At 34.8% G+C, this 72089-nt stretch overlaps 2 protein-coding genes and 1 long non-coding RNA gene across 4 annotated transcripts; 2 read left to right on the plus strand and 1 right to left on the minus strand.

Moving 5' to 3' along the window:
* The first annotated feature begins 4212 nt into the window (after window positions 1–4212).
* LOC133802421 (uncharacterized) lies at window positions 4213–10041 on the plus strand. Of its 2 annotated transcripts, XR_009877322.1 has the most exons (8): window positions 4213–4667; window positions 5233–5386; window positions 5469–5664; window positions 7234–7306; window positions 7974–8105; window positions 8200–8299; window positions 8396–8493; window positions 8603–10041. It is a non-coding gene; the product is annotated as an uncharacterized LOC133802421 (long non-coding RNA). The 2 variants fall into 2 exon arrangements; XR_009877321.1 differs by having other exon boundaries at window positions 4215–5386.
* A 4242-nt stretch (window positions 10042–14283) lies between these two features.
* LOC133827202 (uncharacterized) lies at window positions 14284–15405 on the plus strand. The gene has a single exon (XM_062258823.1). The coding sequence runs from the start codon at window positions 14284–14286 to the stop codon at window positions 15403–15405; it is 1122 nt and encodes a 373-aa protein (XP_062114807.1).
* Window positions 15406–19648: 4243 nt separating this feature from the next.
* LOC133825036 (transcription factor HEC3-like) lies at window positions 19649–21037 on the minus strand. Its single transcript, XM_062258039.1, has one exon. The coding sequence runs from the start codon at window positions 20947–20949 to the stop codon at window positions 20020–20022; it is 930 nt and encodes a 309-aa protein (XP_062114023.1). The 5' UTR covers window positions 20950–21037; the 3' UTR covers window positions 19649–20019.
* Between the last annotated feature and the right edge of the window lie 51052 nt (window positions 21038–72089).

The raw sequence follows: 72089 nt of genomic DNA on the forward strand, positions 1-72089 counted from the left end.
TACTACTACTACTATCTAGCTAAGTACAAATTCTGGGACACTACAATTCTCTCCTACTTAAAAGAATTTTGTCCTTGAAATTTACTTACCAAATGATTCTGGATATCATGCTAACATGTCTCCCTCCAACTCCCATGTTGCCCCACGTTCAGAACTATTACTCCATAGGACCTTGACTATCAGAATCCTCTTAGACCATAATTCCTTCATCCCTCTATCTAGGATGCTAATCGGTCATTCCTCATAACTCAAGTCTTTCTGGAGTGCTATTGTATCGTACTTGAGGACGTGAGATGGGTCTGACACATATCTATGCAGCATCGAGATATGAAACACATTGTGGCTATCTGCTAGAGCCGGCGGTAGGGCTAATCTATATGCAATTGTTCCCACCTTGTCCAATATCTCAAAAGGACCTATAAACTGGGGACTAAGTTTGCCTTTCTTCCCAAACCGCTCACACCTTTCATAGGAGATATCTTTAGGAAGACTTGATCTCTGACTTTGAATTCCACATCTCGCCGCTTGGCATCTGCATAAATTTTTTGACGGCTTTGAGCAGCGAGCATACGCTTTCTAATCAGCGCCACTGCATCCTGAGCCTCTCTAATAGTTTCGGGTCCAAGAAGTTGCCTTTCTCCTACCTCGTCCCAATGTAATGGCGATCGACACCTCCTTCCATAAAGTAACTCATTGGGTGCCATCCCGATCGTTGACTGGTAGCTATTGTTGTAGGAGAACTCTATAAGTGGCAAATACTTACTCCATGATCCTTCGAAGTCTAGCACACAAGCGCACAACATATCTTCTAAAATTTGTATGGTACTCTCAGATTGACCACTGGTCTGAGGATGAAATGACGTGCTAAGAATTATCTTGGTACCCATAGCTTGCTGCAAGCTTCCCCAAAATCTCGATGTAAACACCAATCCTCTATCAGATGCTATGGTCTTAGGGATTCCATGCATTCGTACTAATTTATGAACATAGATGTCTGCGTACTAGTCTACTGTGTACGTAGTCTGGACAGGTAGGAAGTGATCTGACTTTGTTAGTCTATCTACTACTACCTAAGCTGAGTCATGCTACTTATTTTTTCGTGATAATCCTGTCACGAAGTCCATGGCTATATCTTCCCACTTCCATTATGGAATACTAAGCGGTTGCAATAAGCCTGTAGGTCGCTGATGTTTTGCTTTTACTTGCTGGCATACTAGGCATTTGGACACATATTTTGCTACGTCTTTCTTCATTCCCGGCCACCAATATAGTGCCTTAAGGTCGTGAGTCATCTTGGTCGACCCTGGGTGAACTAAGTATGGGGTAGTGTGTACCTCTTTTAAAATCTTCATCTTAATTCCATAGTTATTTGACACGCATACCTGACCCTTATATCTCAAGAACCCTTGCCCTGATATAGAGAAATTTGTGGCCTTGCCTTCTTTGACTGCATCCATATGTGCCACTAATGTGTCATCATGTCCTTGCCTAATCTGTATATCTTCTAACAGATTTGACTAGATGGACAAGTTAGCCAGTTTACCAAAAACTACTTCTATTCCGGCATTGATCATCTCTTGCTGTAGCGACCTTTCTATTCCGTATAATGCTGCTAGATTTCCGTAACTCTTCCTACTTAGCACATTAGCAACTACGTTTACTTTTCCTGGGTGGTATAGGATTTCGCAGTCATAATCCTTTACTAGTTCTAACCACGTGCGCTGCCTCATGTTGAGCTCCTTCTGCCTGAAGAAATATTTTAAGCTATTGTGGTCTGTATAAATCTCACACTGTTCTCCATAAAGACAGTGGCGCCAGATGTTCAATGCGAAGACCATTGCTGCCAACTCCATATTGTGCGTTGGATAGCGTTGCTCGTGTTACTTTAGCTCTCTTGAGGTGTAGGCTATTACTTTGTCATTTTACATCAGCACACAACCCAAACCTTGCTTCGACGCGTCACAATATACTACAAACTTGTCGTTGGGTGCCGGTACACAAAGTACTGGTGCTGAGCATAACTTATCCTTGAGCAACTGGAAGCTCTCTTCACATTTATTTGTCCAATTGAACTTTTGTTATTTCCAGGTCAGGTTGGTAAGCGGAGTGGCTATCTTAGAAAAGCCCTCTACAAACCTTCGATAATAGCCTCTTAGCCCCAGAAAACTTCTAACCTCTGACGCATTCTTAGGTCTTGGCCAATCCTTCACAGCCTCTACCTTAGTTGGGTCTACAACAACTACGTCCTTGGATACTGTGTGGCCAAGGAACGCGAAAGCCGAAATTCGCACTTCTTGAACTTGGCGTAAAGTTGATGCTTCTTCAGTCACAACATGGTCATTCTTAAATGTTCCTCGTGCTCGACTTTGTCCTTGGAGTACACCAAAATATCGTCAATGAACACTACGACAAATTTGTCCATGTAATCCTTGAAGACCCGATTAATTAAATCCATGAATGCGGCTGGAGCGTTGGTAAGACCAAAATACATAACTAGAAACTCATAATGTCCATAACGAGTTCTAAAAGCTGTCTTGGGAATATCCTCTTCCTGTACCTTGAGCTGGTGATACCCGGACCGTAGATCAATCTTAGAAAACACGGTCACTCCTCGGAGTTGATCAAACAAGTCGTTGATCTGGGGTAGCGGGTACTTGTTCTTAATTGTCACCTTATTCAGCTCGCGGTAATCTATACACATCCGCATACTTCCATCCTTTTTATCACAAATAGAACTAGTGCTCCCCATGGCGAATGGCTTGGTCTAATGAAACCCAAGTCTAAGAGTTCTTGTAGCTGCGTCTTTATCTCCTTGAGTTCGGTAAGTGCCATCCAGTATGGTGCCTTTGAGATAGGCTTGGTTCCCAGTACTAGTTCGATTGTGAAGTCAATTTCCCTAATAGGCAACAACCCTGGTAAGTCGTCAGGAAATACTTCTGGGAATTCCTTTATGATGCGAACGTCTCCAAGCTTTAGTGGTGTTTCCTTGGCGACATCCGTGACACTTGCTAAGAATGCGTGGCATCCTTTTTCAATCGTTCTTTGAGCCTTGAGAGATGAAATAAGAGGTGTTCATACTCCTAATACCTTTCCCATAAAACTTAGTTTCTGACCGTCACGAGTTTCGAACATCACTTTCTTATGTATACAATCGATGGTTGCGCCATGCTTTGCTAGCCAATCAATGCCCAGTATCACGTCGAAGTATTTGATTTCTAGCTCTATCAGGTCTCCTTCTAGTTCTACGTCATCAATTTTGATCAGTACACCTCGTACTATCTGTGATGATAGGACTACTTCGCCCAAAGGCAATTCTGTCACAAACCTAGTTCTAAATCTTTCACAAGGTTTGTCTAATTTCTCTTTCATTCCTAACGAGATATACGAGTGTGTTGCTCCTGAATCAAATAATACTGAACATATATTATTGAGGACAGGAATCTGATCTGTGACCACTTTGTTACTAGCTTCAGCTTCTCCCTGGGTCAAGGCAAAGACTCTGGTGGAACCATCTTACTGTCCATTTTCTATTCTGGCTTGAGCTGTGGACATTCTCTCTTTCGATGACCTTCTTGACCACAATTGTAACATCCTTTGGTGTTTGCATGACACTCACCAGGATGTTTCTTTTGGCATTTGGAGCACTGCGGGTATTCTACATAACCCGACTTATTGCTACCATTGCTTGTCCGTGCTCTTTTGTCATTGTCAGATTGCTTATTGTCAGGATGCCTTCTCTTTTGGCCATTATTGTTGTTATGTTGATGATTTTTGTTGTGGTGGTTTCGACCATTCTAAGGTTGATTCTGCTTCTTAGGTTTAGGCTTGCTTGCCTCCTCCTTACTAACATTCGCCTGAAGCCTCTCCACCTATATAGCCATTTCTAGAGCATCAACATAAGAAGTGGTTCCAGGATTTGCTAGCTTGACTCCTAGCTCAATCTTTGGTCCGGGTCCTCTAACAAACTTGGTGACCCTAAAAAATTCGGTTGGGACCAACTCTGGTGCAAACTTGGCTAGCTTATCGAACTGACGAGCATATTTTGCTACCGTCAAGTTGCCCTGCTTCAGACTGGTGAACTCTTCTACCCTCGTAGCGATGACTGCCGAGTTGTAGTACTTCTTGTGAAAGAGCTCCACAAATCTAGTCCATGTCATGGTGGCGACGTCATGAGTCTGCTGTACTAAATCCCACCATATTCTAGCATCCTTCTTTAGAAGAGATGAAACGCTGGATATGCGGTCCGTGTTGCCGAGGTTCATGTGATATAGGGTCGACTCTACATTCGTAAGTCATCCTTCTGCCTCGAAAGGGTCGGTTGTCCCTTCAAAGTTTGGAACATGTTGCTTACAAAACCGCTCAAAGACTAGCTCTATGAACTGAGCTAAGAAGGAAGAATAAAGAAGGAGAAAAAGAAAAGTTCTAATAATGTCTCACAAAACTCCCTTTTACTTGTCTTCTTTGCTGGAGCTATGTTTCAATGTGTCAGATTCCTCAAGTTAGGCAAACCTATGCTCAAATCATCGTCGATTGTTTTTTTTCAATCTCACTCTCCAAACTGACCTCTTGTTGGCTTAATCCACATGCGGTTCTCTCCCCCATGCTTGCCAAATGTTTGATAATATGCCCGAGAGAAGCATGCATTCCTGGAACATTTTGATCTTCTCGTACGTTCAGCATTTTATGTTTTCTGTTGCTTTGGATGTTTTTGAGAAATTTAGGCAAATGGGTCTTCGACCTGATCATTATACATTACCTCCTCTATTTAAGGCGTGCGCAGGGATTGGAGATGAATTTCTGGGTAGGTTGCTTTATGGGTTGGTGATTAAGCTCGGGCTTGAGGGATATGTAGTTGTGAGGAGTTCATTCTTGGATTTCTGTATAAAATGTGGATGTATAACAGATGTCAAACGGGTATTTTCTTATATGTCGTGGAAAGATTCTGTTGCGTGGAGTTTGATGATTTCCTGGTTTGGAAGAGCTGGTTTGTATAAGGATTCTCTGAATAGTTTTAGAGAAATGCTTTTAGCTGGAGTGAAGATAGATGCTGTGACAATTCCTAGTGTTTTGAATGCTTGATGTGGAGATGGAGCCTGGAATTTGTATCGCCTTATTAAATTATGGGGCTTTAAGACTTTTTCTGTTGCCTATTTGGCCCTTGATGCCTGCTTTCAAAGATGTGTTTACTTACATTTCTTTTTGAAGTCGTTGAACTTGAGCCTTATTTTGCAGGCATAACTCTAAGAAGATTAGACTCTTTACTGGATGTTGTTTCTTGCCAGTTTTCACAGCATGGATGTGCTGGACCTGCAGTGGTCTGCTGATGGTGCATTTCTTAATTCTTGATTAGTTGATAATTCTTGCCTCATATGGGATGTAACCAAAGGTCAGATAATAGATAATTTTCATGCCAAATGTTTTAAATACTACTCTATCATTGCATCTAATGTTTAGGTTCTGTCCATCAGATTTTGCATGCCCACTTTCATTATGTTCAAGGTGTTGCATGGGATCCGTTATCCAAGTATGTTGCTTCTCTTAGTTCAGATAGAACTTGCAGAATTTAGGTCAATAAGCCTCAAACAAAATCAAAAGGGACAGAAGATAAATTATGTTTGTCAGCATGTAATTGCAAAAGCAGAACAACTGGCAGATGATTGTAAGGTTAGTAGATTGCAGATCTGTTTAGGTAATTAATGTTTTATTCATTCCACATGCTACTGAATCTTCTGTATGTTTTTTTTTTTGAGATGTACTCTACAAAAAACCATCTCTTTCATGATGAGACATTGGCGTCTTTCTTCTGAAGACTATCCTGGTCACCTGATTGATCATTTTTGCTTGTGCCAGCAAGTATTAACATAAAACTAAAACTTGATGCTAAGTGCTCTCCCTGACTGGTTGTAACTTGTATATACCTATTGACAGTACAGTACTAGATAAACTTTCTATTGCCTATTTGGAGATTCTTGTAATCTAATCATTTTTTCTATTTTCTTCATATTAATTGGCAGTGTGCTATTTGTGGCTAGTCGTGCAAACAAAGAAAAAAACAATGAAATTGTAAGGACCGTCGGACACCATCTATTTCCCCATTGGTATGATATTGTCCGCTTTGGGCCTAAGCCCTCACGGATTTGTTTTTGGGCACCTTCCCAAAAGGGCTCATTCCAATGGAGATGGGATCCAACTTTATATACCCAAGATCCTTCCCATTTCTAGCCAATGTGGGACTTTGGTTGTACACCCAACAATCCTCCCCTCAAACAAAGGACCACCTTGCCTCCCCTCAGACGATTACAGATCTAAACCTGAATCCCTCGATTCCAACACTCAAGATCCCCTTGAGTAAGCTAGATGAATCCCTTCACCAGCTAGATTCGAAATCCCTTCGAATACCTGAATCGCTCGATTCCAACACTCAAGATCCCCTTGAGTAAGCTAGATGAATCCCTTCACCAGCTAGATTCGAAATCCCTTCGAATCAGATCTGAACCTCTGATGGCTCTAGCAGCAAGCTTCACCTCCTTTGTTTGGCAATCCGAGGATACATTCACATGGCTAATTTTGGGATCCGGCTTTGATACCACTTGTAAGGACCGTCGGACACCATCTATTTCCCCATTGGTATGATATTGTCCGCTTTGGGCCTAAGCCCTCGCGGATTTGTTTTTGGGCACCTTCCCAAAAGGGCTCATTCCAATGGAGATGGGGTCCAACTTTATATACCCAAGATCCTTCCCATTTCTAGCCAATGTGGGACTTTGGTTGTACACCCAACAGAAATGGTTGGAGTTCAATTAAAATCGTTGGAGTCACTAAACAATGATTTGTATTCTTCTCATTCTATACTTTATTTAATGGAAAATGGCTTTTTGGATTTCCGTTTGAATTGTATAGAAGTCAACTTAGAAGATATCCCAGAATTTTATATCACGTTCTTACAATAGTAGATCACTATCTTCTAAATTCTTATAGATGCAAAGTCCCTTCTCATATAATTTATTTCATACTTTCACATTTGCAAGTTGCAACCTATCTGTGAGAGGCAGAAGGAACATAAGGAAAAAGAAACCTCAATTGTTTTATTGGCTTTTGGCCCTTAATGATCAGATTAAGTTCATGAATCAGTTTACTGCTGAAAATGTCTATTCCTACACTACTATTATGACAATTATGCTTGTGTCAATGTTTATTAATATTCTTTGTCTTGATGTTTACTTTTCTTTTCAGGATCTTACAAGATTTCGCCTTCAGTGGAAACAATAAACACAGCTTATATTTTTTCTCGAAAAGACCTTACAAGGTAAGAGAAAACTCTCACTTTTCAGCAGTAAATTCTCTTATCTAAATATTTTTCTGGTAAACAATTTAAAATTTCTGCCTGTTAATAAAATTATCTTATATGAGCCTATTACTTTGAATATAGTGTATAGTAAAACATCTATAAGAATAGTTTTGGGACCAAACTAATTGTATTGAGGTTATAACTAAATAGAGTTATTGCATACAAAAAAATTTCTTAACAACCAAAAGTATTAACTTTAACAACAATAATAATAAGAACTTTTTAACAATTATTATTCAAAAAATATTTACATAAATTTGTTTGGTACATTGATTTATTCTTTAGATTTGTTACCACATCATTATATACCGATAATCTCATACACAATGAGTAAGGATCAGAATGACATTTGATTGTACATATAATTATTCATGTGTAGAGGTATATTTCCTTAACAGGAGACTTAATTTTTTTTTTAACTAATTACAATTTAGAGGTGCAATTTAGAGGTTATTCTTATTAAACAAGTAGCCCAAATTGAAACTATTTTTTTTTTATAATAAAATAGAGGTTATTCTTATATAGAGGTTTTATTGTATATGGTTCAACTACTGAATAAAGCATGTAGGAAAATATTTTGTTCTTTGGTTCACTTTTATAAATTTGATTCTATTGCAATTTGCAGACCAGCTCTACAGCTTCCTGGTGTCAGCAAACCTGTAACAGCAGTTTGCTTCTGCCCCTTGCGATTTAGCCTCCGAGGATCAAATCAATGCGTTGATTCTTGTTAATTGTTCTTTTTGAACATGAGCCATAGGTTGGCTGATTTATGATTGTAGATACTTGAACAGTCTCTTTGGTGAATTATGCAGCTGGACTTTTTAAGCTCCCTTACCGTCTCTTTTTTGCAGTGGCCACTTTGAATTCCTTGTATGTTTACAACACAAAGAGTACTCCTCCAATCGCAGTACTAGCCGGTCTTCACTATGCTGCTATAACTGATATTGCTTGGTAAGACGAAACATCAGTGATAGTTACAAGGATTATGTAGTTTCTCTGTTCTTTTTCTTTCAATAAAAACTCAATATGTTTTTTGGGGCTTTGAAGGTCATCAGATGCTCGTTATTCAGCGTTGTCGTCTCAAGGTGGGTACTGCACTTTCGTAGAATTTGATAATGATGAATTAGGATCTCCCATCTTACCAGGTTTGCTCACCCATTGAAGCTGTCGTCATTTTCCATTTGCCTGACATATTTTTTGTTCTTCCCTTTAACATTTTGTTTTTATCTGATTTATAACCAAATTAAATCACAGACAAGCCAAAGTCCTATTCAGAAGGCAGAAGACATGGCAATTGAAGTAACACCAAACGACAATCCTGTTGCAGCGAATGACTTCACGAAATCATAAGCAGAAAAGAATGAAGGGAAACAAACGCCACCAGCCTCCTCTACTAGTACTCCCATCGTGAGTAATAAGTCTGCCAGGAGGCGCATTACTCTCATGGCTATTGATCCTTGAATTTTAAATTGCCATCACCACCTCTGTAATTTTGCCTCATTTTACTAATATTATTTCACAGTGCGGTTCATTTTATGATCAATCATTTTTTGAGGAGGGGCTTTGTATAATAGTTGCTAAGCTAGAAAATACAACCCTTTTACCAGAGAACTAGACTCTATGCCTTCAATTCTTATTTTACTTATAGATAGATAATTGTGTTGGTTAATTAAGTGAGATAATATTTGTAAGCCTAAGGCAATGGGTGGGCTTGGCTTACATGATCATATTTCTTTTAACGAGGCTTTAGTGGCCAAAAAAAAGATATGACTCGCGGGTCTTTATTGGTGATCGAATAATTGGTGATTGAGCTAGTTTGAAAGATTTGATGACCCTTCGTTTAGTAGATGTGGTTTTAGTAGATGGCGTGGCCTTATTGGTCAATGTCCGACTCCTATTAGGCATTTTAACAGAGAAATGGGGCCTGGAGTTTGTTTAGTAGAGTAAGATGTGGTTTTTTCTTGCACTAAAAGGTGACATATGACTTTTTTCTTACAGTTTGTGAGGAATTTGATTCAACCATGCTTACGTTCTTCACTTGTTTACATTTTGTGAGTGTGTGAAGGTATGTAGAAAATAACCTCTTGACAATTAATGTACAACGGACGCCTTTGAAGGGGTGGTGCCTGATCGTAGTGTGGTAGTGGTAACTTGGGATTTCAAAATTATGGGTTCATTTTCTATTGAAGAGGTTCTTCTTCTTGCTATTTGCGTCGGACTTAATGTGTCTTATCAACAACTTAAATTGAAAATTGGTATATTAGAATGTGATGTTGCTATGACAAATACACCATAATATAATATGCTTCTAGCTAGTGTTGGTCCTATTATTATTATTGATGATGTTTACTTGGTTTTTGTCGCTCTAGCTACTAATTATTTTTTGCAAATTGAGTGATAGTATTTTTGTTATTAGTTCTATAAGAGACAATTAGTGGTTGAATATGTTGCACTATTTTATTTTCTTGTGCCGTGGAATAATTGATTTTGTTGAATAAAGAACCTTGCCTTTTAGATGGAATCAGGAAGATACATTTTACTATTAGATATATCTCTTTTATATAAAATAAATGTGTAAATTAAGGAAATTTTTTTGTTCTAATGTTTTTTTATTTTTTTTCCATTAACTTTAACTGAATACTTTTATATTTAACAAAATATTCTTATATTTAATGGTAGATTGTAAGAATGACTTAAAATTAAATAAATAAATAATTAAACAAATTAAAATAAAATATTTTTGAGATATTTTACCATAATAATTATTTATAAATAATAAAATAATATATTTTATAACTTAAATAAAATCTAATTAAACTTAAACTTAATATTATATTAAACATATAATATATAATCTTTTGTTGTCACTGTCAAATTAAAAAATTAAAACAAAAATAAACTTAAAAAAAAGAAGAAGGATATTTTAAAGATATTTTATGATAATTTAAATAATTAAATAATATTTATTTAAAAATAATAAACGCATATACATATCATTTTTTTATCTTATAAATTTGTGCATGTATATTACTGTTTACACTATGACTTATTATATTCTTATTTTATTTCTATTATTAATTTGTTTTTAAATATTATTGTATTTTATATATATATATATGTCATGTAGCCATGTAAATATATATCTATGTCGACGTTGTGTTTAGATGTTATATATGTAGAAATTATTTATATATAGTATAAAAATATAATTCATTGTATTATATATATATATTGATAATAGTGATCCGATTTTTATTAAAATTGTAGACATTATTTACAATTTAAAAACTAAGGAAACGTCCATTGCACACGTTTGTACCTAGTATATATAGATATATATATATATTAAGTATTAGAATATCTTATATTAAAATTTAACAGCCTTACGTATTAAAATATAGGTAACAAAAAAATTATTATGATATACATTCTTACGTTCACGAACAATACGCTAAGTTGCCTTTTGAAATGATATTTGCTATTATTTTTGGCTTGTATATAGCCTTGAAATTTGTATTTTGTTTTCTTATATGAATAAAATATATGTTTTATCTGGCTGCCTTATTGAGTCTTCCCCTAAGTTGTTACATGTGTTATATGTAATGTTAGAGAATAGAACATGCCTACCTGTATGGTTCACCGCTGATTTTTTTTTATTTGAATAGAAAGTGTCGATTATTCATATTTTTCCATTCATCACACTACACGTACGATCTTATATAGTCCATTTATAGCAATTTTCGAGTCATAAAATGATTTGACTTGAAAATCTTTAATTTCGATTCCCATTGCACCATTCGAATCGCCAAGCAATTCGAATATTTTTCACAATATTTATGAAACGAACTTAATTAGATGTATAATTATACAAAGGTTATGAATATGAATGATGTTATATTAGGACACTCAGTTTTTACATCATTTGGATAAAATGACTGAGTAATTAATGTATTTTTCTACTTACTCTCATCCATTTGACTTTTTCGGATCTTGAATATTCCTATGAAAAAATTTTGTTAGAGAAAAGAGTTAGCAAAAAAAATGAAACAAAATTGTTTTCTAAGATTTTGTAAGACTATTTTACATATTTTTTTCTTTTTGAATATATTTATCAGTGTTCTAAATTTTATAAAATTATACTACATTTAAGTTTTATTTTATCTAAAAAGAGAACTTTTAATTTATTTTGTTTGAATTCAAACTAAAGAAAATGAAAACCTTAAGAAAAAATTTTCCCAACATACAAGATCAAAACATATATATAGAGTTAGTCTCTCTTGTTGCTCCCTTCCATTCCTTTGATAATGGGGATATCAAATCATGCCTTTGAAATTTCTACAGCCACCTTTGGAGTTTTGAAAAAATTGAACATTATTTCTTATTTTCTCAATTTGTTGATAATAATCCTGTTTCATATCATTGCCCTATAATTAATAAAATAAACTTGAACTCATTAAAAATATTTAATTATTAAAATAAATTATCTCGACAGCATTTTTTAAAAAATAAAATAGAATTTTAGTTTAATTAATAAAAATAAATAAGTAAGAATTATCTAAAAGCGCCCGTTTGATGGTAAATATTACAATCCCTCCTTTGTTTGGATGTTTATAGGAAGTCTTCTCCAAGTCTATAATTTAAGATATTACATGTGGTTTTAGTTAGCTCCGAAAATTTTAAAACTTTTAATTAATACCCACTTTTATAATCACAATACCTATTTTAATTTTTGTAGGCTTTGAAATATAAAACCATAACCCTTTGAAATATAAACGACAAAACTTTGATGAAATGTAAATTATAAGCCAAAAATGTAAACACACATTCATAAATGTAAACAAGTCTAAAAATGTAAACCAAGATATTTTAGTCACCCAGTCTCTAATTATGGGTATTAATTATAAAAATTAATGTATAATGCTTTTAGGAAAAAAAACTTTTATTTTAACAAGTTTTTATACATTTTTTGTTTTAATTTTTTCTTTATTTGAATATTTAAAATATATATTATTTATATGTATTTATTAGTATATAAAAAAGAAAAAAATTACAAAATATAAATACAAGTTGAAAAAAATATATAATATATATTAACTTTTAATAAAAATAGGTTGTACTAATCAAATTTTGAGCTCCAAATATAATGACTAGGATACGGGTAAGATGAAAAGACAAAAACAGGACCACACATATACACGTGTAGCCCTAACATACAAAGCAAAAATAAATCAAATAAAAAGCAATACTAATACATCGATTAAGCTTAATACTAATTAGTATATCGAATTAGTTTCCCTGTTAATGAAGTTGTAGAGACTCTACTTTGTTCAAAATTAGAACCCCATAGTTTTGTATTGTTTTTTCTCTCAATTTAAGCAAAAATATGTCTTTTAGTAAATGACTGTTGTATGATGAAGAGAGAACATAGTCAAGGATAACTCACGAAGGGTACTCTCTTCGATTCCTCTCAGCGGTCTTCGCTGGAGCTATGGAAAAGGGGCAAAAGAAGCAGGGGAAAGCCAGGAAGAAGGTGGAGATTTCGCCGGTGGTGAAGGCGACGAGAAAACGAGGACCTACCTCTTCGGACTTGGTTCTCAAAACAAAATCGGTGGATGAAATTTTGGGAGTTACTGCGCTAGAAGTTTCTGCTGATGAAGAAGATGAACGAGATAATGATGATTCTCTGTTTTCAATGGAGAATGACGGGAGTAACGTTTCGCCGAGTGATGTTTTGGATCGACTCCATCCGGAGCAGGAAATACGTAAGGAATTTGGCAGTTTTCTAGAGGCTACCAAATGTTGTGCATTGAAAGTAAGCTCAGGTATGCAGTGTTCTTCCCCAATTTTAGGTTCCAGTCAGAATCTAGATGGTAATTTTGGGAAGAAGAGGGCAGAGGAAGGGAAGTCTAAATCAGTGGTAAAAATAGATCTGGCTGATATTGAGGATGAGATCCTTTTTTGGAATTCTGCATTAGTGTGCTATGTTCTAGGGGCCAATCCTCCCCTCAATGTATTTGATGGATATGTTAGAAGGAAATGGAAGGATAAAGGGGTGGACAAGGTTGGGCTACTGGCTCCAGGTGTGTTTTTGGTTCGGTTTCAGGCCATAAACACTAGAGATAAAATTCTTAATGGAGGCTATCTGTTTCTGGATAAAAAACCAGTAGTGATGAAGCCATGGGATGCCTACTCTGATTACTCAAAAGATGATGTATGCTCGGTTCCGATATGGGTTCAACTACACAATTTGGATTTGAAGTATTGGGGAGAGCGATCTTTATTCAAAATTGTTGGACAACTGGGTACACCACTACTGCTTGATCAAATAACCAAAGATAAAGACAGGTTCAGTTTTGCTAGGGTGTTGATTGAAGTACAGATGGGTCAAGAATTTCCTGATACCTTATCATTTCTGAATGAGATTCATCAGGAAATTGAAGTGAAGGTTAAGTATGAATGGCTTCCTGTTGTCTGTGGTAATTGTAGTGGGATGGGCCACCACTCTTCAGTTTGCAGGAAAAAAATAGAGACTAAACAGATATGGGTACAGAAAAAAACTGATATGGGTAAAGCTCCAATAGCAAACGATACTGGGGAAAATGGAGATGGTTTTCAGAAAGTTAAAAAAGGATGGAAAAGGGTGCAAACTGAGGCAAGTGTGACAGAATTGGCTAATAATTTTCAGGTTCTTGAAGATTCAGGTGAATGCTCAAAGATAAATCAGGACAGTGAGGTGCTATTAGGAGATATCACTGGGGGAGGGGGAGTACCTCCTATTCCTCATGGATAGGATCTTAAGCTGGAATGTTAGGGGTCTCAACAACCACAATAAACAATGTGAGGTTAAGAAATTGATCTATAATCTAAGGGTGGGGTTGGTTGGGCTCCTAGAAACAAGAGTGAAAACTCAGAAGATAGGGGAAGTTTATGTGAATATGTTCAAGGATTGGTGTTTCTCATCGAATAATGCTTGGCATCCAGGTGGTCGGATTATGATCAGTTGGAACCCAAGGAAGTTTACTGTGAATATTTTATGGTGTACAAGTCAGATGATGCATTTGGAAGTATGGGCTTTGGGAGATAAGGAAAGTTTTTTAGTTACATTTGTATATGCCTTGAATGATGAAGGAGGTCGAACCAGATTATGGAATGACTTGGTTAAGATAGCTTCAGGATTAAGGGATGCATGGCTAATACTTGGTGATTTTAATGATATTTTAAGTCCTGAAGAGAGAGTTGGGAAACGTACAAAGAGCTGTAAGTCCTCAGCGTTTAGAGACTGTGTTGAGGGATGTAAATTAGAGGATGTCAAGTTCTCCGGATGCTTCTTCACATGGAACAATAAACAAGGAAAGGAAGACAGAATATACTCTAAAATAGATAGAGTAATGGCGAATCAAAGATGGATCAACAGATTTCCAAATGCTGAAGCTGTTTTTTTAACTGAAGGAAGCTTTGATCATAGCCCAGCAATGTTATCTGTGTATCCCGAGGTACAATTGGGGAAGAAGCCGTTTCGTTTTTTTCGGATGTGGCAAAACTTGGATGGATTTCAACAATGTTTGAATAGCTGGAAGATACCAATCTTGGGTACACCAATGTATCAATTAGTAAGTAAATTGAAACGGCTTAAATGTGAGCTGAAAGAACTGAACAAAAATGGCGTAGGGGATATTCAAGCAGCAGATAGACAAGCGAATGAAGCGATGATGCATTGGCAGCAGATGCTGCAGTCCCAACCTTTGAATGAAGAGTTTATAGCAAAAGAACAAGAGACTAGATGCAAATATCAAGAAGTTCATAAAGCTTATATTTCTTTTCTGCACCAAAAAGCTAAAGTACAGTGGCTTAAAGAGGGGGATGACAACACAGCGGTGCTTCATGCTAGCATTAGAGCAAGGAAAACTAATAATCGAATTTACTCTATTCGGAATATGGCAGGGGAATGGATGGATGATCCTAGGAAAGTCACTGAGGCATTTTTAGAATTCTATAAGGAGCTTTTGGGAACTCAGTTGGCAGATAGGCGGTCAGTAATTACTCATTTTAATGAGTAAGGGACCTGTAATTTCAGAGGAAAATCATCAATCCCTGATGAAGAATTTCACTAAAGAAGAGGTAAAGGAGGCATTGTTTAGCATTCCAGGCAGCAAAGCTCCAGGGCCTGATGGCTACTGTAGCTATTTTTTCCAAGATAATTGGAAAGTTTTAGAGGAGGAAGTCTGTACAGCAGTCCTGAATGCCTTGCACACAGGAAAAATTCTTAAAGAGCTGAACTCAACAACTCTCACACTTATCCCAAAATCCAAGTGTCCAGACAATGTAAGTGATTTTCGACCAATAGCATGTTGTAATGTGATTTACAAGGTGATGACCAAGATGATATGTGCTAGATTGAGGAATATATTGCCGAGTTTGATTTCACAAAACCAAAGTGGTTTCATTCAAGGGCGGTACATTGCTTATAATATTATGGTCTGTCAAGATGTGGTTCGGCACTATGACAGGAAGAATGCAAGGCCAAACTGCATGATTAAACTGGATCTAAGGAAGGCGTATGACACGATAGAGTGGGGTTTTATTGAAGAAATGCTAGAGGCTTTAAAGTTCCCAAGGAAATTTATAGATTTGGTTATGGTATGTATTCGAACACCGCGATATAGTCTGATGTTTAATGGCACACTTCATGGGTTCTTTGAAGCTAAAAGGGGGCTAAGGCAAGGTGATCCAATGTCTCCCCTTCTATTCGTGTTGGGCATGGAGTACCTCTCAAGAATCATGGCTCGGGTGGGACAGAAAAGTGAATTTAAATTCCATGAGCGGTGCAAAGATCTCAAGTTAAATCACCTGTGCTTTGCCGATGATGTGCTCATGTTCTGTCATGGTGATTATAAGTCCATTCTTTTGCTACTGCAGGGACTTAAACTATTCTCCCAAACCTCTGGATTAAAGGCCAATGAAGAGAAATCAGCCATATATTGTAGTGGGATGACAGAACAGGAAGTGCAAAGAGTGGTGGCCGTTTCTGGTTTTACAAAAAATAGATTTCCATTTCGGTATCTCGGTATACCAATCTGTGCCAGGAAGCTAGCTGCTGTTGAATGTGAAGGGCTGGTAGAAAAAATGACTCAAAGAATTAAAGTTTGGAGTTCAAGACATCTTTCTTTGCTGCTAGGATCGCCTTGATTAATTCAGTGCTCATTACAATCCACTCATATTGGGCACAAATAATGATCCTTCCAAAGCTGGTTTTGAAGAAAGTAAATGCTATTTGTAGAGCTTTTTTATGGAAAGGAGTTGCGGACTTCAATGGCTCGGGTTATGTTGCTTGGGAGGACCTTTGTAAAGCTAAGAAGGAAGGTGGATTGGGAATAAGGAAAACTTTGATTTGGAACAAAGCTGCTATTGGGAAATACGTTTGGGCAATAGCAACAAAGCAAGATAATATGTGGGTCAAATGGATACATAGTGTGTACCTGGGGAGCAAAAACTGGTGGGAGTATACAGCTCCTACAACAAGCAGCTGGTATTGGAAACAGATAGTAGAGCTAAAAGAGCAGATCAAAGACAAGATTCAGATTCAGCATTTCAGAATGGGAAGATTCAGTATTCATCAAGCTTACAAGGATTTAACTAGGAATAATAAGGAAGTAAGATGGCACAAAGAAGTTTGGGGTCGTTTTAGCATACCAAAACACAGGATAATCTTATGGCTTGCAATGCTAGATCGGCTTCAGACAAAGGTGAGACTATATAAATTCAATATCTGCAATACCACTGAGTGTTTACTTTGTGGTTTGGCTGAGGAGAAGGTTGAGCATTTGTTCTTTGACTGTCATCTTAGTAGAAATTGTCTGGACAGAGTTAAAAATTGGTTGGGTTGGAAGATGGCAGGAAGTTCGATTAAGCAAGTCATTCGTTGGATATCTAGAGCCAAGATTAGTGATTTTAGGAAGAAATTTTTTGCTGCAACCATTGCAGCGATAGTATATCATATATGGAGAGCTCGGAATGAAGTTTATTGGAATCATTGTATCCCAACAATTGAGACACTAGTGAGAAGAATTATAAGTGAAGTGAAAATTAGACTTACAAATACATGGAAAAAAGAACTTACACAGCAGGATAGGGATTGAGTGGAATTATTGTAATTAGTTATACTAGCTGGGTTGTTATTAGCCTTGCTTAGATTTGTAAATTTGAAGTTGAAGTAATACATATTGAGCTGATTGATAAAAAAAAAAGGATAACTCACGAAGAGGAATAAGAAGAGTCTTTGATTACTCATGAAGAGGAATAAGGAGAACTTTTGTTTTGGTAAGAAAGGGAATATTTGAGAGAACCTCCTACGTACGTATTTTTAAAAGTTCGTTCACTAAAGTTGTAAATTAAATTATCTTTTATATTTATATATATATATATATTAATATATAGAGTATCCGATTCATTATTTATTCTTAATAATCTTTCCTATCGGAGAGGAATTAGGCATCATGCATATATTATATAAATATATATGTCTATATAAAACTTAAAATAATCCATCCTCTAATTATTTTATCATTCTATGTAACTCTATTATTTTCTTTCAATTCTATGTAACTCTGAATTAAACACGTATACGTATACGGAATACGTATTTGCACCTCAAAAGATCTTTAGTAGTTCTCTCTCTCTCTATATATATACACATTATAAAACTAGTTATTGCATTATTATTATTATACTATATATGATGACCAGTACTTGTGGAAAATAGTACGTACCTATACACTAGATGATACATTTGCAAAATCATTTACAGAATATATTTAGTGCTTAGTTAAACACTAAAAAATGGATACTCTAGGAACTGAAATGAAACACCACCATATAATTTATTGATAATTTCTAAGGTTAATAACAACGACTGTTTCGCTTATCATTCTCGAAGAAAAAAAAAATCATCAAATAACACAATTTCGAGAGCAAACGAGAAAATATATATAAATAGAATTTGTATATATAGCAAGAAGATCATAAAACTAGGAAACCAATGAATAGCATACATTAAATATCAATCATCAATAAATTAATATTAGGATTACATAATCGATCTGAAAATCATATAAGATCATTTGAATAGAAAATATAAAATCTAGCCTCTTTTTCTGTGAGAGAACTCCATCTCCCTCACTTTAATTTCTATGCAGTACGTACTATATGTACACTAGTGTACTCCACTAGATAGAGGTCCTCCTTCTCCTTAATTCTCCTGTAAGATATTTTTTTTAAATTTTGTCTTTCTATCATCGTTCCACTTAATTTCTATACACACGATTGTATTTTTTGGAAGACTTCTTCCAATGCAGCTATAATTAATTTTATGGGAGTTTATTTTACTTAAGAGCGTGTTTAGAAACAAATGTGTAATTACGGATATGTAATTACTAGGATAGTAATTATATATTTGAGTAATTACACTATATTGTAAAATACAAGGTGTGTTTACATTTTTTATAAATTATTATTATCATATTTGGTAAAACAGTTAATAATTACACAGAAAAATAATATTATGTAATAAATATTATTTAAAATTAATAGTAATTAGTAATTACACAGAGTAATTAGTAATTACACAGAGTAATTACAGCCAATTCTAGTGGAGGGTGACTTTTCAAATACACCCTTAATTAATTTGTTTTATTGTAGTTTTCATTAAGTTTGTTAAATATATTCTAACGAACTTCCTAACATTCATATATATATATATTACATGTATGCTAATTGTGAATGTTCTTCATCTTCATTTTAACTAAATAGAAGTGTTAACTGACTTAAATGATGGTGAGTGATTTTAAAGGGCAGAATATACGTGCCAAGAGCTAATTAACTATTTGTCCTTCGACAGACAATATATACTTTCCCCCAACAAAATTAATTAATATACTTTTATGTCTGAGAAAATATTATTAGTCTCCTTTTATCATCATTAGGGTTTTCTTCCATATATATATATATATATGAATATATTAATATTTGAAATAATTATAATTTAATGCTAGCTGACTGCTGGGTATTATAAAACCAGATATAGTAACATTCTGAAATTACCATATAATCCAAACTCATCATTAGGACGCAGCATAAGTCAACATACACATGCGCACACATGCACTTATGCTATATATACATATGATGTGAATATACAGAGAGAGAGAAAGGAAAGTGCGTACGTATATATATAAATATATTTATATACTGTAATCATAAGATATATTGAATATAGCTTTAAATCTCAAGGACGTCACTGTTTTATTAACCCAGAGGGGAGACGGCCAAACAAACTTTCCGGCCAGATTATAATATATAGTTTTTATTTACTATATATATCTTTATATGCACTGCTACGTAATCCAACCCAACCGTTATGATTATTCTCCGGCCGCTTTAGTCAACAATATCCTAACAGCTAGCTACCTCTTTCTCTCTACTTTTTCGAAGATCATAACCTCTCTCCCCTTCCTTCACCTATTCCTCTCCAAAAATAACACAAACACACTACTACTAATAATAATTATAATGATTAATTTCACCACCAATACAAATAATAATAGACATACACTTCAAATTTATAATTAATAACAATTGTCACATGACTATTTCTAATAACTATTTATTAATGAATGTTACTCACTAATTACCTGGTCATGATGATGATTAAACCCCGTGTTATAAAATAAGGTTTCTCCCAGTAAGCTTCCACTGCCGCCACCGCGGCCGAAGACACCAAAGCTTGGCGGATCCGGAGCCGTGGTAGCGGAGCCATATTGGCCTTGAGCAGCAGTGCCCCAATTGTTAGCGGAGGCTAGGGGCTGAGTTGCTGTAGTAGAATTAGTGTTAGCAGTAGTACTAGTGGAACTAATTTGCACCAGTCCCTGTTGTTGAGGGTCAATATGGTCATTGGCTTGGAGAAGACGGATTTGTCTCTTTAAGAACTTCACGTAGCGAATGGCCTCGTCGAGCATGGTGGCCGTGTCCATCTTGGTCCCGCCGGGGACGAGGCGCTGGAGGATTCGAATCCTCTCGCTTATCCTCTCGCGGCGATGGCGTGCCGCGACGCTCTGGGGGTCGTCGCTTATCCGGACGTTCCGCCGCTTAGGTTTGTGAATGGTGGCCGGATCGATGTCCACCGGCTGCATCGCCGCAATCTTGTACATCATTTCCTTCATGGCTCCCAGCTCCTCTTCCTCCTGGTCATCATAACCATGCTCATCGTTTGCCTGATCTTGATTATCTTCTACTGCTACATGAGGATGATGGTATTTATTATGGTCAGTGGTCATGTTTAAAAGGGATGATGGTGATGGTGATGCTAATGAAGGTGATTGATGTTGAAGATGGGTGAAGTTTGGCCAGAGAGAAGAAGTACTATGATGATGATGATGACCAGAAATGGTGGTGGGAATTTGATGATTATGATGCTGGGAAGAGAGGATATTGTGGTGATGATGTTCCATGGCGGCCGTCTGTAGATCCCAGTAAGCTGCCGAGGATGAGTTGTTTGAAGTAAACAACTTATTATCATTATAAGCAGCAGTGTGGTTATTCATGTCCATGGCATATATGCCTCGGGGTATGAACTTTTTGTTTTTCTCTATTATAGTACAGAAAATAAGGGGGAGAGAGAGAGAATTATTAAAGGGGTTGCTTGTGGTTGTTATAATATATATATATATATATTTATATGCCCCTCTCTCTATATATTAAATGATATATCCTTGGTAAAACTAATTAAGTTGGGTTCTGAAGTGAAGTAATATGTATAATAGATATATACATCTATTGTGTCAAATAACCATATTTAGAGGATCAACCTTCATTACTCACAACTGTGTGTCAGAATAATATTAGATTAATTAACATTAAAATCGAATAGACTTATTTCACACAAAATTTGATGAAAATCATAGATAATGGCCTTTAATTATAAATTGCATTCATTGCTAGCCAAGCTTTTCGAGTTTGTTTTTTTCATACTTAATTACCATATGAATGATGTCGATCGAACTTAAAATAATGTATAACCAATTAAAAAGAAAAGAAAAAAAGACCTAATAAAGTCTTAGGATATTTTACACTAACGTGTTCCTATATGTATGGAGAAAGAAAGAAGAAAAAAGGGCCCAATCAATATAGCTATATATATTAATTGTAATCAAGTTTTAATAAATGGGATTTTTTTTTTGTGATATATGATTTTAATAAATTTTACGAAAAAAATATATAAATTACTATTTCAGTATATATAAGAATGCCATGCCACAAGCAAGTTCTGAGACATATATGGTCTTTTTGGGGGTTGGTAATAAGTTCGTTTTAAATTTATGAATGTTTTACAATGTATAAATCCATATCATGTGATAATATACAAGCAAAGAGTACGCATATATTAAGACTTAATATTTAACATATGTTTTGTCAAATATATATATATATATATACATTTTCCACGTTTCGATCAATATATATATATATATATAAGCACATATGCTACTTAATCTCAGATTTGAATAATATTATTTATACGTAAAATATTATATATCAAAAAGAAAGTTAGAATATTAATATACATTTCATAAAAATGTGAACTATTTTATTCATTATTAATTAAGTTATTTAGAAATAGAATCTACTGTTCCTAATTAATCTAGTAAACTATTGTCGTGCCTAATCAGGCCCCTGCGCCTCGAACAAAACAGCCAGATTTCTGATCAATAGTGTGGTTTACTTGGATTTCATGATGGATGTCAACTACGTACATACTATAGGTGTACTAATTACATCAAATTAAAATGCTGAATAAAAGATGTACAAATCAGAATATTAAAAAATTAGTATATGATCATATGATGAATCAATCTCAATGATAACAAGTTCTATTGAAGAAAAACAAACGCACTAATTAACATCATATGTACGTATGCAATTCCCATTTATATATATACATGTATGATGATGTGTTGCACGTCATTCATAACCTTAATCTTTAGAAGTAGTAGTGTGTGTATTTAACTTAGCAGAAATACGTACGTACACCTTCATTCTTTAGTCTCCTCTTTTACGTTTCTTAACCTATACTATATATATATATATATATATATATTTATACCAGTAATAAATTTCAATCCAGACCCATTCCACTAATCAATGTACCTTATTAGATGACGATAGATTTTTCGTTAAAGAATGATCTCTAAGTCTTTATATTATTTGACCTAACAGAAACAACATTATTTGTTATCAATATCACTTGCCAAACTCATGTCTCATGCTATAGTTTTCACTATCATAATACGAATAAATAAATGACACTAGTCATATAGTCATAACATGTTTTCTTACAATAATTTCCTCAGTCGTAAGCTGGTGTGTGGTAAGCAATTATCTTGTAATAAATCTTATGTTTTCACATGCATATTCATTTTACATTGAGAAATCAAAGTGCAACACATTTTATTTTTATAATATTATTTAAAAAAAAAACAAAAAATCAGAAGCTTTTCCAAAGCTAACAAAATTTGTATTTGATAATGAAAAAGCATATTTATACTCTTTCAAATGATACATATATATATCTCTTCTATATAAAAAATATGTAGATAACAAAAATTCTTGGTTTTAACGGTTTTTTATTTATTTTTACTCTTAACTTTAACAGAATATTATTATATTTAACTGTAGATTGTAAACATGATTTAAACTTAAATAAAATAAAATAAATAATTAGATAAATTAAAAGATGATATTTTTGAGATATTTTACAATGATAATTATTTACAAATAAAAAAACCATGTGTTTTATAACTTAAATGAAATTTAATTAAACTTAAACTATTAATATTATATTAAAGATATAATATATAATCTTTTGTTGTCACTTTGAAATTCAAAAATTAGAACAAATATAAACTTAAACAAAAATAAATAAATAAACTAAAATATAATATTTTAAGAAATTTTATGATAATTTAAATATTAATTCATATGCATTTAAAAATAATAAAGACATACATATTATTTTTTATCTTATAAAATTTGTGTGATAATTTGTTTTTTTATCAAGTGATTGAACTTCTTTTTCTTCATCAAATTCACCAAAGGACATTGCGAGATATATTATAAAGTAAAAATAGTTTATGCATATATACTACTGTCTACACTATGACTTTTTCTATTCTTATTTTATTTCTATTATTAATGTTTTTAAAAATATTATTATATTTTATATATAAGTCATGTAAATATATATCTATGTCAACATTATGTTAGATATCATATATGTAAAGATTATTGCTATAAATATTTATATATACTATAGAACTATAATTTATTCTATTATATATATATATATAAAAACAGTGAACAAATTTTTATTAAAATTATAAATAATATTTACAATTTTAAACTAAGCAAACGTGTCTTGCACGTTAATTTTATCTAGTATATATATACCTATCAATGAAAGGTTTATAGTACCATACATACAAGTAGGAGCAATATAAAGAGTTAAATATAAATTTTTCAAAATATATATAATTTTACAAAAAAACAGTACCAATATAATAGTGTTTGAACCGTACGTCATATAGCGTCAAATGTTGTGTGTATGTAAATATATATATATATATATATATATATTTATATGCTTTCATCAATCATAGTCTTTTAATTTTTCTTAGTCTTTTTAGGTAAAAAAAAAGAAAAGAAATTAAGCGAGTGCTTTGGTTAATTTAATTAACAATGGCATTTTAGTTTAATTTATTTTTAAATAATTATTGGTTAGAAATAGTCTACCGATGTAGTATGTTAAGGATACATACTTTTTTATACACATCATATATTTTGTAACCACACGTATTCATAAGTATCCAATAATCCAATTATATATCTAATCTTTTTCTTTTGTGGTATTAATTAAAATAATTTTATAATGAATATTTTTGAGTTTGACCAATAAAATATTGATACATGTCTGCTGAATGAGCACTTAACAATAGTAATGGATAACATAATAACAGAACTACTGTATTTATAACAATATAATGGCAATAAAATGAAAATATTAAGAATTTATACCGCTAATTTTCTAAAATATTATCATCCCATCTTAAGAAATATATATGAAGAGTTTAAAAAATATTTCAAAACACATTATATGTGTGTAAAAAAAATGTATTCTTACTAGCATCATCATTCTCCACTGAACATTTATACGGATGTACGTACGTATTGTCTTTTATTTCTAAGGAGTGCTATTGGAATAGTCATCCACTAATGTTAAATAAAATAAAATATCATTATCCAATAAAAATAGTTGGAATTTTATAAAATACTATTTTGAAAACATATAACGCACTACAAGAATTTCATCTATTAGCGGCGGGGGACTCCGCTGCTAATAAGGTCTAAATCCGCCGCTAATACGTCGCGCCTAAATATTTGTCGCTAATAATGATTATTAGCGGCGGACTGACACACCCGCCGCTAATACTTTCGTCAGAGTCATTATTATTAGCCGTGGGGTCCGCCGCTAATATTGTTTTTATAATATTTTTTAAAATAAATTTTAAATAAATTAATATTTATTAAATTTAATTATTTTTAAAAATAATTTATAATATAATTTAACAAAAATAAACATTTAATTAATTTAAACATAACTAACATTAAAATTAATATAAATAGTTTTAATATTTATCAACCTAGTAAATATCGCTATTGTCATTAAAAATAAATAAAGTATTAATTCAGTCCAAATATATAAACTAGTAACTAAATAAAATCATTAAGATTGATATTGAAATTGTCCTCATCTTCAACATTTTGGTTTGGCTGTGAGGACGACGGCTGTGGCGGTGGCTGTGACGACGAGGGTGACGGCTGTGGTTGTGGTTGTGGCGGTGAAGGAATATAAGGTGGGTGTGATGATCGTCCGAGCGTGAGGTCCCCAAACTGATCTCGAGGCTGTGGCTGTGGTTGCGACCCGCCTCCAACCTCCCCATATCTAACATTAGGTAGCGGAGACTGCATCGATCCTCCTGGAAAATCGGTAAAGCTAAAATATAGTGGAGGAGACTGGGAAGAGGGTCCAAAAGTGTATTGGTTTTGATACTGAGGAGGTTGTTGCGACGACACATGTGGCGGATACATTGGGTGAGGCTGGTACAGCTGCTGTGGCGGATACTGTGAAGGAGGCTGGAACTGCTGCTGTGAAGGAGGCTGATACTGCTATGAAGGAGGCTGATACTGCTGCTGTGAAGAAGGCTGGTGCTGCTGTTGTGGCGGTGTATGAAGGTCAGGATTGACAGTGTTACTCTGAGAAGACGTACCACCTTCGGATTGTGGTGGCAAATACCTCTGCATAAAACTGTCAAACATTGGGTCATACAGTTTACTGGGATGCACAGGTACCGCAGTCTCAAACGTCTCACGAATTGCCTTCATCATCATAGCCATAAATTTCATATCTTCATTAGGCGTACGCACATAATTGCCTATTTTCGTAGGTCCTTATTGAAAATAATGCAGAGTTGGACTCAAACCTCAGTGGGTCCTTATTGAAAATAATGTAGAGTTGGATCCAATGTTCAAAAGCAGAAGAGAATTTGATGCAGTCTTAAAATAAATAAATACATCCCACTAATAAATTAACATAAGGAAAGACTCTAAGGCATTATATCATTAGCTCCTCGCATCATACATACATACTTATGGAAAACTGACTTAGCTCACTATCTGTGCCAAATAATGAACAAATGGCCAACCTCTCCAATTTCCTGGCGCCCTAGCTATAGCGTATTGGGGAACAACAAGAGGGAAAACTAAGGTGGCCCTTAAAAATATTTGGCCCCCCAAAAAAACAGAGGGAAAGTTGACTGCCAAAGATTGGCTGTCAGTTTTCGTCCTCTATAGTCCCAAAAATTTGATGAAACATTATGTTTACGGTCGATAGAGACGACATGTTATCGCTATAGACCCAAAAAAAATGGAGAGAAAGTTGACCGCCAAGAATCAGCTGTAAAATTTGTCTATAGAAGCGACATATCGTCGCTATAGGGTCCATGTTTGATAACTAAAACGGTGCGTGTACTGTTTCATTGTCTATAGCGACGATATGTCGTCGCTAAAGGTTCCAATACCTTCACTGAAATAGTGCGTCTTGATTTTAGCAACGACACTCTTTACCCCTATAGCGACGACATGTTGTTGCTGTAGAACCCTTCGATATATCCCCCAACCCGAGCCCTTCTTGTCCATTTTCTTAAATTCTCTTAACTTTCAGAGACAGTTTCTCTGCCTTAGACTGCCGCCAGGGCCGGCCCTGGGCATAGGCGGGCTAGGCCCGTGCCTAGGGCCCACCCCTACCCAGGGCCCAAAAATATCATGTAAACTCTTATTGGTTTGGAATGTATTTATATTACTAAATATTAGTTTAATTTTATTTAAAATTACATATACAAAAGGGCCCATTTTTTTCAAATTTATTAAAACCGTCTTAGGCCCACTTTTTTTCAGGGCCGGCCCTGACTGCCGCACACCGCCGCTGCCTCCCTAGCCCATTTTTTTCGTCATTTCTTCGTGAGGTTAATGAATCTATACCATATTCTCTCTTTGTGCCCTTAAAATTGTAGTTTTCTTAAATATATGTGTTGCATTTGGTATAAATGAGATTTTTTTTTTTTTCAGATTCCATTGGAGCCTGAGCCCGAGCTCTTGCCTTTGGATAATTCCCCAACCCGAGCCCTTAGGTATTGTTTTTAATTTTTTTTTTTTTTTGTGATTGATTAATGTATTGATAAAATGTTAATTTATGTTTTGAAATTGTATAATTAGTTATTCTAGAAAGTGTTAATTTATTTTTTCATTTCACATTTGTATGTTTGTTAATTTTATTATATTTGTGTTTTTTAAAAAAAAAATATTTTGTGATTGATTAATGGTTAAATTATGTTTTTAATTGAGTAATTCGTTATTTTAGATAGTGTTGACACTACTACAAAAAAGGATTTTTATGGCTCATTTTTAGGACTCGCTGGGCGCGAGTCCTCTATTTGAGAGCTTTAAAAACTGAGATTTTTTAGGACTCGCGTTGCGAGCCCTAAGAGAATGTTTTTAGGGCTCGCATTGTGAGTCCTAAAAAGTTTTATTTTTAATTTTAAAAAAATTAATTGACAGCCAAAGCTCTCGCCGGTGCTCTGACGTTAACGGCGGTGCCACCACCCCACGGTGGTGATTTTGGAAAATGATGATTGGGCATCGAAGCCCAAGTCTCAGAGAGCGTGGTGGTGGTGGTGGTTCTTCTTGGAAAGGCCTAGAATGCCCGGATTTGCACTATGATTTCTCGGACCTCCATGGATTCCCACGAACGTCGACTTCCAATTCCAATGGTCGTTGACTTCAATCCTTTAGTGGGTTTTGATGCCCAAAGCACAAGGAATGCACTAGTGGTGGTCATTTGGGTCGGGATGGCTCGAGGCAGTCAGAAAACACTCGGAAGTGTTTGGGAAACTTAGCACCACCGCGACTTCGAACGACTCTAGGTGGTGGAGGGCGGCGCTTGTGGGGCTGGGATCACGGGGGTCGAAGGTCAGCGACCTTCTGCATCCAATGAGGCGGCGCGTGTCAATGGTGGACAACGGTAGGGCGGTGATCAGGGCCTCGTATTGACGCAGGCGGGAGAGAGTTTTGGAGGGAAAGAGGGGCCTCATTTTTTTTCTTCTTCCTTTGTGTATGCTGATGAGAAATGATGCCCTAATCTAGGCCAGTTCGAAAATGATATAACTTTTTGTCATTTTTTACTTAAAAGCTTTTAGGACACGCTTTGGGAGCCCTTAATACTCTTTTAGGACACCCAAAGTGAGCCCTTAAAAGTCACCACTCATATTACACTTAAATTTTCTATTAAGCTTTTTTAGGACCCACATATGTTTTTAGGACACTCATTGCGAGTCCTAAAATGTGTTTTTAAGGATTCTCAATGAGTGTCCTAAAAATTCCAGGAACTTTTGTTAAAAAAAAAATTTAAACTTTTAGGATACACATCAGTTTTGAGAGCTCACCCTGCGTATCCTAAAAGAAATTCTTTAAAGACTCTCAATGAGTGTCCTAAAAAGTCCAGGAGTTGTTTTTAGGGCTCGCATCTAGGTGAGTGCCATAAAAAAGTGTCCTAAAAAATTATTGTTGTGGTAGTGTGAATTTTGTTTTTCACTTTAGATTTGTATTGTTAAATTAATTATATTTGTGATTTTTAATTTTGCTTTATGTTAATTTAATTTAATTAAATGTTATGTAATAAAAAAATGTATGATAGGTTAGATACATGTATATGTATATAAATGTGAATATGTTTATATGTATATAAATGTGAATGTGAATTATATTTTTAAATTGTGCGGTATAGGTTAGATTAATATGTTTAGATGTTTATACTATATGTATGTTCTGAGAATGATTTATTTAGTTTTTATGTAGATTTTAAATTTTGGGATAGGTTAGATTACAACCGTTATGCTGTCGAAATTTTAGTAGATTTAGAAAAACTAAACATTACAAAATAGTTTTAAAGTTAATGTGATTAGATTTTTTAATTAATTTTAAAGCAATTAATATTAAAAATTAAAAGTTGAAATTAAAATAATAATTTGATGATTATTAAATAAATTATTAATAATAATTAATGGTAAATTAATAAATTTATAATTAAATATTTATTTATATAATAAAATTTTATAATATATTCATAAAATGTTGATAATATATATTCATAAAATTTAATTATTTATTCATAAGATTGAATAAAATATCATAATTTACTTAAAAAAAATTAGTACTTTGGTGATAAAAATTATTAGATGTTAAATGTAGCTTTTATTATTATCACATTGTGATAATTTCTTTTTCACTTAAAGCAGTTATGATGATTGATAAGAGTTGGATAACTAATATACGACGTAACTGTGATGAGTTTTGGATTGGTCTTCAAGCATTTATACAAAATGACCAAGAATCATGTGAATTCTTCAAGAGAAGTGAGGTGCCCATGCAATCGGTGTGTGAATATGCTTAGTCAGAAACTGGTTGTGGTGGAGGCTCACATACACAAATATGAGTTTCTACAATGATATGTAAAGTAGACTTGCCATGGTGAAGTTGTTACTCCTCCAGTAGTGGACAGCGAGGCTCCAGTGATAGATGATATTATTGGTGAACAAGACACCAACGAAGAAGGTGTAAATGAAGGAATTTCATATGGTGGTGGCAATAGTGCGGAGATTCAATTTGATGACCTGTTTCAAGAGGTCGAAACTGAGTTATACCCTGGTTGTACTTGGTTGTCTTGCTTCAACTACTTGGTGAAGATGTTGCACATCAAGGTAATGAATAAATAGACAAATAGTTCATTTGATGAACTTTTGAAGTTTTTAAAATTTGCATTCCCGAAGGAGAACAAGATTCTGGCTTCATACTACGAATCTAACAACAAGATGAGGAAGTTAGGGTTAGGTTATCAATCAATTCATGCTTGCAAGTACGACTGTTGTTTGTTCTAGAAGGAGCATTCCCAAAAATAGAGTTATCATGTATGTAGTGAGAGCAAATGGGTTGATAAAGATACAAATAGGAAAAAAGTCACCAGAAAGTGTTGTGGTACTTTCCTTTGACTCCTAGGCTCAATCATCTTTATGGTTCAAGGCATACTACAAATAATATGACTTGACATAGTACAGGACGATCGAAAGAAGATGGTGTGATGCACCATCCTGTTGATGGGGGTTCTTGGAAATAATTTGATTCTAGATATCCTAATTTTTGCCAAAGAACCCAGAATCGTTCGATTGGGTTTGGCTGCTAATGGTTTTAATATATTTGGTAATATGAGTCTGTCTTACAGCATGTGGCCGGTAATATTATGCACATGCAATATGCCTCCTTGGTTATGCATGAAAGAGTCATCATTCATGCTGACTTTATTGATTCCCGGTCCAAAATCACCTGGGAAGGACATGGTTGTCTTTTTTAGGCCCGTGGTAGACGAATTAAAAATGTTGTGGGATGAAGGATTTCAAACTAGAGACACCGCAACAAACAGTGTGTTCAAAATGCATGCAACACTATTATGGACTATCAATGATTTTCTGGCTCGTAGTAGTTTTTTTTTATTGGAGTGGCCAAGGATATATGGCATGTCCTACATGCAACGAAGACACTCCTTTATGTCATGTAATTGGAAAGACATCTTATGTTGGTCATAGAAGAATCTTCTCTTCAATGTATAAGTGGAGGGGGAGTGTCTTGTTTGATGGGAAATATGAAAAAAATACGTCCTCAAAGAAAATTAAGTAGTCAAGATATACTCCAACAATTAGCGCATGTTCCAATTCATTTGTCGGGTAAACATGTCAGTTTTGGAGGTAAGAAAAGAAAGTGATATCCAAAAGAGCTAATTGGAGTAAGAAGAGTATTTTCTTTAAACTTGATTACTGATCTGAACTTGAACTGAAGCACAATTTAGATGTTATGCATGTGGAGAAAAAGTTTTGTGACAATTTACTCATTACTTTTCTTATGAATGGGAAATCTAAAGACACCACCAACGCACAAGTAGACTTGAAGAATTGGGGTATTCAGGAAGAGTTGCACCTCAAGGAAGACAGTACCAAGTTGATCAAACCACATCCTATGTACTGTTTCACACCGGTGTTTGGCCTTGTGCCCTTAAAGCAATTGTAGTTGACAATGGTTTTAATCAAATAAATGAATGAATTGAATTATTATATATATGTAGCTTATGTACTATATTATTGTAAATAATATTAAGTAAATATCAAAAAATTCCCAAGTTCATCTATGTGGTCTCAATCTCATATTGGTATGAGAGGATCGAGATTGAGATAATTGACTTAAATAGTTTGCAGTAAAATAAGGTTATGGAATCTTTAGATTAATTAATGCTAGTACGGTCCACTAGTATTATGAATACATGTGACCTAGATCCGGGTTACTAGTGTAGTAGGACACTTTAGCGGATGTACTTTGCATACTGAGAGTATGTAGAACTGGATCAGATGCGATTTAATAATACTTGTTTGGATATCGTTTTGTAGTATTATAAAACACATAAACTAATGATCATATACAAACTGATCTTAATCCTAAAGTTACTATGAACTCCTATATATGTCATTTGATCATTTAATTCATGTGTTACGGTTTGTCAGAATGATCAGGGTAAGAACTATAGTTTTGGTGAATCAATAATGTATATGGCTATGGACATAGCTTAACAGATATGGAATCTATACATTCTTATAGATTGAATGATGGTTCCCTATTGGGTTGGATTTTGGAACTGAAAAGGTTAGTGACGTCAAATTCATAATCAAATTATGAATTAACCTTCACTAGTAAAGTCAATGGTACAGTAGGAATCAAGATACAATTAAAATGGTAAAACGCTAATTTTATTCCCACTTAATTATGAATCATCAATAAAGGATTAATTTGTATGTAATGATTATATCAATGGACATTTTATGGTTACAATAAAGTACTTAGTAAATATATGTCTTTAATTCTCAAGAGTGCAGTCTCATATTTATAGTGGAGTACTCATGAGATTAATAAATATGATTGTTGAATCAAAGAGTTTTGGTTAATAATCTTTTATTTATTGGAGCTTGGAATTATTGGTCAATAGGTCCCCTGGGCGGCTCTATCAACACTATTCGAGGTAAGAGTTAATACAAGAGTTAGACTGTGAATGAGTTATTTGAGAGAATATTTATTCTTCGGGATAAATATGCAATATTTTCAAAATTGTGTAGAAACTAAAGAAGTTGATTTTAATCAATTATTTTATTTAAGTGTGAAATGATAAATATGGATAGTAAAAATTAGTTTTGATTATTATATTTATTTAATTACTAATGAGATGATAATGGAAATTCAAATTTTGAATTTTGAAATTTAAGTTGTTATCTTTTCCTTAAAAAGATGATACCTTATTTGAATTTCTAACTATTAATTAATTAAAATAAAAATGCATGAAAAATCAAATCCCCTTAATTCAGGGGAGTGCTACACACATAGGGCTTCCTGGACTGCCTTATGCGTATACCACTACTGATAGTGATCAGTTATTGGTTTTTTTATTTTATTAATTAATTAATAAAATATTTTGAAAAGAGTTTTAAAATGCAATGTAAGACTTTTTTTAATTATCATTTATTTTATTATTATTAAAGATGATCAATTTTATTATTATTATTTGTTATCCAAAAAACTGGCATAGATGACGTGGCAAGTGATTCCTGGACACGTGGCTGACATTTGGAGGAACTCTGCTAGGATATCGACCAGAAGACACATTGTAAGCAGTAGGCGTCCCCGTCTTTCCTACGACCAGTCTGGTCGATGGTTCCACATACAACATGATGTTCCTATCAAGATCTTTGTAAATCCCGAAATTAACTCCCACAATCTCCTGAGTATCCGATTATTTAGGAGAGAATATCTGTAACAAATTCATGTAAACCCCCTTTGAGCCTATAAATAGAGAAAGATAGCTCAAGGAAGGGACTTTTGGCTTTGGAATTATTTGAGACTAGAGTAATTCTATCTGAAATATTGTATTGTTCTTCAGAGGTTAGTGAAACTCATTGAACCCTAGTTCTTTGATCACTCCTTTGATTCTCACATCAATAACAATCTAAGTTGACGTAGGTTATTACCAGATCTTGGGGCCGAACCACTATAAAATATTGTGTTCTTATTATTTTTGTCATTCCGTTCTTTTCAACGCATTCATTCACATCAAGCATATTCTGACTCCGTGTCAGTTGACCAAAATCTGGGTCAACATTCTGGTGCTTTCATTGAGAGCTTGATATATCACCATTGAAAAAACCAATGGCAAAAGCTGCAAAGAAAACTGGACAGGCGGCCGCCGCTGCACCGTCGAACCCACCGCCTCCTCCTCCTCCTGCAAGCGTGGCTGAGGATGAGCCACATTTATACTTTGAGGAGGAAGAAATGGATGACGCAACGCTGAGAAGCACTCTGGGGGCGTTGCACGAGGAACTGTCCAATCTAAGGGTCAGTCAAGAAAGCGCCGCCGAAGTCATGGCAAGGCAGCAACAGGAGATTGAACGGCAGCGCGCAGAGTTAAGTGAGAGGCAGGCGGAGATGGACCGTCGCCAGAGCGAAGCCATGGCAACCCTCGAGGAAGCCTTACAGTTGGCTAGGAATTAAGCTGCACCTGCCTCGCAGCCTGAACATCCTACAAATGGGCCACCCAAAAGGGGTCCTAATCCTAGCCCACCAATCCAGCCCTCGAGTCCGCAAAGGCCCAAGCAGCCTCAGGTTCCCCATAACGATGTCCCGCTGGACCCTGAGGCACAACCTCCATCCCAAGCTAGTCGCGACAATCCCCCGCAACAGAGGCAGAATAGGACTGAGCATCAGCCTCGCAGTCCTAGACGCCGTAGGGGCGATGAGCCAAACCTACTGAACAGAGGTCAGTATCCTCCTGGTAACAGGAGGAACTCAGAGTTAATTTTTTTCTTGTTGCTAAGGACATGGAGAACATAGAAGATCAAGTGATACATATTTTGTGCAAGTTTGAGTTAATTTTTCCTCTAACATTTTTTGACATAATGATTAATTTGATTATTCATTTACCGCAAGAAGCTATCATCGGAGGAAAAGCTTACATGAGGTGGATATATCTGTTTGAAAGATATATGAAGAAGTTGAAAAATTATGTCAAGAATAAGGCGCGTCTTGAAGGTTCTATAGGGGAGGGTTATGTTGCTGATGAAGCTTTGATTTTTTGTACACAGTATCTTCAGAGCATAGAGACTACATTTAATCGTCTAGAAAGAAATGAGGATATTGTTATTCATAAGAGACAGTTGTTTGTTTTGAATCACAATTTCCTCCAAGTAGCAAAAAGAAATCATATCCATTGACTATCTTTGTCGGAAAAAAGTTGAGTGGTATGTACTCAACAATTTTCCTGAAATCCAACCATATATGGAGTAAGTAGCTCAACACATATATGGATTTTTTTAAAAATAAATTCATATACAATTGTTATTTCACATTTATTCTTGTGCTACACAGTGAATGCCTTCAAGAAAATCCAAACATAAATCTTCAAAAATATTTCCCTACCTGGTTTAAAATGAAGGTAAATGATTGAAACTAGACAACTTATGAAATTCCAACCGATTAATACTCATCTGGTTGTGCATTTATTTTTCGTGTTCAACAATATAGATGTGTCGTCAGCAACAAGTAGAGTCACTCGAGTGTATCGATGAGTTATTTGCTTTAGCAAACGGGTCGAATTAGAATGCATACTCTTACATTGCTTGCATTGTTAACAATGTGAAGGTTTTGGTGCATAGTCGTGACAAATGACGAACCACTCAAAACAACAAAGTTTCGGTGCTAGGAACCGATGGTTTCACTTTCTATGGCCAACTTGATGAGATTGTAGAGTTATGTTATTCCCATGGTTACTCAGTAGTAATGCTTTGTTGTAAATGGTTCATCATCGATGTAAGCAAGGATCAAAAGATGACTGAGAATAACATCACTAGTATCGTAGTTAATTCTAAATGGTACAAGAACAAGCAGTTTATTATCACCACTCAAGCAAACCAAGTTTTTTACTTGGAAGATCCTTCAACAAACAAAAATTGGAAGGTAGTAGAAGAAGTTAATCATCGAAAGATCTGGCATCATCCAAGTATCGATGATGATAACGAGGTTGATGTTGTGCATGATAGTACTTCATCAAATTTTGTACTCACTGTCAAATTAGGAGAGTTGGAGGTTATGACTTTCAATCGACCTGGTCATACCAACATAATTGGTGAAATGTCTTGTTCTGTTCCAGATGTGGATGATGATTTCATCAATGATGATTAAGACGACGAAATTAGTGAAGATGATGTATAAAGTACAAATGATGATGTAGGAATCAACGTTGATGATGATGAATAACACTTTCTTCTGAATATTCTTATTGTAACTTTAATGTGGATGTTTTTGTTTCAATACTATCCAATCAATATTTGACTTTAATTTGGATGTATCCATTTCAATAGTTTTCAATGCATGATAATACTTTAATGTGGATGTTTACATTTTATTACTATTATTTTTTGACTGATTTTAATGTAATAATTATATAAACTATAAAGATATGTATGCTGCCATTGCTCGTTCTCATGGTGGTGATGGGGCGGGTGATCCTCCTCCAGATCCTTCACAGGTACCTGCTTCCTGTGAGATTGGTAATATAATATAGTTAGTCTATGTTTTATTAAACAAAAAAAAAAGAGAAATTGTTATTATTTTATTCAATCTAATTTTATTGTTGACTTAAAATGTGCAGCGCCTCCCCCGAGAAGAAGAGGTCAGTCTTGATCCAAAATTTTAGAGGAGCTTGTGCAAGAAAATAAAGGTTTGTTGACTCTAGAATTCGAATTGAAGAAGGGAACCTACAAAGCAGTTGGTGATCATGGGTCATTGTTCACGAGGCTTATTGGTAACCTTATTGGTCACCATGTGTCATTATAATATGACTCGTGACAAGGTATTCCGGAGGAGCTCAAGATAGGATTAATGTCTAAATTTGAGATAAATATATAAAGATATTCACATGTGACCTTTTCACCTCTGGAACAGTACAAGGCACACTCAAAGGTAAATGCCGCCAACAGAGCAAAACAAAAGTATCAAAGTCTCCATGGATTGACCTTTTACGCTTCTGCTCGATTGAAGAAGGTAAATAATAATATGTATATAGTTTTAAGTATTATCATGTATCTTAATAATAATTTCAGTATGTAACTGATATTTTGTCACATTTTATTTTTCTAAAGATGAATCTTCAAACTAAGGAACTGCCCAACATTATTGATATGTTCCATGACATGCATAATCATCCAACACGTGGATGGGTGATCACGAATGCTAAAGATGTATATGTAAGTAGCTTTCTAAGAAATATATATGTTTATTAATTAGTTATATTATGTATTAATTGTATTGTCGCTAAATTGTAGGAGGCCTTCCAGGAAGAAGTTCAGACGCAAACACAATCCCAATCCTCATCTTCAGCAAGAAGTGTCTCTATCGATGAGACATAAGTCGTCTCGAAGGTACTTGGTCAACGTCGTGACGACAATCGAGGTGTTGGATGCAAGTTGAAGGGCACTAGTTCTCTTGCCACCGGGCCCACCAGTGCCTCCTCACAGTCAGAGGCATCACCATTTATGTCGACCACAGTTGGCCCTCCAATGGTACCAACTGAGGCTTTCCAGTCAGTGGTTCAACACTTCAGTCAAGCCACCATGACCCAGAGTATAATTTATGCAAGCTTCCAACCCGAACACTCCAGCCCCGCAATTTCAACCTGTGAACTTGGACATGAATGTGATACAGTCCATGATGGTGAACTTTCCAATCTCAGGCCAATTTCCACCACAACATCCAGCACAACAACCCAAAGATGATGACGACTTTGAGAATGACTTAAATATTATTTTTTTAACTTATTAATATTTTGTTTGGTTTTTTACATTTTCGATACTATTTACTTTATACTAAGTTGAACTAAGTGATTTTTGTTTTAATTTCATAATAATACAATTTTGGTTAAATATTTATAATTTTTTATTAATATTTAATAATATTTTCAATAAAAATAGTTTTTTTAAATAATTAAAAAAAAACATCTATAGCAACCATAAGTCTATAGAGTCCCAGAACTTTACTTAGCTAGTTAGATAGTAGTAGTAGTAGTAGTAGTAGTAGTAGTAGCTAGTAGTAGTTATAGTATGATAGTTACTGTGATTTTTTGTTCAAGTCGGGACTTAGTTAAACACTCGTAGCAACCCTTATAGATTTTATAAGTTTAACTTATAGTTTAAGAATATTAATTATAACATAAGGTTTGATTAATATAGCTGATTGTAAAGATGCTATTTATTATACTATAAGGTTTAGATAGAACTAATAAGATTACGACACTTGTTGTGTTCATGTTTATTAAGGATTTAAGTATTTTAATGAATAGTTTAATTAAAAAGAAAAGATCTAGAAGCTCTAGAACCTTCCAGCAGCTTAAAAATTGTATTATGACTCAGTCAAAGCTGTTTATCCAATTAAAATTAAGCTGAAATAGTGCAAATACGTATATAATATATCAACGTATGCCAATATATCGCAGTTGTAGGGGCTGATATATCGCAGCTATAGGGACCGATATATTGCCTACGGAAGATACGAAAAACATGTTGACTTTGACGAACGATTGAACCAGCCTCGGGAATACTGGGTGAGGCGATATATCTCCTATAGGGGGCGATATATCGGCCCCACCTATGTATTTTTGAAAGTTCGGTTATTCAATTTTAAAAATAGCCTTAACCTCTTGACTAGCCTCTGAACGTGTTTGACCGAGTCTTAAGCACCCATTGAACAAATATTCAAATATTTTTAAATTAATATTCATTATTTTATTCAAGCTAAAAGAAGATATTTCCACACCTTGAATTCTATAAATAGGACCTAGTACCTAGCCATTTTCTCATTCTGCAAGCTGTGTTCAGAGCCTTCAAGCTGCTAGGGTTACTATAGAGTGATAAATATTTGGGTTGGGATAAAAGCTTTATCATCTTAAGCTTTATAAACACTTGGGAAGTGAGATATAGAGTGTGTTTTCAATATCGAGATGTAGATCGATTCTAGTAGATCCAAAGGTATTCCTATTCTTAAGTTCATTTCTGTATGGTTCTTTAGTTTCCTTTAGTTTTCTTTACTCAAATCCTAACTCGTTGTTTTTGATTCTTGGTTAGGTATTTAAGTTCTTTGAACTTAAGGTTTCTTTTTGGTAAGCTTCTTCTTGGTGGTTTAGTTCTCTTCTTTTCATCTCTTTTCTTTAGAAATACTCACCATTCTTATTGTTGGTTTTAGGAGTGTTCCAAATCCCGTCCTTGTTCTCAAATATCCCAATATTGGTAAGGAAAATAGGATAGATTTTGTATGCTTTTATGTTTTGATATGTTTATGCTATGATATATGCATGATATGTTTTTAGTTTTTAAGTATATGTTTTGTTTAGATAACAAGCACATAATTTGTTTAGATAACAAACATATAACTTGTTTAGATAACAAGTCCCAATAATATATTCCTTGGGCATATGATTATTTAGATAACGAGCCCCATAAATTTATATGACTTGTTTAGATAACTAAGTCCTGTAAATTTATGGGCATATGATTGCCTAGCTAGCAAGCCCCAAGAAGTATGATGGCCATTATAATACATGTTTTTATAGTCATATGTTTTGTAGTCTTACGTTTATGTTTATGTTATACGTGCTAGTAGATTTTCCTTGCTGGGCATTAGGCTCACTCATTTATTTTAATGTATGCAGGAAAATAGTTATGGCGGCGGAATGATTCATGGTAGCTTGGCTTGTGTATTAAGGATGAAGGGATTCGATGGACTGCGTGATCATTTGAGGACGACATTATTATTTTTAGTCTCTTTAAATTATGTTGTTATGTATTTTCCGCATTTAGATTTGTAAACAATTTCCTTTAGTTTAAAGTTATGTTTTATTTTAAAACAATGGGATCCCATACCGCTCATTTATGTATTTCAATATTTACTTTGAAGTTTTAATAAAGTTGTGAATATTTCTTATGTATGTTTTATTTAAATTAGTAGCTATGTCTAGTAGTTTTAATGGTCCAAGGGCTTAGAATTAGTTGGGTCATTACAAAGTCGTCGTAGTAGGTTAGAGAACCCACTCCTCTACTGCGACGACTTGTGGTCGCAGTAGGGTTTTACAAAAATGAATTTTCAAATTTTTAACCGCCATATAGCAACGACATGTCATCGAAATTAATAATTTTGATCAAAAAAAGAGATTGTCTACTGTGACCGACGTGTTGTCGCTGTAGGACTCTACACATACGAATCTACATCGACTATATTTTTGTGATGACATGTCATCGTAGAAGCCCTTCAGCGACGACTTCTGGAACCACAACAATGACAAAATTTGTCGCAATAGACCTCTTTTCCTGTAGAGTACGTCTACCTTTAATAATGTTGCAGCACTAGGTTAAGCAAACACAAACAAATTCATACATATTTCAAAACTAGAATCCTTTTAGAAACAAAACAGATTTCTAGCTAACTTCCTTACACTCATAAAAACATTCATAAAACATAAATGAAACTCTTTTGGTCAACTATTGTGACACCCTCTTGGTCACTCTTGAGGCATGTCTGCTCTTTTTGTTGTAGCCTTAGCATCAGTCACACAAACATATACATTATCATAAAACTTTAGCCCACAGTATAACAATCCAAGAATAAGTACTATCTAATTTCCTTACCTCAAGTCCAAGCACAAAACCCAAAAACCACATAACCACGTCTTCAAAAGGCTAAACATAGCAGTACAATTTGGTCTCAATCATAATTCATACCCACACAAGCATATCTTTAACGTCCCAAAATTACCTAATAAGGCTTAGGACCTTGATTAGGGGGTCAGGATGGAAATATATGAAGTTATATGTTTATTTGATATATTTGGTTGTGATTATGTGAGTTATATGATAATATAACTAGTTGTGCATGTTTAGGGATATTAAATATGCACGAGGGCCCGTTTCTTATTAGAAGGGAAATCTTGATAATTTGCCTCGTTATGGGCATAATTGTATATATGTGCATATATGAGATATATGTGTGAGACCACATTATTATGTGGGTTTATTTGAGTTACTCGGCACGAGACGATCCTAGGGAGCAAGTTAGCGGGAAAGTCACAACGGGAGCCAATACCCGACTCGGGTCGAGTCAAGGGGTATTTTGGGTATTTGGTATTTAATTGGGGTTATCGGGTAATGGGAATGAATAATTGTGGATATATTTGGAGTTAGAGAGTTTAGGAGGGAATACTGGGGAATTTGACCATTTTGCCCTCGGGGACGTTTTTGGTACCCTGAGCCTCGGGATTAGCTTAAGTGAAACTTAAGCCTTAGGAAACAAAAAGAACAACGGAACACTCAAACATAGAACCGGCTCTTTCTCTCTCTCTTACTCTCATGTTCTCTAAGCTTCCTTATGTTGGTTTTGAAGAGTTAAGAAGGATTTTGGCTAGAAACCAAAGAATTGAAGGCTCGGGATTGGGATTTGGATAGCTTGTGACTAGGGGATTATCATTCACAGCTAAGGTAACAATCTAATCTCGATGTTGTAACTGAATTTTAGTAGAATTCATAGCTGTTCTTGAGGTGTTCTTGAACCTTATACCTCAAGAATTGAATTTGCTGTTTTAATGAATTTAATAACTTGTTTTTATTTGGATTTTGCTACTGGGAAGATGTTAGAATTGTTGTGATGATTGAATTATGATTTTGGGGTGAAATTGGGATAGTTTGGGTTGAATTTGACTGTTGGAAAATGAAGAAAATCTTGGTTCGTTGGGCCAACTCGCGGCTTTGTTCTTGAGGAGCCGCGACTAAGCCGAACCCAGGGCCCTGGGAGGCTTCTGTCTGGGAGGCGCGCTGCGACCCTCTTGGGCAGGTCGCAGCCCGCGTCCCTTTGGCAGAAGGGGGAGGGTCTCGGATCAGAAGAGGCGCGCCACAACCCTCAAGGGTAGGTCGCGGCCCGCCTGGGCAGTTTTGGCCTTGGTGAGTTTTTAATGACAAGACTTTTTCCTTAGGGCTCGAGATTGATTCTACTACTCGGTTTAGTGGAATTCAAGGCCCCGGAGGCTAGGACTCGGTCCGGAAGCCTTTATTTGCTAGCTATTGATGAAATCCTATATTATGGTTATGACTAGGTTATCGCTAGAGGCTCAGAACCAAGATTGTGCTCGAGGGTCATCCTTATTTTACGCTATACTCGGACCTGAGGTAAGAAAACTGCACCCAATACATGTTATATGTGATCAGGGCTTGGCCCAACTGTTATCAATAACTATTATTAGGGCTTGGGCCCCTGAGAATGTTTATGATTAATATATTGTTTCACATGTTGATTGATCCTACTTGAATATTCTATACCTGGTTAAGTGTTTCATGTTTGTTGCATGGATTCTGTGGTTAGGGCCTGAGCCCCCGTTAAATAGGTGTGATTAGTATTATGAGTACGGTTACTCGATGATGTTATGTGATTAACATACATGCATGCTCGTTTTGCTAGGATATGCCTATTCATATCTGTTTCCGTATTGAAGTTTGAATACTTGGATCAGGGCTTGACTTATTAGTCAAGGATAGCAAAAGCGCGTCGCGTGCTGGTCGAAAGGCTTAGGCCTAAATCAGCAACATACTATTATGTTGGCTGACCCTATGGTCGTTGGAAAACCAAAGGTGTTGGGCTAGCTCTAGGGCTAGTTACTCAGAGCTAAGGGCAAGGGCCCCAGGCGACTCTATTGCCACATAGCTAGGGCATAGGCACCGGGGTTGGCTCTATGGTCAACTGTTCAGGGCAGCAACCACAAATTGGTCCAATGACCATTTGTTTGTAACTGATTGGCTGTATGTGTAGGTTATTATTGCTGGACATGCTAGATAAGTATCTGGAAATTTGTATTTTATGTTTATGCACATGTAGAATTTTCTTGTTGAGTCTTGGCTCATGGGTGCTTTGTGGTGCAGGTAAGGGGAAGGGAAAGCTTGACCAACCATGAGTTGGAGAGCTTCGGTGGTCGCATGTACATATGCGACTGCTCGACCACCACGACCGAGGATATTTCAGAGGAACTAGGGTTGTAGCCCTGTTTTTGTCGCTTAGGCCGGCTGGATGTAATTTTTGATGTATATACACCTTTTTAAAAGTTTAGGTGTAATATTTTGGGATCCCATGAATGTATGAAACATTTTAAATAAACGAAAACAGTTCCTTTGACCAAATTTTTTAATCCTAACCCTTGACAATAACCATAGTTACACGTTTTAAGTCAAATGACTTGATTAGCAAGTCTGACACAATTTAAAGTACACAATGTAATAGTCCTGGATTAGGAGGATGTAACGACCCAAATTCGCTAATAAGGCTTAAGGGCCTTGATTAGCATGCCAGGAGGGCATGATGGGATTTATGTGTGACTTTAATGAGTAAAATGCATGGTTATGATTTAAAGCATGTTATATGACTATTTGACTATTTGAGATGCATGACTATGTGTATTAGTATGCATGTAGGCCCTGATTGTGTTAGAAGGGCATAATCGTAATTTTGGCCATTTTGGGCATAACTGTATCGTTATGTGATAATTGTATTATGTGATTTGTACCACATGAGTGTGGTGTTATTATTGTGATGCACGTGCCGAGACGGTCCTAGAGAGCTAGTTAACTCAAATGTCACAACAGGATTTTTATACCCGGCTCGGGAGGAGCCTAGGGGTATTTCGGGGATTTTTGTAACTTAGTTCTTGAGAGATTATGGTAACTGGTAATTTGGTAACTTTTGTAACTGTTAGTATCCATAGAGAGTAACAGGTTTAGATGGAGAAATGGTAGAATTGTAATGGATAGGAAATGACAAGTGAGCCCTTGGGGCTTAGTTATGAAAGGATAGGTAAGGAGGGGTAAAATGGTCATTTGGCAAGGGATTTAGACAAATTTGAGCTGTGTTATAGGGGTACACGGTTTAGGCTTGGTCATTTTTGGTTTTGATAAAATTTGAAGAGAAGGAAAGAAAACTAGAAGGAGAAAAGCTAGGGCAAGAAGAAGAAGAATAGAAGTGGCTGAAGTGGGAGTTTAGGAAGAGAATCAAGGGAGCTTGGGGTGAATTCTCCATTTGAGGTAAGAAGTTTTATGCAAATTTAAGGCTTGTTTCTGTTTTGATTTGAGAAATTTAAAGCATGAGTTAAGTTTTTAAGTTTTGTATGAGTTGCTGAAATTAGAAATCTAAGGTGTGGATTTTTGGGTGTGATTGTGTTTTTGATCTTGATGATAGTGTCTATAGGTTGTTAGATGGTTCATTTGAGGTTTCAATTTGGTTTTGGGGTTGAGATATGTGTTTGGGCTGGTTTAGAGGTGTTTTGGATGAGGGAATTGAAGGAGAAAAACCCAGAAATTCTGAGTTCGCGATGGAGCGCCGCAGCCATGTTCTTGGGCGCCGCGGCGCGAGAATGTTTCCAGTCAGGGTAGGCTCTCTGACTTGCTGGGCACCGCGGCCCTCTTGGGTAGCGCCGCGGCGCTAGGCCATTTTCAGGACTTGAAAATTTGCATTTTTGAGCTTTTGCTCTGGGGGTTCGGGGGATGGTTCCAATGTATTGTTTTAAGGAATTAGAGGTCCCAAGAGTGTGGGATTGGTCCCGGGAAGTGGTTTTGGGTTGGTTAGTATTAAAAAGTGTTTTATGTGTGTTGTGACTAGGATTTCAGAGAGGCTCGTGCTAGAGGACCGTGCTTGTGGCCTTGGTGCATCGGAAAGCCCGGGATACAGGTAAGAAAATTGTAGCACCCGAGAATAGGGCATGGGCCCATAGTATTATTACAGGGCATGGCCCTAGATTGTATTATGTGCTAATGTATAACCTTAAATGAATTATTATATGTTTGAATGATTATTCAAAATGTATTATATATGTGATTATATTGCAATGAACGGCTAAGGCCGAGAGCGGCAAGGCCGAGAACGGCAAAGGAGCCGAGAACGGCAGCGAGGCCGGAAGTAACACTTAGCACATGGGATGCTTACAGTCAGGGTAGGACCCAACGGATACATGAGATATCCTTACAGTTAGAGCCGAGACCCCATGCTTTGGTAAGGCTTCTGGGGCGGCATGGCCGTGTTTGCTTAGTCTGATGGATGACCTATTTATCTGTGGACTATCTGATATGTTAACCGTATAATTTGCATATGTTATGAACGGTATGAGTTTTCTTGCTGGGCTTCGGCTCACAGGTGCTCTGTGTTGCAGGAAAGGGCAAGGATTGAGTTAACCAGCCATGAGTACGGAGAGCATGAAGCGACGCGTACATGTTTGGCCTGCCCGACTGCTTTGGTTGGGGGTATTTTCGAGAAATGGCTGTAATAATCTGTGATTTTAATAACTAATCAACTGTAAACTTATATTAAGATGTAAATAGTTTTCAAACCTTATTTTGGGATCCTTGATGTTTAATACTAGAAGTTTTCAATGAAACAACGCATTTTTAAAGATTACAGCCTTAACTTTTACTTAATCACACTTTGGTTTTTAAAAACCTCGGTTAGCGAGTTCTTTGCACAAAGTTTCTTTTAAAACTCACTTGGTAACGGCTCTAAGGGAGTAGGGCGTTACAACTTGGTATCACAAAAGTTTGCATGAGCTTTATACACTTTCTAAGTGCCTATGTCAAAACCTATATGTTACAAAGAATTTCACAAAACTCATAATGCATGAAATACCATTTATCATGCTACTTTTTTTTTACATAAAATCATAGATTTAATCACATAAGAATTTTAAACAAATTCAAACTTGAAATTCTAGACTTGGCCGAATGTACAAAAAAATGAGACATTTTGTTTCACAAAATTTTGACCAAAACTCATATTTCACATTATCTAAAAATCAAAACATGTTTAAAACAAATTTGAAAAAGAATCTTTAAGGACCTAAAATTTTGTAAAAAAGACTATTAATACTCACACTTTCAATAAACCAATTTATAAGCATCTTTTAAAAAAATAAATTTTCTCAATATTTAAACCATAAAAATCTGCATGTATTTTATTGATGAAAATACATTATTAAAATGTGAAAATCACCTTTTTACATATATTAATTCTAAAATGTGAATTTTTAAGACATAAAGTGTGCTCTTTTAAAACTGTTGCTACATTACCATAAAATATAAACAAAAAAATCAGCAAGCATTATTCTATTTAAATATGCCCATATTCATGTTTAACCATTAACATAACATGTTCCTATATTTTCATGAATTCCTAAACACAATTAGCATGCATCAAAGAGTAAAATCATTTCAAAAACATAAAACCCCAAAAACAAAGTCTTGTTCGAATACCCTATCAAACATAAGGAATTACAACTAAATCATGCTTTTAATCAAGAGATCATCACCATACATGTATTAATCATAGCAATAGTGCAATAACATATACATTATACTCATCAAAACTAAATGATCAAACATAGACATATTTTCTCAAGACATCAAACAATAATACATGATCATAAACAAGAATCAAATAAACAAAAGGGTGGGGAATCTCATTACCTCCTTGGTAGAGTTCAAGAACACAAAGAAAATCAATCCTTAGGCACCTAGGCATTTCAAAATACACCACCAAGGAAAAGATAAAAAAATTTCTTAGAATTTAGAAGGAGGAACATAATCTTAGAGGATCAAAAAAAAAAAAAAAAAAATCAAGACAAGAACACTTACCAAGAGATTTTTTTGAAACCCCTTCCACTTCTCCTTCTTTCTCTCTCTTTTTCCTCTTTTTTTTGTGCACTCCTCTCTTGATTTCTCTCTCAATTTAGGCAGCCACACATCAAAGGTTTCCAAGGCTCAAATGTCTTCTGTTTATAACCCTTAGTGACCTAGCCCTAAGAAAAGAACCTAAGTGTGAAAGCTCCAATCCTATCCCACCAAATAAGCCTAACTCCACCATTTCCTCTCTTTACCCCTCACCTAAACCCTATCCAAATGTGAACATAATCCAATGGATAAGCGTTGTTATCTTATCCCAAAAGATGACCACTAACATTCTTTTTCCCATTTTATTTTCTTAATTAAAATGAAATAAAAGTAAAATAAATATCCACACACACACATACAAATTCGACACACACACATTTAATAAAAAAAAAATGAAACCTATTCTAATCACATAATTTGCCACACCAAAAAAAAATGTAACACTAATAATTAAACAAACATTACACAATAAATCAATAAATCCTGATTCATACAAAATAATAATTCAAATATTTTCTTACAATCAAACAATTAAAATAAAAATAAAATAACAAATTTTTTTTATCACTACAATCTACCCTTCTTAAAAAGAATTTCATCCTCAAAATTTACGCATCAACCAATCCTAAAGATCCTTTGCCATAACCCCATCTCCCCCATTGTTTATCTAACCATGCCGTTTCTCTACATGACCTTAACTGGTGGAATCTCTTTTGGCTCTCATTCCCTCAGTTCCTTTCTTTACGATCGATGATGGATCATCATAACTCGGTTCATAACACAACGCATAAGGTGTATATGATTACTACTTTTCTCAACCAAAGTTATGTGAGGCTTTGTGTGTCTTTATGTGTAAAAATTGTCCAAGATCTCATGTAATCTAACATATTGTGGCTTTCCTTTCTCATCAAACACATATCTCTTTCTGACAAACTCTTTACTCATGATCTTATTTCTCATTAACATCCTCATACTTGTATCATTTTGCTCAGATTTCTCTTCTGCTCTAGGATATACCAGTGTTTAAACTTTCACTTGTGTCTCTCACATCAGGATTGTCCTTAAGTTCTTATTGTCCAACTTAATCTTTATACTGCAAGAAACTCATTCTTAGATTGTCCGTCCTTTTACTCTGGCGATAGCACCTTCCTGTCTATGTAGCATATCATTTTTCTTTTACTTTCCTTTCCCTTTGTTCCATTAAAGCTGATTGTAGCGTAAGTTTTACCAACTTCTTAGTTACCACTTAATTATCTCCTTTGTAACCCTTTCATTGCAGTAGTCCTTCTACTGCTCTAAGTGTGAGCAATTTTTTTTTCTTCTTCTGATTGTGCCCTACTTACAGCCTTTAGTTCCCACATTTGTCTTATATGAGTGTAGTAGCTATTTTCTCGGTTGCATTTTACTTTTATACTCCAAAGAATTTCTGATCCTTGATGCGTTGTTTTAGCCTCAGATACTTCCTTATTGTTGATACTTTGGTCAGATCGACCGTTACTCCATCCTTGGATACTGTACATTTCCATTTCTCGATCACGATTTCAATTCTTGACCTTGAAACCAATGTTCCTCTAAACGTGGTAGTAACCTCTTATATGTTTTTCACTCTTTGTTGTCCATTCAAAAGATCTTACTATTTTGTTGCTCTGAACCTTTCTTAGTAGTCCTTGATTTAGCGTCATTGGTGTTGTTGTAGGTGAATGTCTTAGGGTCTTAGGTGTTGAGAACATAATGAGTTCATTGCCAGTCATTCCTTGGATCTTTATTCGCTAGGTTGTGTTAGGAAAAATTAGATTGCCTCAATGGAAATAGCTAAGAATATTACAACCCTAGGCAATATATTACAAATAAATATTGATTGATTAAATAAAGTTACAACTCTATAACTGAAAATTACAAATAAACAAAGAAAAGGAAGAAGATGATGAAGAATAAGAGAATAGTGAGAATACAACTCTAAGCAAAAGATTACAAGTAAAGCAAAGGTATTTGAAACAAAATAAAAGATTACAACTCTTAAAAAAAATATGCAAGTAAATAGAACAAGAGAATAAAAAGAAAAGCAATAGAATAAAATGAAGAACACAAACACAAGTAAACTCTCACTTACACAACCTAAGTGAAGAGGGTTGGGGATCACCAACTTGAACAAGGTTTAAAACCTTTGTCCAAAAGCTTATTTCCCCCTAACTCAAGCACTAAGGGATCTCTCTCAGATTTTGGAAATGCTTTATGGAATTATCAAGCCTCAAGGTGTTTCTAGCCAAGTGCTCTAATGGATAGAAAAATTGTTGTGTCTTTCAAGTGAGCTATAGGCTCCTATTTATAGAGTTTGGAGACACCCTTTGAATTTCAAATTCCACCAACCCCCATGGCTGTTACCAATGTTTAATTTGATTAATATGGAATTAAAAATGAGATTTGAGAGTTCTTTGGGTTTTTTGAGCCGTTCAACAAAGATTGAAAAAACTGAAAGAAAAAAAATGGTCATTTTTGGCTTGTGGCCGCGACCAAAGACATTAGTGGCAGCGGCCACTACTCTCTGTCCCACAGGTCGCAGCCACCAACATTCAGTGGCCGCCGCCACTGACCATTTTCAACACTTAAAAATGTGTTGTTTTTCCAAACGGTTCCAAACCCTCCCAAATGATTTTGTAACCTCCAAAACGCATTATTGGGGTTAAAATCAAAGCTCTAATAGCCATTTCACATATGGCTTTATGAAATTCATCTCAATATTGTGTAACACCAAATTTACACAATAAAGGGTAATATTTGAAAGTTACAAATTTGTAACATCAAATATGCTACATTATTTGGATATATCTCATATATCTAAATATTGTAACTCTTTATTATATGTTACAATATGTGACACTCTTTGTCACATTTATTTAATCTAAAACATTATATTATAATATAATATAATATTACATTATATTATAAAATAATATAACATTCCCCCACTAGATTATATAATTATCTATTATAACACTTATTTAATCAATCATTATATTTTCAAATATAACATATCCCCCACTTGATTAAATAAGAACTCTCTCTTATAGGAGTCATTGCATTAGTGCATAAAGCAAAGTGTTTTTCAACTTGAACTTTACTATAGTGTAATTATCACACAATTTGTCGAAAACTTGGTTGCACTAGGCATTGAACCATCTTTTCATGATAACAAATCGGTGATAACACACACATTTGCGATGTTCACTTGAGACCTCTATGTCTCGCTTTGCACCATTAATGGCCATGTGCACTTTCCATTCATGGACGTTCTTGAGAATACTCCCAATTCTCATGAGAGGCGGCACCACCCCTAGGTCTATATAGGTAGAATTCTTACAGTATTTTGTTACCAAAAATACTTGTCTTTACAAGACTGAATTCTATTAAAAAACCTTTCGGTTTTAACCCTCAACTTGGTAACACACAAGTACTCAATATCTCAGATGAGACTTGTTTTGAGTACAACTAATATTCACTTGATTGACTTGTTGTTACCTATTGAACCTAACACTAGTTGAATAACTAGTGTTAAGATAGGTTACCATCAATCGTGAATCTCTTTAGGGAGTTTAAGTCCCATCCCTCGAGATGATGCAGTCACTAAATCCTTCGTTAGTGGCTTAGTGAAAGGATCCGCTAGATTTTCACTTGTTCTCACATAGGATATTGAGATGACTCCTCTTTGAATCAATTCTCTTACATATCCATGTCTTAGACTAATATGTCTAGACTTCCCATTATACACTTCGCTGTATGCTCTAGCCAATGTCGCTTGGCTATCACAATGTATCGATATAGTAGATACATTCTCTTTGATTAGGGGAATCTCTATCAACAGATCCCTTAACCATTCGGCCTCTTTGCCGGTAGCAGCTAGAGTTATGAACTCTGCTTCCATAGTGGAATGAGATATACAGGTTTGTTTCTTGGAACCCCCAGAAATTGCACCTCCACCAAGTGTAAATACCCAACCAGTTGTGGACAAGTTGTCCCCAAGATTGGATATCCAACTTGCATCTGTATATCCTTCTAAAATTGAAGGAAATTTGGAGTAGTGAAGGCTTAGTCCTTTGGTTTTCTTGGGATAACCTAGGACTCTTCCAATTGCCTTCCAGTGATCCACACTTGGATTACTTGTAAACCTACTAAGTTTACTTACCGCAAATGCTATATCAGGTCTAGTTAATTGGGCAGCGTACATTAGACTCCCTATAGCACTAGCGTACTCCAATTGAGCCACCACTCTTCCTTCATTCTTCTCTAGTTTTACACTATGATCGAATGGAGTATTGGCATATTTAACCTTAAGATGGTTAAATTTGTTCAATACTTTCTCAACATAGTGGGCTTGCCCTAACGCAAAACCCCCACTATGTTTCTTTACTTTGATACCAAGTATGGTGTCAACTTCTCTAAGATCTTTCATCTTGAAGGTTGATGATAGAAACCTCTTCATTTCTTCTATCCCTTTCATGATATTACTTAGAATAAGCATGTCATCCACATATAAGCAAACAATGATCACATATCCCTTACAAGTGTTGGAATACAAGCACTTGTCTCCAATGTTATGTCTAAACCCATTAGACATGATGGCTTGATCAAATTTCTCATTCCATTGCTTAAGAGCTTGTTTCAATCCATATAAGAATTTTACAAGTCTACATACTTTATGTTCATATTTTTGTAGGAAAAACCCTTCTGGTTGTTCCATATAGACCTCCTCAATGAGGTCACCATTAAGGAATGTCGTTTTGACATCCATTTGATGAACATACAAGTTGTGTATAGAAGCTAAAGCGAACAAAATTCTTATAGAAGTTGTTCTAGCAACATGCGCATTGGTATCAAAATAATCGATACCTTCTTTTTGCCTAAACCCTTTAGCTACTAATCTAGCTTTAAAGGTTTGGATAGTGCTGTCAGTGTGGTATTTTCTCCTAAATACCCACTTACACCCAATTGGCTTAGACCCCGGTGGGAGGTCTACCAATGCCCAAGTGTTATTGGAAAGAATGGAATCCATCTCATCATTGATGGCTTCTTTCCAAAGTGCACTATCTCTCGATTGCATAGCTTCTCTATAAGTCTTAGGATCATCCTCAACGAGAAGTACAATAGGAATTTTCCTAATAACTTCCTCTCTATTTCCTTCTACCACGTAGAATGAAATTCGCTGAGAATCTATCTCATCCACTACTAGACTTTTATGATCTTTAAGCCTTTGTCTTCTCCTAGGTTTAAAGGGTAGCTTTACATCTTTTTGAGAATTCTTCTCTTGAGAATCAACTTTGGATGTAGAAGCTTGAGAATTATTCTCATATAACAAATTCTCCTTTAGAGACGTTGAAGCTTGAGAATTGTTGTCACATAACATATTCTCAAAAAATTCAACTTCTCTAGATTCAATCACAATATTAGACTCTAAGTCTAATAGCCTATAAGCTTTACTATTGTTGGCATAACCAACAAAAGCACATGTTATGGCTCTTGAACCTAACTTTGTTCTATTATGTTCGTTTTTCTTGCAATATGCAAGACACCCCCACACTTTGAAGTACCCTATGTTGGGTTTTCTTCCTTTCCATAACTCATATGGAGATATCTCATTTTTCTTCATCGGTATTCGATTAAGAATGTGACAAGCGGCTAAAAACGCTTCACCCCATAAGTTGAAGTTCAACTTAGAAAACACCAACATAGAATTTATCATCTCTAGATAAGTCCTATTTTTCCTTTCAACAACACCATTGTGTTGTGGTGTATAAGGTGCAGTGCACTCATGAATTATACCACTTTCTTCACAAAATGTATTGAATTCATTAGAGAAGTACTCTCCTCCTCTATCACTTCTTAGCTCCTTAATGTTTTTATTTAGTTGATTTTAAACTTCTAATTTATACAATTTAAAAGCATCAAAAGTTTCATCTTTATGCTTTAAAAGAAACACATAGGTATATCTACAAAAATCATCTATAAAAGTAAGAAAATACATTTTACCACCTCTAGTTAAAACACCATTTAATTCACAAAGATCACTATGAATTAAATCTAGTAAATTAGATGATCTTTCTACCCAAGGAAATGGTTTCTTAATCATTTTTTCCTTAACACATGTTTCACATTTACCATAGTTTTTAATATTGCATGCAATCATACCACATTTAACTACTCTTTTCATGGTTGAAAAACCTATATGCGATGGTCTAAGATGCCACAAAAATAAAGAATCATACTCAACAATATAGGCGGAATTATCATTTTTATTGATAACATTGAAAGTTACATCATTGGTGCACAATTTAACCATACCCTCACAAGAGTACCATTTTCCCAAAAATACATTTGATTTGTTAAGTATAAGTTTATCGAACTCAAAAACGGCTTTAATGCTGGGCTTGCCATGCAAATCACCACTTACCAAGTTTCTACTCATTTAGGGAACATAAAGTACATTCACTAATGTAACTTTCTTGCCGGAGGTGAAAAAGACTTCAATGGTACCTTTGCCAAGTACCTTGGATTTTCCCTCATTGCCCATTTGAATCTCATGGTTGCCCTTTGACTCTTCAAAGGTCTTGAACAATGATTTGTCATAGGTGACATGGACGATGGCACATGTATCATACCACCACCCTTTCACCTTGCCTTGGACCGCATTCTCCTCATTAAGGGTAGCAACTATGTTTTCCTCTTGAGTTGCGTTCACCTTAGGTCCTTGTTGGTCTTTTCTATGCCTACACTCTCTAGCATAGTGACCTTTTTTCCCACACACAAAGCAAGGACCTTTCTCACCCTTAAACTTGTTTGGGTTGGTTTTTGGACCCAAAGGTTTCTCATTACCCTTTTTCCCTTTGTTTTTGGGATGTTTTGGTTGTGACACCGCATTTGCTTTGGAAGTCTCTCCATTAGACCCCTTCACAAGTTTATCTCTACATATCAATTCTTCTTTGATTCGAATATGCTTTTGGATTTCCTCCAAAGAATAATCCTCATTTTTATGAAGGATTCTTTTCCTATAGCTCTTCCAAGTTGGTGGTAATTTAGCCACTATAGCACCAACTTGAAAGGCCTCGGGAAGCTCAATCTTTAAAACTTTCAGTTTGTTAACAATTATTTGCAATTCATGAATTTTAGAAAGAATAGGTTTATCACCAAAAAATTTGAAATCAAAGTATTGAGATATCAAAATCTTTTTGGTACCTTCCTCTTCCACCTTGAACTTTTTCTCAAGTGCATCTCATATCTCCTTGGCCGATTTGGTCTCGGTGTAGAGGTCATAGAGCCTATTGGATAGGGCATTAAGGATATGACCCCTACAAAGGAGATTGTCCTCCTCCCTCTTTCTTCTTTTATCCACCTCCTCGAGAGTGTCCTTGTCGGATGGCGTTGGGAGAGGTTCTAGAGTGAATTCTAGAATGTAGGTGATTTTGAGAGTGGTCAAAAGGAATCTCACCTTGTCTTGCCACCTAGTGAAATTGGACCCATCAAACCTATCCAACCTCAGTAGGTCTTGATTCATGATTTTGATGGTCTCACCTTCCATTGAAACAAACAAGGGTAAGCTTTTGAATGTTAGGAAAAATTTGATTGCCTCAATGGAAATAGGTAAGAATATTACAACTCTAGACAATATATTAAAAATAAATATTTATTGATTAAATAAAGTTACAACTCTATAACTGAAAATTACAAATAAACAAAGAAAGGGAAGAAGATGATGAAGAAGAAAAGAATAGTGAGAATACAACTCTAAGAAAAAGATTACAAGTAAAGCAAATGTGTTTGAAACAAAATAGAAGATTACAACTCTTAAACAAAATATACAAGTAAATAGAACAAGAGAATAAAAAGAAAAGCAATAGAATAAAATGAAGAACAAAAACATAAGTAAACTCTCACTTACACAACCTAAGTAAAGAGGGTTGGGGATCACCAACTTGAACAAGGTTTAAAACCTTTGTCCAAAAGCTTATTTCCCCCTAACTCAAGCACTAAGGGATCTCTCTTAGATTTTGGAAATGCTTTCTGGAATTATCAAGCCTCAAGGTGTTTCTAGTCAAGTGCTCTAATGGATAGAAAAATTGTTGTGTCTTTCAAGTGAGCTATAGGCTCCTATTTATAGAGTTTGGAGACACCCTTTGAATTTCAAATTCCACCAACCCCCATGGCTGTTACCAATGTTTAATTTGATTAATATGGAATAAAAAAAATGAGATTTGGGAGTTCTTTGGGTTTTTTGAGCCGTTCAACAAAGATTGAAAAAACTGGAAAAAAAAAATGGTCATTTTTGGCTTGTGGCCGCGGCCAGAGACATTAGTGGCAGCGGTCACTACTCTCTGTCCCATAGGCCGCGGCCATTGACCATTTTCAGCACTTAAAAATGTGTTGTTTTTCCAAACGCTTCCAAACGCTCCCAAATGATTTTGTAACCCCCAAAACACATTATTGGGGTTAAAATCATATCTCTAACTAATAACCATTTCACATATGGCTTTATGAAATTCATCTCAATATTGTGTAACACCAAATTTACACAATGAAGGGTAATATTTGATAGTTACAAATTTGTAACACCAAATATGTTACATTATTTAGATATATCTCATATATCTAAATATTGTAACACTCTATTATATGTTACAATATGTGACACTCTTTGTCAAATTTATTTAATCTAAAACATTATATTATAATATAATATAATATTACATTATATTATAAAATAATATAACAGGTTGGAGAATCCTTCTTGCTTTTCCCTTCCCTGAATATACGCTCACTTTGTCCTTTTTGTCTTGTTAGTCATTGTCATTTTGTGTTTGACAGTCGCGCCTCGTTTTGTTGTCTAACAAGTACTATGGGTTGTGTCGCGTCCATTAATCTCGTCTTCAGAAAATTTTTGGTCTTTCATAGGAGTGCACACATGTACATAGTTAATAGCATTACCCCTAGAAGGCAATACCATGGAGAAAATCTCCCTAAGTACCTCACAAGGTATGGTTATCTAGTGATTCACATATCTCAAAATCAATTTTGCATTAAGAGTGTTCTGGTTGTAGAAAGCTGACCTGACTTTCTGGTTTCACTTGTTCTGGCCTCTTCTCGAGTCCATTCTTACGTTCGTTCTTTGTCCTTCATTTGTTGTGGACTATTTTTTTTCATCTTATGTCCTCTTTTGACAGTATATAGCCTAATATCAATTTCATTGTTCCATGGGGTGCCTGTGCATAAGTTTGGGATACTTGTGTTTCTCTCTTTTATGAGTCATCACTTGTTTGTCCTTCTTTCCATTTTCTCCTTTTTTTTCATCCATGGTTGCTTTTCGATTGCCTTCATTATTTTCTTGACGAGCGTCTTTAACAATTTTGAGGTCAAAATGCTTCATCTGATGCATAATAAACTTTTACCATTCTTATCTTTTGTTAGACTTTGCTTAGACAATAGAGTCTTCATCTATCCAATTCTTCTACATGATAAGATTTTAAACTAACATGTCGTATAACAGTTGTTCTTTGAAACTTCTCTTACTATCGTACAAAACTTGATCCAATTTCTTTTTTACCCATGACACTTGTAGTACTATCCTCAATCATCAATACTCCTTTAATGTTGCTCATAAGCCTCCAAGTCGTACTATCTTTTAATTTTGATCACTTATCCATTTGATGAAATCAACCAATTCCGCTTTCGTTTTCTCTTGAGATGGCATCTCTCATTCCCATGGGGTCTTGAATCATCTTAGACATTACCCCAAGCTTTGTCAGACTAGTCACCATTCTAATCGGTCTAAGCACTTCATGCTACTACTATCTAACATAAACATTCACATAGATAAAGAATTATGCACAAAATAACTTAAAAATATCCTCTCAATTCAAACATGAATTTACATCAGAACATTGCATATAATGTTTTCTGAGAACTTTACCCACAACATAAAATTCTCCATTATTTCCATATCATTGTTCTCAAGAACATTAAATTCTCAAACTTTCTTGCCAAAAAGATGTACAGATAAACAAGAAAATCCAACAATTGCATAAAACTTACAAGGAGAATTTATTGATCTCAAATTCTCAATAAATCATGTCAATTTAATATAACTCTGGCATGTCAATTTAAGTCTTAACATGCTCACTAATGCCTTATTAAACTACCAAAACTCTTAAGTTGAAAAGATGATATGTTCTAACTTTCACATTCATCTCTGAGTGTTCTGCCTCTGAAAATTGGGTAATCTAGATCTATACTTCTTCCATAGTCTTTTTCAATATAGATAGGGATGGACCTAATAACTTTATCCTAGATACCTTGGCTTAGCTTAAATCGCACATTCCGCCTGATTTTGGTTACAGTTCTGTCTTCCTTTACCGTAGCACTCATCTCCTCTATATAATCTTCATATTGTTCAACTAAGCGAGTAATTACTGTGTGATACTTAAAATGTTCCTCTATCTGGTCTCCTAGAACATCTCCCCAGAGTCTGTTCAGGATGTTTTTTTTCTTCATTATAACACTCTCCATGGCTGATTCGGTTACCCCAAAACATATGTATGTCTCGACTAATATTCCTCTCTGATTCTGCAAGATTCGTATCTTTTTTATTAATAACTATCATTTGTATAAACATTGTATGTCACTCATCTTTTTCCTTTTAACTCTAAGCTTCAATATCTCTCATTTTTCTCTGATAAGAACTTCCTTAAGTGCTCTAATTCTAGGTGACATCACTACTCCGCACTCACACTAAAATCTAAGCGCTAATAACTGAAATAAATCAACCATTCATTAATAAAAGAAAAATACTTACAACGCGATGAGTTGAGCCCCTTTCCAATCTTCTGTATGTATGTCGAGGGATTCCTTGAAGCCAAGAGTTGAACGACCATCTCTAATACTATTTATAACGCCCCTAATTCCTATCTTTATTAAAATACTAGTTTTAATAATAACTTAAAAGATTTCATAGTATGACTAAAACCTCAGTGGGTCCTTATTGAAAAATAATGCATCACTACAGAAAATAGGTCTACAACGATGGCTTTTGTCATCGCTATAGATCAAGAAGTCATCACAAAAATGACGTCATTGTAGGTCTGTATGTAAGTAGCAACCTACAGCAACAAAAAAACTCAGTCGTCGCAATAGGGCTTTACTATAGCGACGACATGTCAGTCGCAGTAAAGAATCCCTTTTTTTGGTTGAACTGGGATATTACGATGACATATCGTTGTTGTAGATCCATGGACTGCCAACATCTACAATGACGACATGTCGTCGCTATGGAGTGGCTGGGTTTATATACTTGTAGCGATGACATGTCGTCACCATAGGGTCATGAAATCTCAGATTTTCGAGTTCAACAAGCACCCTACTGCGACGACATGTCGTCGTTGTAGGTATATAATTTTTTTTAATAAAAAATTAATTAAAATTTATTTAATAAAATATTAAATAATAATTAAATAAATAAAACTAATTTATTTAATTAAATAATAAAATCAATTTATTAATTAAATAATAAAACAATTTAAAATCAGTATAGTCTCCAAAATGTAAAAAATAACAAAAAATATTAATTAATTTTAAAAAACAATATAACCAAACTAAATGTCATCTAAATTAATCCCAAAGTCATCATCATCGTCAGACTGTCATGGCGGCTGTGGCTACTGTGGTAGTTGTGGCTATGGTGGAAATTGGCCTGAGCTTGGAAAGTTTGCCATCGTGGACTATATCATATTCATGTCCCAGTTCACAACTGAAATTGTGGAGCTTTGATGTTCGAATTTGTAGCTTGCATAAATTGTTGCATTTGTTGGAAGTTTTTGTTATGGGTCATAATGGCTTGACCGAAGTGTTGAACCATGGACTAGAAAACCTTAGCTAGTACCATTGGATGGCCAATTGTGATGGGCGTAAATGGTGATGCCTTTGACTGTGATGAGGATCTAGTGGCGCCTGAGGCAAATGTGCTAGTGCCCTTCAACTTGCATCCAATACCTAGGCTGTAGCCACATGCGTCGTTGACCAAGTACCTATGAGACAACTTGTGTCTCATCGATAGAGGGACTTCTTGCCGAAGATTCAGATTGGGATTGGGATTGGGATTGAGATTGTGTCTGGACTTCTTGTTGCAAGGCATCCCATAGTTTAGAAACAAGACAATTAATACATAATATAATTAAATAATAAACATATATACAAAACTTAGAAAGTTACTTACATATGCATCCTTAGCATTCGTGTTCACCCATCCACGCTTTGGATGATTGTGCATGTCATGGAACATATCAATAATGTTGGGTAGTTCCTTAGTTTGAAGATTCATCTTTAGAAAAAAAAATATAACAAAATACCGGTTAAATATTGAAATTATTATTAAGATAATTGAAAACATTTCAAGTTATCTACATATTTTTATTTACCTTCTTAAATCGAGTAGAAGCATAACATGTCGATCCATGGAGACTTGGGTACTTCTTTTTTACTCTGCTGGCAACATTTTCCTTTTAGCGTTCCTTGAACTATGGAGTGCTAAAAAGGTCAACCGACTTCTGTCAACTCTCGTTGTCCATGTCCTCCGATGGATTCTTTTTGGTTGTCTTGATATCATCATACATTCCATTTTGATCAAAGTTTTTTTTTCTTTCGACCTTTTCTGTCCTTGTAACGATCTTAAAACTCTCGCTCAATGCCAGTCTCTATCAGTCGCCACTCAGAGAGAGCTTGGGGAAGAATGAAAAATTCTTTCAAAAAAAATAAAAACTTGTTAGAATTTTGAAATTATAAAAAACATTATGTGTGAATAAGTTGATAAATTTACCTCAATCTTTTGCATCAATCCTATCTTGTGTGCTCATCCGGAACACTGCCACGAATCATAATATAACAGAACATGGTGACCAATAAGGTTACCAATAAGTCTCATGAACAATATTCCAAAATCACTAACTGCTTTGTAGGTTCCCTCCTTCAGATTAAATTGTAGAGTCAACGGACCTTTATTGTCATTGACGAGCTGCTGCAAATTTTTGGATCGAGATCGACCTCTTCTTTTCACGGCAGCCGCTGCATATTTTAATTAAACAATAAAATTAAAATGAATAAAATAATAATAATTTTTCATTTATTGATAAAACATAGAATAATTATAGTATATTACCTGTCTCATAGGAAGTAGGCACTCACATAGGATCTGAAGGAGGATCTCGCTCCATCACCACCATGAGAACGAGCAACAACAACAAACATATCTTTATAGTTTATATAATTATTAACGTTAAATCAGTTATAAAATAATAATAATAAAATGTAGGGCATCCACATTAAAATTTTGGTAATGCATTGGAAACTATTGAAAAACAAACATTGTTTAGAAAAGTCATATATTGATTGAAAAGTCTTGAAATGAAAACATACACATTAAACATAAAATAAGAATATTCACAAGAAAATATTATTCCTCATCAATGTCAATTCCTACATCATCATCATCTGTACTTTCTACATCATCTTCACTAATTTCGTCATCCTCATCGTCATTGATGAAATCATCATCCACAACCAGAACAGATCGAGACGATTGCCCAATTCTGCTGGTGTGATCAAGTCAATCAAAGGCATAACCTCTAACTCTCCTAATTCCACAGTGAGTACAAAATTTGATGAAGTACTATCATGCACGACATCAACCTCGTTATCATCATCAATACTTGGATGATCTGAGATCTTTCGATGATTGACTTCTTCTACCCTCCAATTTTTTTTCTTGAAGGATCTTCCAAGTAGAAAACTTGTTTTGCTTGAGTGGCGAGAATAAAATGCTCATTTTTGTACCATTCAGAATTAATCATAATACTAGTGATGTTATTCTCAGTCACATTTCGATCCTTGCTTACATCGGTGTTGAACCATTTGCATAGAAGCAATACTACCGAGTAACCATGGGAATATCATAACTCTACAATCTCCTCAAGTTGGCCATAAACTACTGTAAGATAGACTCATGTTACCAAATGGATTAAAACCATCAGTAGCTAAACCCAATCAAACATTTCTGGGTTCTTTGGCAAAATCGGGATATTTGGAATCAAATTGTTTCCAAGCACCCCCATCAATAGGATGGTGCATCACACCATCTTCTTTCAATCGTCCCGTACTATGCTAGGTCATATCATTTGTTGTATGCCTTGAACCATAAAGGCGCTTTAGCCAGGAGTCAAAGGGAAGTCCCGCAACACTTTGTGAGCGACTTTTTCCCATTCGTGTCTTTGTCAGCCCACCGGCTCTCACCACATATAGGAAAACTCTATTTTTTGGATTTTTCCTTCCAGAACAAATAATAGTCGTACTTGCAAGCATGAATTGATTAATAACCTAACCCTAATTTCCCCATTTTTTTCTTAGACTCATAGTATGAAGCCGGAATGGAAATTTCATAAAATTCAAAAGTTCATTAAAGGAACTATTTGTCCATTTATTTATAACCTTCATGTGCAGCATCTTCGCCAAGAAGTTCAAGGAAGACAACCAAGTACAACCAGGGTATAACTCAACTTCGACCTCTTGAAATAGGTCATCAAATTGATTCTCCGCACTACTGGCACCACCATCTAAAATTCCTTCATTTACGCCTTCTTCGTTAGTGTCTTGTTCACCAATAATATCATTGATGATGTCAATGATCTCATCAGTCACTGGAGCCCCGTCGTCCACTACTAGAGGCATAACGCTGCAGAAACCCATATCTGTGTATGTGAGCTTCCACCACATCCAATTTCTGACTCAGCATATTGACACACAGAATGCATGGCCATCTGAATTCTCCTGAAGCATTCACATGATTCTTGGACATTTGTATAAAAGCTTGAAGACTATTCCAAAACTCATCAGAGTTACACCGTCTATTAGTTATGAAACTCTTGTCAATCATCATAACTGATTAAAGTGGAAAATAAATTATCAAAATGTGATAATCATAAAAAATCACCTTTATTTGGTCATAATGATAATAAATTATCACTATATAAACAAACCAGTCACACACTTAAAAATATAATTTAAACATTAATCAAACACAAAAAAATATATAAAAACAATACCCAAGGCTCCGGAGTTATCCAAAGGCGTCTCTGGCTAAGGATGATGCTCAAATACTCCAATCTAAATAGAAAACAAAATAAAAACATTTCTACCAAATACTAAATACATAAATATTTTAACAAAAAATTCATTTTAATAGATAAAATAGATAGAAATTGGGTTTACATTACCTAAACTTGGAAGAAATGGGCCCGAAATAGATTGGGGGTGTTGGATTGGCGATGGGTGGCGAAGGGCGGCGAATGGGCTCTGGTTTTGCAGAGAAAGGAGAAGAAAAACTGAAGAAGAAGGCTCGGGTTGGGGGCTTTATGCCTTGATCCTATAGCGACGACATGTCGTCTCTATAGGAAATAAGAACGTTGTCGCTGAAGAGGGCACACACCGTTTCATTTAACCTATAGAGACAACATGTCATCGCTATAAATAAGGGAACAATACACGAAGAGTTTGTTTACTACGTGCCCAACCTATAGCGACGATATGTCGTTGCTATAGGAAGTGAAGTTTTTGACAACTTTTTTGGCGGTCAACTCTCCCTCCATTTTTTGGGACCCTATAGCGACTTGTCGTCGCTAAATACTAAAATTTTAACTGATCAGTCAATAAAATGGGGATCTATAGCGTCACTATAGGTAGTGAAGTTTGGTAACAAAATTTTGGCAGTCCAGTTTCCCTCCATTTTTTTGGGACCCTATAATGATGACTTGTCGTGCTCTCTCCAAATTTCAGGAACCATACAATGAAGACATGTCGTCGCTATAGGGTTCCTGGAATTTGGAGGTGCATGGTGGCGTGATATTGGCTACCATGTCGTCGCTATAGCTAATTTATTTCAATGTATTTAAAAAAAGAATTTTTCATAGAATTCGACTACATGTAGCGACGACTTTAATGTCATTGCAATAGATGTCGTTGTTGTAAGTCATTTTCTTGTAGTGCATAGTTTAATCCAATGTTAAAAAACAGAAGAGAATTTGATGCAGTCTTAAAATAAATAAATACATCCCGCTGATAAATTAACATAAGGAAAGACTCTAAGACATTATAACATTCTAGATCATTTCCTCGTTCATTAGCTTTGCGCAGCATACATACATGCTTATGGGAAACTAACTCAACTCACCATGCGTGCCAAACAAGTCTAACTAGTGTGTACTTGCAAGGGGGAAAGTAAGGGGTGAGCTAAAAGCTCAGTAATGATGTACAAACACGACATACAAGCATAAGCAACCTATCTCATACATTCTTAACATACTTTTCTTACCACAATCATTATCAACATAAGTCATAATAATAAACATGAGACTATTTGCGACATACGCATAGTCGTACATTATAAGATCAGAATCATAAACATAAGATCAATTGCAACATAAGCATAAACATACAACATAAGATCATAGCACCCTTATTGTCCAGTGATCAAAAACATAAGAATAAAACATAAGATCATGGCTCCTCTATTGTCCAATGATCAACAACATAAGCATACAACATAAGATCATGGCTCCCTTTATTATCCAATGATCACATGTGATTCTCATTTTTGTCACTTGCATGGCACCCCTATTGTCCATGTTTTCTCTGGCACTCCTATTGTCTAGAATCTTAGGCAAGTCTGCCATTAATAATACTGCAACACTAGGTTAAACAAACACAAACAAATCCATACACATTTCATAACTAGAATCCTTTGATAAAAAAAACAAAAATCTAGCTAACTTCCTTACATTCATAAAACATTCATGACACCCTTTTGGTCAACTTTTGTGACACCCTTTTGGTCAACTTTTGTGACACCCTTTTGGTCACTCTTGAGGCATGTCTTCCCTTTATGTTGTAGCCTTAGCCTCAGCCACACAAACATATACATCATCATAAAACATTAGCAACAATATAGCAATAAAAGAATAAGTACTATCTAACTTCCTTACCTCAAGTCCAAGAACAAAATCCAAACAACATAGAATCTCAATCACAATTCATACTCACACAAGCATATCATAAAAGTTTGCATGAGCTTTATACTCTTTCTAAATGCCTATGTCGAAACCTATAGGTTACAAAGAATTTCCTAAAACTCATAATGCATGAAATACCACTTATCATGCTACTGTTTGTACATAAAATCACAAATTTAATCACATAAGAATTTTAAACAAATCCAAACTTGAAATTCTACAATTGGTCGAAATGTACAAAAAAATGTGACACTTTGTTTTACAAAATTTTGACCAAAACTCATATTTCACGTTACCTAAAATTCATAACATGTTTGATTTTATTTTATTTTTGTTATAAAAGAATCTCTAAGGACCTAAAAGTTGGTAAAAAGGACTATTAATATTCACATTTTTAATAAACCAAATTCTAAGCTTTTTTTTTTTTTTTAATTTCTCAATCTTTATACCATAAAAATCTGCATGTATTTTATTGAAGAAAATACATTATTAAATTTTGAAAATAATATTTTACTTATATTAACTCTAAAATGTGAATTTTTAAGACATAAAATGTGCTCTTTTAAAACTATTGATACATTACCATAAATTATGAACAAAAAATCAGCAAGCATTATTCTATTTAAATATGCCTATATTCATGTTTAACCATTAACATAACATGTTCCTATATTTTCATACATTCATAAATACAATTAGCATGAAGCAAATAACACCCCCAAAAGAAAGCCTTGTTCGAATATCCTATCAAACATAAAGAATTACAACTAAATCATGCTCTAATAAAGAGAACATCACCATACATATTTTCATCATAGCAATATTGCAATAACATATACATTATACTCATCAAAACTAAAGGATCAAACATAGACATATTTTCTCAAGACATCAAACAATAATACATGATCATAAACAATAATCAAATCAACAAAAGGGTAGGGAATCCCATTACCTCCTTGGTAGTGTTCAAGAACACAAAACAAATCAATCCTTAGGCACCTATGGATTTCGAAATACACCACCAAAGAAAAGAGAAACAATTTTCTTAGAATTGAGAAGGAGGAACCTAATCTTAGAGGACCAAAAACCAAAACTAAAATCAAGACAAGAACACATACCTGGAGATTTTTTGAAATCCCTTCCTCTTCTCCTTCTTTCTCTCTTTCTTTCCCTACTTGTTCCTCTCTTTTTTGTTTACTCCTCTCTTGCTTTCTCTCTCAATTTCGCCAGCGACACGTAAAATGTTTCCAAGGCTAATATGTCTTCTATTTATAACCCCTAGTGACATAACCCTAAGAAAAGAACCCAAGTGTGAAAGCTCCAATCTTATGCCACCAAATAAGCCTAATTCCCCCATTTCCTCTCTTTACACCTCACATAAACCCTATTCAAATGTGAACATAATCCAATAGAACAACCTTGTCATCTTATCCCAAAAGATGACAACTAACATTCTTTTCCCATTTTCATTTTCTTAATTTAAATGAAATAAAAATAAAACAAATATCCACACACACATTTAATAAAAAATGTAACTTATTCTAATCACATAATTTGTCACACCTAATAAAATGTAACACTAAAAATTAAAAAAAAATTATACAATAAATCAATAAATCCTAATTCACACAAAAGAATAATTCAAATATTTTATAACAATTAACATAAAACATAACAAAAAAAAAAATTGATCACTACAAAACACAAGCACTACAACAAATTCTACTTTCAATGACTCCCTACAATGTCTTAAACTATTGGTGTAAGACATTAAAAATTATGAGGAGTTTTTAATGTCTTATGTTGGGAGACATTGAAATTTTTTAATAATGACTAAAATTGGAAGACATTAAAACAGTGGGAAGACGCTGAAAAATGATTGTTTAACACGTGTTCATGGAGGACTTCCAACGTCTCCCACTGGGAAACGTGGAACACGTGGCACGTCTCCCAGTGGGAGACATTGAAATTCCTCCCTGGCGATTACCATCGACTTTCTTCTCTTCTAGAGGCGCAATACACAACAGAGGCAGGCAGAGGCGAATTGGGGCTTTTCTGGCGATTTTTAGGGTTTAAAACCTACGAAAATCTCTCCATTTTCAAGTTTTGAGGTAAATTTTCTTGAAAAAAATTATAGGTTTCGTATTAAGATGATATTTATATCCGATTTTGTGTTAGCTTTTTGTGATTATGAGTTTTTTCATTAGATTTTTTAGGGTTTTCTTGGAGAATATAGGAGGTGTGGGAACTTGAGATTTTGACTAAAAATTTATATTTCAAGCACACATTTGAGGTAAGTTTTCAAAATTATAATTATAAATCATTGTTAAAATGATATTTAGTGATGTTTTTCTTTATTTGTTGTGATTATTTCGAGATTTTGAGTGAGTTTCTAAGAAAATAACTTTGTTGACAATATAGAAAATAATTTTAATTTTACATATCACATTGTGTATAGATTTGATACAAGTATATGTTTATATTTTTTTTAATTTTTATTATTATTTAATTTAAAAATTATGTATATTATATATATATATATTTTTTAATTTTTTTATTAACATTGTAGCTAGGTTGATTATATATAGTTATGTTAAAATAATTTTTTTTTAAATAATTTGAAAAATTAGAGATAAATGAAAAGTTATATGTTTTTGTTGATTATTTAGTTTTTAGTGACTTAGTTGTTAGAGTTTATAAGTCTAAGCTCTATATATACCACATTTTTTGTTTAGGTTAATTGGTGGCTTATTAGAAATTGTTTTGTGATTTTTTTTGGTAAATCATATCTGTGTATTGCTAAAACTTCCATTTTACACACTAAACAACACCACTTTTAAAGGGCCTGCCATGACTCTATTACAATTGCTCAAACCAATCTCTATCTATCGATTGTATCTTGTTAGACATAATACTTCTAATTCTATGATTTACATTAAATTGAATTCTTTGAGTAATTATGGTTACTGTATAAACTTTTTGACTCCACAGAGCCTTATTTCTGCACCACCAAATCTGGTAAATCAAAGCTGCCAGAGCCGCTGTAATCCCTTGCTTCTGAAAAGGGCTTAGTCGTGCCTTAGCTATCCATCTCAGCAATTTGTGTATAGTGTTCGCTGCCGTTTGCCAACCCAACCAGCTCTTGATTTGCCTCAAGCAATTAGAGCTCAAGCAACACTCAAAAAAGACATGTTCTCTGGTTTCTGTGATTCTTCCGCACAAAGGACATTGATCATCAGTAGTGATGTTGAATCTGAACAATCTGTCTTTCATTTGTAACCTGTCCAGGATCGCAAGCCATAGAATAAATCTATGCTTCAGGATTGTGGTTCTATTCCAAACCTCCCTATGCCATGAAACCTTTTGGTGAGATAAAGCAATAGCTTTGTACCCCTCAGCAATCTTATAAACCCCATTAGAGCAAAGATGAGTCAGATTAAGGTCCTTGTACTTCTCTTTTATTTTGACAACCTGTTTCCAATACCAACCGCTGACACTCAGGGCTTTGTAGGTCCACCAATCTTCATCACCAATATACACAGCATGTATCCATCGAACCCATAGAGAGTCTTTTTTCGAAGCCACTGCCCATACATACTTGCCAATAGCTGCTTCATTCCACTCCTTAATCCTTCTGAAGCCCAAACCTCCTTCAGCCTTAGTTTTACATATATCATCCCAAGATACATGCCCTGAATTACTAGACTCAACCAAACCTTTCCATAAAAAATTCCTGTAAATTGAGTTAACTTTTTGCAGAACCTTTGTAGGGAGTATCATTATCTAGCCCAGTAAGTATGAATTGTCAGCAGCACTAAATTCACCAATGTTGCTTTGCCCGCATAGGATAGATTCCTGGTACTCCAAACTTTAATCTTTTGGACCATCTTCTCCACTAGAAATTCACACTCAGTTGCTGAGATTCTCTTTGCACAAATAGGAATCCCCAGATATCGAAGTGGTAAATGATTTCTTGTAAAGTCAGAAGAATCAATTACTCTTTGCACCTCCAAATCATCCATATTAATACAGTACAAAGCTGACTTTGCTGTGCTTGGTTGCAAACCAGATGTTTGAGAAAACAATTTCAAGCCTCGGAGCATGAAATATATCGATTTAAAGTCCCCATGAAAGAAAAGCAAAACATCATCTGCAAAATAGAGATGATTTAGCTTGAGAGGTCCACATCTGTCATGAAACTTGAATCCCTCTGTCTTACCAATTTTCATCATAATTCGGGATAAGTATTCCATCCCTAACATAAATAGTAAAGGAGACAGTGGATCCCCCTGCCTTAGACCTCTTTTTGCTTCAAAGAAACCATGTAAGGACCCATTGAACATGAGACTAAATCTTGGGGTTCTCACACATGTCATAACCAACTGAATAAAATCATTAGGAAATTTGAAGGCAGATAGCATTTCCTCAATAAAATCTCACTCAATTGTATCATATGCCTTCCTCAAATCCAATTTAATCATGCATTTCAGTTTGGAGTTATTCCTTCCATAATGTCTAATCAAATCCTGACACACCATTATGTTATATGCAATATACCTCCCTTAAACAAATCCACTTTGATTATGAGCTATAAGGTCTGGAAGTACCTTTCTCAATCTAGAACAAACTAACTTAGTTGCAGCTTTGTATATAACATTACAACAAGCTATAGGACGAAAATCCATAACAGATTCTGGACATTTACCTTTAGGAATCAATGTCAGAGTTGTGGAATTAATCTCTTTGAGAAATTTTCCTGTGTGCAGAAACAATCTCACAACTTCACAGACTGCATTACCAACCACCTCCCAGTTGTCTTGAAAAAAGAAACTGCTAAACCCATCTGGTCCCGGGGATTTATTTCTAGGAATCTCAAAAATGGTTGTCTTAACCTCTTCACTAGAAAACTCTGTTGTTAATAAGCAAGTATGAACTTATGTTATTATCGGTCCTTGATTAATCACCTGAGGCAATACTGATTTCCTCCCTTCCAATTTGCTCCCAGTAGGCTATAATAAAAGTGCAAAAAAGCTGAAATCACTCTATCTGATTTGTCAACCCAAGCACCATCCATGTCCTTAATCAAGTAAATCCTATTCACAGCCCTTCTAGTCCGAATACTGGTATAGAAGAAAGAGGTATTATCATCTCCATCCTTCAGCCAATGTAATTTCACTTTCTGTTGAAGAAATGAGAGATAATTTATATGTGTTTCATTGTAACTTGCTCTGGCTTCCTTTTTCTTAGTGATAAGGACAGGATCAAGAGGTTTTAGTTGTAATTCAGCTTGACAATTGACTAGAGCCTAATATCTCATAGCATGTGCTACTTGAATATCCCCAATCTCCATCTTATTAATCTCCCTTAGGAACTTCTTTACTCTTTTTAGCTTTTGGACAAGTTGAAACATTGGTGCACCACCATCTTTGACCAGCCAAATCTTTTCCAATCTCTTCTGAAAATCTGGAGCTTTTTGCCACTTTCTAAAGTACCGGAAAGGTTTCTTCCCTTCCAAAACAGTCGGGTAAACAGATAGAACAACAAGACAGTGATCAAAAACGCCTTCTAACATGAACACAACCTCTGCATTTGGAAACTTATCCAACAATTTTTTATTTGCTAATACCCTATCTATTTTAGAATAGACCCGAGTATCCAAATCTTGTTTGTTGTTCCAAGTGAAAAAAGTGCCTGTAAATTTTACATCTTCGACCTGATAGTATTCTACACAATCTTTGAATGCAGCTGAGCATTTTTGCCTCTTATTTCCACCTATTCTCTCTTCAGCACTAAAATGAGCCATGAATCAATCACCTTAGCTGCAATTTCTTTTAAATCAGTCCAAAGAAAAGCTCTGCCATTTTCTTCATTCATTGCATAAACATAAGTAATTAAAAAACTTTCCTTGCCAGCCAATGAGGTAACTTCTAAATGCATTAATTGACTAATGCATTTCATAATATTGACTGCAAACATCCCTGGCTTCTAACTACCACCTTTGTGCCATGCATTATTCGTTGAGAAACACCAACCCGCAAACATATTTACATATACAGAACCCAGATTATGAGCCTGTTTTTTAGTTTCAAGGAGATCAACTAATCCCACCTTCATTGAAAAGATCAAGCGCTTGACCTCTTCCTGTTTATGGCGATTATTGATCCCCCTGACATTCCAACATAGGATCCTATCAATTCTCCAAGGGAGGATCTCCCCCTCTCTACTTAATAACACATACTTGTCCTGCAATTGAACATGCTCCTGTCTCCCCAAGTAGCTGAAATGTATTTGATATTGCTGTTGCCTTGGCCACCTATTTTAGCATTGTCCTGCCGTGTTTAACTGGCAAGAAAACTTCTTTTTCTTGTCCTTGTGATTCCTCCAAAGGAGCCTTCCTTAAAACTTCTTTCTTAACGACCCATTCCTTTCTAACTTCTTCTTTCTTCCGGCAAGTGTTAGTAGGATGTCCCATGCCATGACATTGTCCACATGTGATAGGAAGCCATTCATATTTCACCACTAGATCAATTTCCTGGTGAATTTCATTGGTGAACGAAATCACCTCAGGGAATTCTTGATGTAATTTCACTTCCACCAACACCCGAGGGTAAGGCAGCCTCTCTCTATTCAGAGTATTCGAATCCAACATCGATGGAGACCCCACCTGCCCCACAATCTTAAACAGAACTCTCTCCCCCAGTATTTTAAGTCTAGTCCATGTATCTGAATCCATGTAGGTACAGAGCTAGCATCTTTTTTCTTGAAATAGGTATAGGCATCCCACAGCTTCATTACTACTGGCTTCTTATCAAAATAGTATCCCTAATCTTCAAATCCGTAAATCGAAGTATAAACATTCCATGGGCCAATACTCCAATTTTGTCTATGCCTTTGTCTCTCCAAACTCTCCTGGTGAATCCTTCAAAAACACTTGAAGGTGGATTGGCCCCTAACACATAACAAGCCAGAGCAGATTTCCAGTATTCGATTTCATCTTCAATATCATCCATATCTAGTTTAACCCCATCGGCTACCTTCGAACCTCCAACCCCAGATTCACCAAATTTATTGCTTAATTTCTGTATCACATTCCCAGAACGAAGAATTGGGGGTGGAACAAAATTACTTGTCTTAATCTGCAATTCGCATCTCTTCGTGGCTTCCAAATAAGTGGCAAACTCTTTTCGAATTTCCTGCTCCTGTTGTGTCTTTTGCAGCATCGATCTAGGAGTAAGAAGTTCTGGTTCATCCTCAAGCACGCCATCCTCCTCAGTATCCTTCTCCTCGTCTGAAAACTCTATCACTTCCACACCCAGAACCTTAGCCATGGATTTTGTCTTAATCACCCTATCAGATGAAGTCGAACCTTTTTTCCTGGTAACCTTGACCACCAGACCTTTATTGCCCCTTGCTTCGTCTTCCTCCTCGCCATAGCACCAACGAATGTTGAGAGAGGGCATGAAAAGTAAAAAAAAATTATATTGTTTTGTGATATTTGTTTAGTAATATGTTTAACAATATTTTATATATTAATTAATTTAATTTTGTAGGTTGTGGTTTTGTTGGAGTGAGATTTTATGATATTGTTTGCCTCAAAATTTGTATTCAAGCACACATTTGAGGTAATTAAGTTTCTAAAATTACAAGAATAAGTTATATATTGTTAGATCTTTAGTGATATATTTTTATTAATTATTAATTTAATTTTGTTGGTTGTTGATTTAATAGCAAAGTAGATTGCTAAGTGAAGTAATTTTGCTAGCTTGGATTATTAATTGCAAGATGTACATATATATTCTCTTACTTCTATTTTTAATATTGTTAAACAAATGTTAGAGGAGTTTGAATATCTTAAATATTTATCCATAGTGAAGTAGGTTCTGATATTAAAATTGTGTACAACGGTGATAATGGAAGGTTGAGAACTTTGTGTGTTTTAGTGAAGTAGGTTCTGAGAAACTTGGTTGTGTGTTGTGGAGCTATAAGGAGGAAACTTATTGTATGTTGTTTAAATTGCTTGATTTGCTATTCACATGTAGATGGTTAGGTCACTATTATAGGGGAAATGCTGCCCAATTTTATCTAGGATTACAAACAATTAGCTTTATATAGACATCCAACTCTATTACGTGCTCATTTAATGTCGTTTCTTTTATTTTTCATAGATATAGGAGATGATTTGGATAGAAAATGGATATGAGCGAATAGGTTATCTGTGGAATATAGGAACAGGGTCGATTTGTTCTTAATGTTTTGTTCGGAAAATGTGAAAGACCCAAATTTTACTTCTTGTCCTTGTCTTAAGTGTGGAAAATGTTAAAAAGATGAATCTTAAAATGTAGAATACTATGTATGCATTTTTTACTAAGTGTCAATTTAATAATTATTAAGTAGAATGATATGTATGCATTTTATAATTTTTTAACTTTTATAATTATTAAGTAGAAAAATATGTATGCATTTTTTATTGAGTTTCAATTTAATAATGAATTACTCATACTTTTAAATAATTAGTGTCCACACCAACCGAACAATGTGACATGTGGATACTCCATAATGAGGATGCTGAAGGATTTGATTGAACATGCGAGTCCAGGACATTACTTGAGAATGATATTATTAATTAAAATTTATAAATTATTTTTGAAGCCATATATAAATGTAATAAAATAATTAATTAATATATTTACTTTATATTTTTTGCAGCTACCAAGTACGTCATATACAGAGGCATAAATTGATGAGTTGCAACAAGAATGGGAGACAAATGTGTTACTCATAATCCAAAGTTACCGACATCGTTGTTAGGTTTTCTTATTTTTTACCCCTTTCTTCATATATAGTGTAATATTTGTTAATTTTGCATATGTCTAACAAATATTGCTTTTCTTGTAAAACAATCTAAATTTTCATTAATGAAGATTTACAATTTCATTTTATTAATTATATCAATTTAAATTTATTAATTATATCAATTTTAGTTTAATTAATTATTAAATCAAATTTATTTTAATTAATTATTAAATCAATTTAAATTTTAATTAATTATTAAATCAATTTTATTTTAATTAATTATTAAATCAAATTAAATTAATATTAATTCTAATTTAATGT

This window comes from Humulus lupulus, chromosome 1 (genome assembly GCF_963169125.1).
Source record: "Humulus lupulus chromosome 1, drHumLupu1.1, whole genome shotgun sequence".
In the NCBI taxonomy this organism is placed as follows: Eukaryota; Viridiplantae; Streptophyta; class Magnoliopsida; order Rosales; family Cannabaceae; genus Humulus; species Humulus lupulus.

Coding starts and splice junctions, on each gene's coding strand:
- LOC133827202 (XM_062258823.1), top strand. CDS start 14,284: ATGTTCAAGGATTGGTGTTTCTCATCGAATAATGCTTGGCATCCAGGT.
- LOC133825036 (XM_062258039.1), bottom strand. CDS start 20,949: ATGGACATGAATAACCACACTGCTGCTTATAATGATAATAAGTTGTTT.